Below are 72,089 nucleotides of genomic sequence, written 5' to 3' on the forward strand. Positions count from 1 at the left end.
GTACTTTATATCCCCATGACTATTTTGTAACTACCAATCTGTACTTCTCAATCCTTTCACCTTTTTCACTCAGTCCTCCAATCCCCCTCCCTTCTGGCAACTATCAGTCTGTTCTCCGTATCTATGAGTCTGTTTCTGTTTTGTTTGTTTATTTACATTTTCCTTAATCCTCCTATCTAATAAAAGAGTAATATGCAAATTGACCATCACTCCAGCACACAAGATGGCTGCCTCCATATGGACACAAGATGGCCACCACAAGATGGCCAGCAGGGGAAGGCAGTTGGGAAGGGCCAAGCCTGCAAGGGAGGGCAGTTGGGTCAATCAAGTCTTCAGGGGAGGGCAGTTGTGGGGGACCCAAGCCTGCAGGGGAGAGCAGTTGAGGGGTAAACAGGCTGGCAGGAGAGCAGTTAGGCATCAATCAGGCTGGCAGCGGAGTGGTTAGGGGGTGATCAGGCTGGCAGGCAGAAGCAGTTAGGGGCAATCAGGAAGGCAGGCAGGCGAATGGTTGGGAGCCAGCAGTCCTGGATTGTGAGAGGGATGTCCGACTGCCCGTTTAGGCCCGATCCTACCCTCGAGGGGTCCCAGATTGGATAGGGTGCAGGCTGGGCTGAGGGACACACACCCCAGTGCACGAATTTCATGCACCGGGCCTCTAGTTTTCACATATACGTGAAATCATATGGTAATTGTCTTTGTCTGACTGACTTATTTCACTTAGCATGATACTTTCTAGATCCATCCATACTGTCTCAAAACTTAAGATTTCATTCTTTTTTTATGGCTGATTATGTATGTACCACAACATTTTTACCCACTGGTGCATTGATGGGCCCTCAGGTTGCTTCCATAATTAGGCCAATGTAAATAACACTGCAATGAACATAGGGGTGCATATATTTTTTGAATTAGTGTCTTGGGTTTCTTTGGATATATACCCAGAAGTGAAATCATTGTGTCAGAAGGCAGTTCCATTTTTAATTTTTTTGAGGAACCTCCATACTGCTTTATAGTGGCTGCACCAATCTGCATTCCCAGCAACAGGGCACAAGAGTTCCCTTTTCTTCACATCCATTCCAACACTTGTTTATTGATTTCTTGATGATAGCCATTCTGACAGGTGTAAGGTGAAATTTCATTGTGGTTTTAATTTGCATTTCTCTGATTATTAGTGACTTTGACCAGCTTTTCATGTATCTAATGGCCATATGCATGCCTTCTTTGAAGAAGTGTCAATTTTTTCATTGGATTGTTTTTTGTTTTCATTGTGTTAAATTGCATGAATCTTTATAAATTTTTGATATTAACCCTTTACCAGATGTATCCTTAGCTAATATTTTCTCCCATTTTCATTTTGTTGATGGTTTCATTTGCTGTGCATAAACAACTTTTTAGGTTGATGTAGTTCCATTTGTTTATTTTTTTCTTTTCTTTCCCTTGCCTGAGGCAATGTACTAGTATATAAAAAATATCACTAAGAGAAAGGTCTGAGATTTTACTGCCTATGTTTTCTTCTAAAGTTTTTATGTTTTGTGTCTTACATTTAAGTATTTAAGTCTTTAATCCATTTTGAGTTTATTCTTTTATATGTTGTAAGAAGGTGGTCTAGTTTTTTTTTTCTTTTTCTTTTTTTTTTTTGCACATTTCTATTCATAGTGCCATTCATTAAATAGATTGACTTTTCCCCATTGCATGTTCTTTCCTCTTTTGCCAAACATTAGTTGACCATATATGTATGGCTTTATTTCTGGTGTTCCACTGATCTATATGTCTGTTTTTATGACAGTACCATACTGTTTTGATTACTAAGACCTTTTAGGATAATTTGATATCTGGTAGTATAATTCTTAATCTTTTTCAAGATTCCTCTGTCTCTTCAGTTTTTTTGTAATTATATCTGTTTAGATTATTTGTTCTAGTTCTTTGATAATCTTTTTAATGTATTGCTGGATTTGATTTGCTACTATTTTGTTGAGGACATTTGCATTTATGTTCACGAGCGATATTGGCCTATACTTTTCTTTCTTTGTAGTGTCTATATCTGGTTTTGGAATTAGGATAATACTGGCTTCATAAAATGAACTTGGGAGTCTTACCTCGTCTTGAATTTTTCAGAATAGTTTGAGAAGGTTAAATCTTCTTTGAATGTTTGATAAAATTAACCTGTGAAGCCATCTGCTTAAGGACTTTTGTTTGTTGGTAGTTCATTTTTTATTTTTTTTTAACTAATTCAATAGCATAAGTTGTAATTGCTCTGTTCAGATTTTCTGTTTATTCTTGATTCAGTTTTAGGAGACTGAATGTTTCTATAAATGTCCTTTCTTCCAGGTTGTGCTATTTATTGGTATACTAGAGGCCAGATGCCCGAAATTATTGCAAGAGTAGGCTTTCCTTCCCCCGGTTCCATCACCAACTTCCCTCTGGCACCAGGGACCTGGGCTTCCCTCACAGCCACAGCTTCGTCTGGAAGGTCATCTGAAAGACGTCCAGAAGAATCTCTGGTCTAATTATCGTATTACACCTTTATTATTAAAGATAGCTACTCTTAACATTTCCTTATAATTCTCTGTAATTCTTTGGTATCATTTGCCATTTCTCCTCTTTATTTCTGATTTTATCTTTTTGAGTCCTCTCTCTTTTTTTCTTGATGAGTCTGGTTAAAGGTTTATCGTTATTATTTATCTTTTCAAAGAACCAGCTCTTGGTTTCATCGATCTTCTGTATTAATTTTTTGGACTCTATTTCATTTATTTCTCCTCTGATCCTTATTATTTCCTTTTAGCTACTCACACTGGGCTATTTCTGTTGTTCTTCCTTAAATCCCTTTAAAAGTACAGTTAGATTATTTTCTCCTTAGTTTCTGTTGTCCTAAGAGCTGTATTGGTAAAGATATTCCTAGGACATATTCTGATATTTTGCTGCCTATGAATTTTTCTAAGATTTTTATGGTTTCCTATCTTACGTTAAGTCCTTTATCCATTTTGAGTTTATTTTTGTGTATGGTGTAAGTTGGTGGTCTAGTTTAATTCTTTTGCATGTATCTGTTCAATTTTCCTAATACCATTTATTTCAGAGACTGTCTTAACTCCAGTGTGTGGTCTTCCCTCCTTTGTCCATTATTAATTGAGCATAATGGCTTGGGTAGATTTCTGGATTCTCTGATCAGTTCCATTGGTCTATTCTTATGTTAGTAGCAGGAAGTTTTAAGAACAGTGGCTTTGTAATATAGCTTGACATGTGGTATTGTGATCCCTCCAACTTTGTTCTTCTTTCTCAGGATTGCTGTGACTATAAAACTTCTGCACAGCAAACGAAACCATCAACAAAACAACAAGACAGCCCACTGCATGGGAAAACATATTTGCCAATGTTATATCCAATAAGAGTTTAATCTCCAAAGATTATAGGGAACTCATACAACTTAACAAAGGAAAGATAAACAATCCAATCAAAAAATATACAAAGGGCCTAAATAGACACTTTTCAAAAGAGGACATACAGAAGGCCAAGAGACATATGAAAACAATGCTCAAAGTCATTAAACATCTGGGAGATTCAAATCAAAATGACAATGAGGTACCATCTCACACCTATCAGAATGGCTATCATCAACAAATCAACAAATGACAAGTGCTGGTGAGGATGTGAAGAAAAAGGAAGCCTCATGTACTGCTGGTGGGAATGCAGACTGGTGCAGCCACTGTGGAAAACAGTATGGAGTTTCTTCAAAAAATTAAAAATGGAACTCTCATTTGACCCAGTGATCCCACTTCTAGGAATATATCCCAAGAAACTAGAAACACCCATCAGAAAGGATATATGCACCCCTATGTTCATAGCAGCACAATTTACAACAGTAAAGATTTGGAAACAGCCTAAGTGCCCATCAGCAGATGAGTGGATTAAAAACCATGGTATATCTACACAGTGGAATACTATGCTGCTGTAAAAAAAGAAGGAACTCTTACCATTTTCAATATCATGGATGGACCTAGAGAGCATTATACTAAACAAAATAAGCCAATCAGAGAAAGATAAATATCACATGATCTCACTCCTTAGTGGAATATAATGAACAAGATAAATTGATGAATAAAAATAGATCCAGAGAGATAGAAGCATCAAACAGACTGCCCAACCTCAGAGGAAAGGCAGGGGAAGGGGTTGGGGGATAGAAGATCTACCAAAGTACTTGTATGGGTGCATAAAAAGTGTAACCCATGGACACAGACAGTAGGGGGTGAGGGCATGTGCTGGCGTGTGGGAATGGCTGGGGAGAAGTCAATGGGGGGGAAAGGAGACTTATGTAATACTTTAAAGTTTAAAATTTAAACAATAAATAATTTAAATTAGAAAAAAAAGATTATAGTTAGATTGAGATTTTTCTTGTTTCCTATGATGCTATGAATTTTCTTTTTAGAACTGTTTTTACCTGTGTCCCATAATTTTGGGTTGTTATGATGTCATTTTCATTTGTTTCAAGGTATCTTTGAATTCTTCCTAGAAGTCATTACTAAAATACTAGAGGCCCGGTGCACAAAATTCGTGCACCGGTGGGGGGTGTCCCTCAGCCCAGCTTGCACCCTCTCACAATCCGGGACCCCTCAGGGGATGTCTGACTACCAGTTTAGGCAGGATCCTGCAGGGATCCCTACAGTATTGGAACTAAACTGGCAGTCGGACATCCCTTTTGCAATCAGGGATTGCTGGCTCCTAACCACTTGCCTGCCTGCCTGATTGCCCCTAACCACTCTGCTGTACCCCTGATTGTCCCTAACTGCTCGCCTGCCTGCCTGATCACCCCTAACCGCCTCTGCCTTGGCCCCCACCACAGCGCCTTCATCCAGAAGGATGTCCGAAATGACATCCGGAAGGTCATTCGGCTGTCCAGTCTAATTAGCATATTATACTTTTATTGTTATAGATTTATTGTTTAGTAACATGTTATTTAGTCTCAATGTCTGTGTGCTTTTCAGGTTTTTTTTTTCTTTTAATTGATTTCTAGTTTCATACCATTGTGGTAAGAGAAGATTCTTGATATGATCTCAATCTTCTTAAATTTTTTGAGACTGTTTTGTGTCCTAACATGCAGTCTATCCTGGACAATGTTCCATGTACACTTGAAAAGAATGGATATTTTGCTGCTTTAGGGTGAAATGCTCTGATTATATCAATTAAATCCATCTGATCTAGTGTGTCCTTTAAGGCCAATGTTTCTTTGTTGATATTATGTCTAGAAAATCTATTCATTGATGTCAGTAATGTGGTAAAATCCTATACTATGACTATATTACTGTCAATCTCTTGCATTTTGTTTATCAATATTTGATTTATATATTTAGGTTTTGCTATGTTGGGTGCATAAATCCTCTTGATGGATTGCTCCCTTTACCATTATGCACTATCCTTCTTTGTCTCTTACTAAAGCCTTTGTTTTAAAATCCATTTTGTCAAATATAAATATTGCAACCCCAGATTTTGTTTGCCTGTTTCAATTTGTGTAAATATATTTTGCTATCTATTTAATGGTAGTCTGTGTGTGTCTGTTGTTCTAAGGTGGGTCTCTTGTAGACAGCATACATATATGTCTTGTTGTGTTTTTTTTTATAGATTCAGCTACCCAATATCTTTTAATTGGTCCATTTAAGCCATTTACATTTAAAGTCCTTATTGATAGTTGTTTATTGATTGCCATTTTATTTGTTATAACTATATTTCTCTCTCTTTCTCTTTCTTTTTTTTTTTTCTTGTTCTTAAAAAAGACTTTTTAATATTTTCTGTAATATTAGTTTGGTGGTAATAAACTCCTTTAGCTTTTTCTTATCTGAGAAGCTCTTGATTTCTCCTTCAATATTAAAAGTATAGCCTTTGTTAGGTAAAGTAGTCTTGATTGTAGGTCCTTGTTTTTCATCATTTTGAATATTTTGTGCCAGTGCCTTCTGGCCTGAAATATTACTGTTGAGAAATTGGCTCCCTTATATATAGATAACTAACTTTGTCTTGTTACTTTATTTTTTTTTCTCTCTTGTTACTTTTAAGATTCTCTCTTTGTCCTTAACACATGCCATTTAAATTATGATGTGTCTTGATTTGAGCCTATTTGGGTTAATATTGCTTGGGACTCTCTGTGCTTCCTGGATTTGTGTGTTTTTGTTTTATTTTTCATCAGGTTAGGAAGTTTTATCTCTTCAAATAAGTCTTCAAATAAGTCCTCAATCCCTTGTTGTCTCTCACCTCTCTTTCTGGTGTCCCTAGAATGCAGATGTTGTTACTCTTCATGTTTTCCAAAGGTTCCTTAAACTATACTCATTTTCATTTATTTATTCTACTCTGATTGAGTGTTTTCTGATACTTGAATTCTAAATCATTTATTTAATTCTCTACTTTAGCTAATTTACTGTTGCTTTTTTAGTGTATCCTTTTTCTCAAATATTATAGTCTTCATTTCTGATTTTTTTGAATTGTTTCTATGTTGTTGTTTTTTCATTATATTTGAAATCCTCACTAAGTTCTTTAATCATCCTTATAACCATTTATTTATTTTTGAGTGACTTTTTTAATATATATATTTTTATTGATTTCAGAGAGGAAGGGAGAGGGAGAGATAGAAACATCAACAATGAAACCGAATCATTGATCAGCTGCCTCCTGCACCCCCACTTCTGGGAATTGAGCTTGAAACTTAGGCATGTGCCCTTGACTGGAATTGAATCTGGGGCCTTTTAGTCCATAGGCCAATGCTCTATCCTCAGAGCCCAACTGGCTAGGGCTATAACCATTTTTTGAACTCTATACAGGCAGTCCTCAAGTTACGTCAGACTCGACATACATCCTTTTGTGGTTACCTCGCCATCTCCCATTTATTTATTAAAAAAAAAAGTTCCATCATTTTGATGTATGTACATATGTGCTTTATGTTTTTTATTATTTATTTACCTCAAGAAAAGGTCAGGAATTGTTATCTTTCTTTCAATTTTTTTTTACTGTTTCACTTCATTACTGCTGTGTATGTGCTCCATGTGAATGATGTAGGTTCTTATGTAGGTAGGTTCCGACTTGCAGCGAAAATTGCATTATGTCACGCCGTAGGAACGGATCTCCCACATAACCCGAGGACCTAATGTATCTGATAGATGTTTGCCTCCATTTTATTTAGTTCTTTTTCTGGGTAATTCTACTGTTCTTTCATTTGGAGGTTCTTGCTTTTGTATCCCCATTTTGGCTACTTCTCTGTGATTTTTTTCTATTTATTGGTAGATTTGCTATGTCTCCCAGTCTTGATAGGGTGGCCTTAAGTAATAGGTGTCTTGTGGAACCCAGTGGCATAGTCTCCTTGATTATCTGAACTGGGTACTTAAGAAATGTCTTTTGTGTGGTTTATGTGAACCCGACTTTTGTAATTGAGCCTTGATTGCTATTTGCCTGTCCATGAATGAGGTTAACCTTCTGGCTGGCTGACTATGAGAATCTACCCTTATCACTGTGTACTAGCTGTGGTGTGGGTGATGACCACATGATGAGGAATTTGCCTCAGCAGGCTCTGGTGCCTGTCAAGATCTTTCTTTGGATATTTCACTTTGGATGTGAAGCTAATTGAATCCTACTCATATCTGATGATTGCCAATGGATTTTTTGGTTCTGGTGGCCTCTTGGGAGAGACTCTGGTGAAGGTCAAAGTCAGACACTACATGTGACTGGCCCTGGGCAATCTTTTTGGATCTACAAAGCAATCCACAGTTTGTAGCTGTCTCTGTGGGCCTAGGTATGCATATGAAGGGCCAAGCTACACACTAAGGCTGGCTTCCACCAGAAATGAGCCCAAGGGCAGTTCAGCAAAAGTCCCAAGATACCTCAAAATATTCTCTACTTGCCTCTATCTGCTGGATGTCTGTTAGGCTCACTCACTGAAAAACATCTGGCAGTGTGCAAGTTGAGTTAGGTTCTCAGTGAGTGACCATATAGGAGTGAGTGGTGTTCATAAGACTGATACAAATTCAAACTCAGTGTCAATGCTGGGTCTGAGGCCACTCAGCAAAGTCTCAGGGTACACCAACACTAGCTCAGACCTTTATTGTGGGGCAGAGTCTTAGAGAATCATTAGGGAGAGGCCAGTAGAGTTCATTAGGCCCAAACTGACCAAGATTTGCTCACTTAAAGAAAGGGCTTTGCACTGGTTGGTAGTGCAAGGAAAAAATGGCCCCCTTCCTAGAGCTGCACAACCCAGCCTATTCCTGATTCTACCTGGACATCCTGGAGAGCTCAGGCTCCAGGGTGAGGCGGAGCTAGTGGATCTCCCATGAAAGAGTGGTTCTCATCATGTTCAAAGGAAAGTGAGGGGATGGCTCCCACCCCAAAGCCACACAACCCAGTTACTGGCCTCCACCTGAGTCTACTAGGACTTCTACACCCTGGCCCAGGCCGCTGACTCCTCAGCAGGGTGTTAGTTTCACAGGGTGAGGTGAGAGGGAGTCCAGAGGGTTGAGCTATTGCATTCCCCCAGGCTGATGCCTTATAGAGGGGAGTGTTCCACCTAATAAAGTTGGCATCTGCAGTGTGGGATAGGGGCTCAGTACAAGGACCCTAGTGGCTGTCACTTCAGCTCTCTCCCTGGATCCACAAAACCCAGTCTCTCTGCATACATCTTTAGTCCACTTGCCCTCCCTCTGCAGGAGCCCAGGGTGAGTAGCTACGAAAGAGATACTATGGTCTGGCTTTTTAAGAGGCTCTTGTCCCTCCTTGGAAGACATAATCCCTATTGGTTTTCACAACCAGATGTTATGTTGGCTCCTCTTCTTGGATTTGGTGCACCTCAGTCGGAAGCCCAGGTTGGAGTTGAGACCCCAAGCTCCTTCAGGGCAATCTTTGAAGCTGAGATATCCCTCCAGATTCTTAGTCACCACATTTGGGTGTGGGACCAGTCATTTATACACCTCTGCTCTTCCTACCAGTCTGGATGTGGCTTATTCTATACAACATTGATCATAAGACTTCTGTTCCACTAGTCTTCATTTGGATTATTCAGGTGATTGTTCTATATTTTAGTTGTAATTATAATTAGGTCCTGGGAGGAGGTGATTGTAATATCTACCTGCTCTGCTGCAATCTTGGATGACTGTCCTTCTGGGTTTGTGGTGGACTAGCATTGCTTTGATTAAGGAAAATGCCATACCCATAGGCAGATTCTTATTTTTTTTCACAAGGAACAAATATATATTGCTATTTTAAGAGTAAAATGTTATTGCTAATGATTGATGCATAAACTTGATATAGACTCCTGTAAGAAACTCAACTATAGGAACAAGTTAGACTCCCATACTTTTATATGCATCATAGGATTTCTCTGTTGTAATCCTATCTAATAAAAGAGTAATATGCAAATTGACCATACTATCACTACACCCACAAGCCACGTCCACCAGCCAATCAAGAGCGGGTATGCAAATTAACACAACAAAGATGCTACAGCCACGGAGCGAGCAGAAGGCTTGGGTTTCCCTGGCAATGGAGGAAGCCAAGCTTCCCGCACACCCTGGCTAGCCCTGGACTCCACTCAAGGCTACAAAGTTTCAATTATAGAATATAAATAAATCACAACAAAAATGGCTGCAGCCATGGAGCTGGAGAGAGCAGGAGGCTTGGATTTCCTTGGCGGTGGAGGAAGTCAAGCTTTCCGCCCATCCTGGCCTGCCCTGGCCTCCGCTCAAGGCTACAAAGTTTCAATTGTAGAAGATAAATAAATCCCAGATACCAGGGCCTCTGCTTGGGTAGCCGGGGAGCGTGGCCAGCCTGCAAACCACCACCCGCTCCTCACCCAGGCCACCCCAAGACCCAAGGGAACCCCCACCCTGATCCGGGATACCCTTCAGGGAAAACCAGCCGACCCCCACCCATGCATCAGGCCTCTATCCTATCTAATAAAAGAGTAACATGAAAATTGACCATCACTCCAACACACAAGATGGCTGCCCCCATGTGGACAAAAGATGGCCACCACAAGATGGCCAGCAGGGGATGGCAGTTGGGAAGGACCAGGCCTACAAGGGAGGGCAGTTGGGGTGATCAAGCCTGCAGGGGAGGGCAGCTAGGGGTGACAAGGTCAGCAGAGGAGGGAAGTTGGGGGCAACTGGGCCTGTAGGGAAGGGCAGTTGGGGGGGACCCAGGCCTGCAGGGGAAAACAGTTTGAGGGCACCAGGCCTGCAGTGGAGGGCAGTTAGGGGTGACCAGGCCTGCAGAGGATGGCAGTTAGGGGCAATCAGGCTGGCAGGGGAGCAGTTAGGCATCAATCAGGCTGTCAGGGGAGTGGTTAGGGGGTGATCAGGCTGGCAGGCAGAAGCGGTTAAGGCCAATCAGGAAGGCAGGCAGGTCAGTAGTTGGGAGCCAGCAGTCCTGGATTGTGAGAGGGATGTCCGACTGCCCGTTTAGGCCTGATCCTACCAGGATCAGGCCTAAACGGGCAGTCGGACATCCTTCGAGGGTGCAGGCTGGACTGAGGAACACACACCCCTGTGCACCAATTTTGTGCACCGGGCCTCTAGTGTCTTATATCTGCATATCTATGCCTTTCTTTTCTTCTTACAGAATAGCACTTACCTTTTCTAATATGTATTTTTTATAATGCCTCATGACATCCACTTGACAGTATTGGTTTAACATATAAATTTAGTTTTCCATGCTACCTCTGAGATTTAAGTAGACTTCATAGCATTTTTCCGTTTGAATCCTGTTGATGATCAGCTAATTACTTCCTTTCCTTGGCATTTCAAACACCTGAAAAGGCACTTCACTGGCCCAATAATATGTTTTTATGCCATTCCCTTTCATAGATTACTGGATAGTTAATATATGTTGCTGCTTCTTGAAAAAGTTTTAATTTTAGCATGAAAGTTAAAAGTATTCATCCATCAACAGATGTTTATGGATTTCTCTATCATGTACCAGGCATTGCACTAAGTGGTAGGATTATAAACAACAATAAGTACTTCTTTCCCTCATTAATCATACATTCCATGGAGTGAGATAAACAGTAAACATGTTCATAAATGTGCTATATAATCTCATATAAATATTATGAAAAAAGCAGAAGAGTATTATAAATATAATAGACTAATTCATATATAAAATGGAATTGTTCTGGAAAGTAAAACTTGGAACTGCAATTGAAAACTATTTGACAAAATAATGAAGTACAATATTGGCAGTATTGGCACAAAATGAAGAACAAAAACATGAGTCTATGTGTTGCAGAGGTTCTGGTAAATAAAATCCATTTTCCCTATCCAAATTCTCAAGTTACTGAAACTCAGAGACTCATGTATGACTTTTTGAGTAGTTTATTCTTCATGTAAGTAAGTTCTTAATAGTAATAATAGCTATAGACTGAGACCATTTCTTTCCTTTCTTTTCACAGACAGGCTCCCTATGCAATATCAGAATATTGCCTATAAAATTCATGTATAGAGAAACAGAGCAGAATATGGGCATTTTCATTTAAGCCTATTCCCTAAAAAGACAAAACAGAGAAAAGGAATGAACAAAATAAGCCACTTTCTCTTTGCAAATCAAATTTAGTCATAGCTCTTTCCCAAGTAAATAAGGAATAAGGTGGTATAAATTTGGCAGGAGATTATAGAGAAAATGGCTCTTCTTAACATCAGAAATGAGAGGGAAACATTCCCAGTCTAATATTTCCAAGTTTCTTGACTGATAAAATTTGAAGACTTAAGCATTAAAGCTATTGCTAATCCAGATTTGGAGGGGAGATCAGCAGACAATAACTGTCTCTATCTCCATATCAGCCACTCGTTGTTTGAGGATTCTCCCAAGATTACTGATGAATAGTGTCAATTTTCCCCAAAAAAATTTATGAAAAGGTTAAAAAAAACAAAACAAAACAAAAAAACCTATGGTAATTAAAAATTCTCAAGGCTCAAAGGTCACTATTTTATTTCTTGTCCAAAATTTTCTCGCCATGTTGTCCAATATAACTCTTCAGAGGGCCTGCATTGTGACCAGATAACAACATAAAGTATACAAGAGCAAAATGTTACTAGATGTTTTCCAAATTTGTATATAAATACTTAATTTTATTAATTTTCAAAGAACTTAAAGTTCAGTCATTAATTTTTCTTGCAAATTAATATCTATAGGAATTTAATTCCCAAATAATGTTTTCATGCAATAAAATAAAATTGTTACATTAACCTCTTCTCCAATTTCTTATTCCTCTTTCATCTACCATTCTATCTGAGCAAACCAGGAAAGTTCTGAAAGCTGGTGGAGTAGTGGTTTCTTAGGCAGCTATAGTCTTAGTGTCTCACTAAATGGGTACATTCCTTATTTAAAAGATATAGAATTTCATTCCAGTCACTGGCACATCTTCCAATAATTTAGAAAACATGCCAAAATCATAGGCACTAGTGCAGTTAAAGTACATATTTTTGTTTGTTTTCAGAACCCAAGCTCAGTCCTGCCAAAGACCATAGTGCAAACTCAATAGAATCTAAGGCAATGGGCAGAGAAGGAACATCTGGGTTTCAGCTTTGCCAATGAACTAGTAAATTTATGCCAAGTCTCAGAAACCCATGGTTTGTTGATATAAGTTAGATTAGAAAATATATCACATAAAGAGGTTAATTATGCCACTATGTTTAGGATATCTGGGGGGAAATATCATTATGCAAATGTTTCATCTCTTGGAATACCATTTGAGATATTACTGCCTTCTGGCAAAATTCAGAAATTTGCAATGGCAACAGCCTCAATCACCAGGTCTTATTTGACAGGTCTGTCTTTCCCATAAAGCTTATTTAAACTGTTATTTAACAGTTTCTCTTGATATTGCACATTTCTAGCAAGACAACTCTACATGGGGGTAGTCTCTGTTAGTAGCAGGTTCTCTACAATCTCTTGTGAGCATGCCTCTCCATCCTGTGGTAAATAGAATCCTAAGCCTATGAATCCTCTTCTCCTACGCAAGTTTCTTCAACTCTATATTGTTTTTAACTGGAAATTTATCCACAGTGGTCTTCTGAACTAAAGCCACTATTGGTGCATCTGCCACATGCCTCTTATCAGACTGTCTTTCCATTGGAATAATGCAGAATATTGATAGCATTTCTTTATACTACATATTTTTATTCATGAAAAATTTTCTATCCTATATAATAAAAGGCTAATATGCAAATAGACTGAATGGCAGAACTACCGAACTACAGTTCGCTATGACATGCGCTGACCACCAGGGGGCATGTGCAGAACATGGCAGGCCGCAGGGGGGATGGTAGAGCAGGTGAGAGGAGGCACCAGACCAAGGCAGGGCACTGGTCGCTGTCATCAGGGCGAGCCTCTGGTGGTTACTGAAAATTCTTTGTTCCCACACGCCACAGTCCCACCTGGTGCTTGCACCTATTGCCAGTGCTGAAGCCGTCACTCACACTCGCTGCCAGTGCTTGGCATTGGTACTGATGACTCAGTGCCATCAGTGGGTGCAGGCAGTGGCTGCTGGCCCTGATTGCTCCTGAGGGCTTCTCCACCTCCTCCTGACAGCACTGGCTCCGCTTGCACCCACTACGGGCATCAACCCCAATTGCTTTGCACCATCAGTGGGTGCGAGCGGGGCTGGAGCTGTCAGTGTATGGGAGCAGCGGCAGCAGGAGTGGGGCTGCCGGCAGACAGGGGACTGGGGCCCATGGCAAGAGGGGCTGAGCAGGGGCGTGGAGGATGGGCCTAGACCCACCCCTGTGCCTACAGCAACCTCCTCAATGCCCACAGGTCCTTTCAAGGTGCACGAATTTGTGTACTGGGCCCCTAGTAGTAGAATATGTGTTGAGTGTTCTTATTTTACTATTGGAAGGCTCACTTGAAATCAAACAGTTTAATCATTTGTAGTTTGACTCTTCTCTCTCCTCCCCAATGTAATATTAATGCCTTCTATTAGAATAAAAACATCTTTTTAATTTACATATGCTTTCTGTCTCAGATATTTTTCTAACATCTTCTTTTAGGTTTTGAATTGTGGGCTCTCTCATAATTCAAAAAAGATTTTATAACGAATGACCTCTGTATCTACTAAAATAATATGCTATTCAAATAATTATGAATGCATTTATTATACACATATATTGCTTGGTTCTACCTAGAAGGTTTTTTACCCATGGAGCATTCTCTCAATAGACTAACAGTAGCTTAGTTTTGGTCCATATCTGGCTCCTTCTTAATGTATTTTAACCTTTGTTTTCTCTTAGAGTTTTTATTGAAGAAAACCAGAAATATGTTACCTCAATATAATTATCTTTGGCTTAAGTTTTTTGAGCTAAAGGTAATTAATAAACACTGAATGCAAGAAAAGGTCTCTATACTCTTCCCTTTTCTATCTCAAGGCAGGATATAAATTATTTTACTAGAGACAGATTCTGTTAAGTTCAAAGGTGGCACCAGAGGAATATGCAAACAAACCTTACTTAATTAGTTCTCTCTCATTATTAACCCTCTCAAGTTTCTATCTGGGGAAACTTAAATAGCTTTCCTTTGTTCTGTCATTTCTCTACAAAGATATTGTTCTTTGTTGAAGGTGCTATATAAGCCAGAGTTCTAAGCTATGACTTTGAGTTAATTTTCACCTTTGGTTTCTCCTGCATGATGTTAAAAAACTGCTTTTTATCTTGTTCATCTTTTTGTTAAAGATTCCCAACTAAAAACCCAAGATGAGTAAAGTATTGCCTTCCCCACAAAGTTATTGCCTCTCCTATTTATTTATTTTATCTTCTCAAAACTCTTATATAATAATAGGATTCACAATGTCAAAAATTGTTTCACCATGAAATTTATTCAGTAATTAATTAAATACAGGGTGTCCCCCCAAAAATGTACACACACTTTAACAGCTGATAGTTCAGTTTTGAAAGTGAAATGTATTTTAATAAACAAACACTGATTTTATAATTGTTCAAAATGTGTTTATACATTCTTTTTGGACACCCTATATTTATACTATCTCCTTTATCTATTGCACTCAACACTGCCCAAATTTTATGTAAGCACTGTGTAACTATGTTTGCTTTTATTTTGCATCTTTTATTTGTAGCTTTAAGAAGCATTTACTCAATTATTTTTATGGTCCATTTCAATTTACTTTCTGAAACATAATTCTTTCCTTTGATTAGATATTTTAGGGCCCTTTTCACTGTTTCTGATATAGCAATGACTTAAATAGCAGAGGCATTTTTTTTGGCCTTTTTATATCAATTTTATATCAATTTACTCTAGCTTTGAAAATTTTGTCTTTAACTTTTTAAGCCGCCACTTAATAGCTCATGCTTTCTTCTAAGAAAACTTCTTTCTCCTCTAGCTTAATCAGAATTTTTCTCCTTCATTTTGTTCATTATTTCACTGCTCCTGTTTTGATAATAAGTACATTTTTCAAATCTCTGGTTTATCTTTAATTTCATGAGCATGCCTAATCCCCAGTGACAATCTTAAGGTTAAACTTCTAAAAATTCAACACAAGTAAAGACTACCTAAGATAGTCATAACATGCAAATTCAAGTTCATGGATTGGAGTACAAGAAATGTATTGAGGTTATAAGATACATTATGGTTGATTCCAGTGCTATTTACTGGTCAGTAGACCACACTTTTAGTAGTAAGTGTTAGAAAATCCTTAAGGTTCTAGTAAAGTCACTGAATTGTCCATCTTTATCAATCTAAGGTGATAAATTCTTTTTACCAAAGGGCTCCTATTTTTTTGTGTGTGTTTATTAATAAAATACATCCCACACTTCTCTGGGTAAAGTCATAATTTTCAGAAATCTAAATCCATATTTACAGATAGTATAATGAACAAATATAGAGTCAATTTAAACAAACCATGTGAAGCCAAGTATAGTTAGTCACTTCAGAGTTTTCACTTTAGTTCATAAGGGCTATTTAAAGCTAGAACTTCATTAGAGTTCTGTAGCATCAATAAGGGTCCAGCTTCCCTGCAGATTATATGCAGCTTTGATGGTTCCCTTGACAGAAGCTAAAGATTTTTCATCTTGCCCCAGCCTCATTTGTAAATCAGACCAAGAATTCTATGTAGCAGAAGTCAACCTACGCAAATTACAACCTAGAGTTCTGTCTTTTATCTGTAACCTGGATGGTCCCTTTTCTTCTTGAAAACCCCACACCATTCCTAAGTCTTTGAGTTCCATGGTTTCTTTAGAGAACTTTTTGAGGACGACTTCTTACAGAAACCCATGTGGCTTTTGTTAAACTGTGGCTTTCTCATCAAAACAATTTTTAAGTATTTGTCTTGTGAAAATAGATACCAAAATGTCAGCAGCAATGAGCATATCAAAATATCAAATGACCTGAGACTTAATTTTTTTCTCAAGGACTGGGAAGGGTATGAGCTTTCAACTTACCTACAAGCTAACAAATTAACCTGCCACAGCTTATGGAAGCCAGCAGAGAAAACAAGTTTCCTGGTCAGAGAGAGAGGACTTTATTACTTAAGGCACGTGCAGTATTAGCTTCATGTTTGCATCACTTCCTCTCTCACGGAACAATGAGAAATGGCTGTGGTGGGAGCTGCACAGTGTAAGTGAGGAAATCCAAGCTTAGAATATCTTCAATCTTTTAAAAAGACAAGTAGAAAACATGCTCCATCTTTTCTCCAGAGAGAAACATTGTCTTTAGTTGCCCCAAAAGCAAATAAATCTGCCCTCTCTCCTGAATGGAGAAACTGTCTTTTATTCCAAGGCTATCATACATAATAAAGAGGTAATATGCAAATTGACCATCACTCCAACACACAAGATGGCCACCCCCATGTATACAAGATTGCTGCCACAAGATGGCCAGCAGGGGAGGGGAATTGTGGGCAATCAGGCCAGCAGTGGAGGGCAGTTGGGGGCAACCAGGCTGGCAGGGGAGGTCAGTTAGGGGTAATCGGGCTGGCAGGGGAACAGTTAGGCATCCATCAGGCTGGCAGGGGAGTGGTTAGGGTTGATCAGGCTGGCAGGCAGAAGCAGTTAGGGGCAATCAGTCAGGCAGGCAGGCGAGCGGTTAAGAGCCAGCAGTCCTGAATTGTGAGAGGGATATCCGACTGCCTGTTTAGGCCCGATCCCAGTGGGATCGGGCCTAAACAGGCAGTCGGACATCCCTCTAGGGGTCCCAGATTGGAGAGGGTGCAGGCTGGGCTGAGGGACACACACCTCCCCGTGCATGAATTTTGTGCACCAGGCCACTAGTTTGCTATCTAAACATGTTTGAAGAGATTCTGTGGAACAAACATTATTGTAGTACTAAAGGCCCGGTGCATGAAAACTCATGCACTGGAGGCAGGGGTCCCTAAGCCCTCCCTGCCCCCTCTCACAGTCTGGGAACCTTCAGGGGTGGGAGGCGACCCGGGGATCAGAGGAAGGGGACGCCCAATCACACCTCTGCTGCTGCCACTGCTGGCACTGCAAGCCTCAACCGGCCTTGATTACCTGAGCCTCAGGCAGCTCTGGGTGGCTGGGCAGCCGCCATCTTAGGCTTGCCTGCACCTCGAGCCTGCCCTGGATGGCTGGGGGGCTGAGGGGTCTGGGGCACTCCGGAGGCAGGTGGGCCCAGCCTTGCCACATGCCTGCCGCCCCAGTGGGGCTGAGGGGACTGAGTGCCACCATCTTGTGGTTGTGGGTGCCACCATCTTTGAGGGCATGGCAGTCAATTAGCATATTCCTTCCTTATTGGCTGTGGGCGCCACCATCTTTAAGGGTTGGGCAGTCAATTAGCATATTCTTTCCTTACTGGCTGTGGGTGCCAACATCTTTGTGATAGTGTGAAGGTCAATTAGCATTTTCCCCTCTTTATTAGATAGGATGTGCAGAAATGCAACAGATCCATGAAGAATTGTCCATCAACATTGCCCAGGTCTCAGCCACACAAGGGTAAAACCAGCTCTGCTTCAAGAAAGAGGACATTGCAAATCATCAAATTCATGATTTGCTTGATGCTCATTGTTAAAAAAACTGTCAGTGTAGCCCAGCCAGTGTTGCTCAGTGGTTGAGTGTCAATCCATGAAGCAGGAGGTCATGGTTCAATTCCTGGTCAGGGCACATGCCTGGGTTTCAGGCTCAATCCCCAGTAGGAGGTGTGCAGGAGGTATCTAGGCCATCATTCTCTCTCATCATTGATGGTTTCTATCTCTTTCTCCCCCTCCTTTCCTCTCTGAAATAAATAAGATATTAACAAAACAACAACAAAAACTCCCTGGGTAAACTGCTCAACTTAGCCATGCCAAAAGTTTCAAACTCTGTTTAAAAGTCACTGCCCCAAATTCCATAACTTGTAGTTTCATCATTTCCTGTAAAAAAAAAAAAATAATGAATTTGATGACTTGCAATGTCCTCTTTCTTGAAGCAGAGCTGGTTTTACCCTTGTGTGGCTGAGACCTGGGCAATGCTGATGGACAATTCTTCATGGATCTGATTAAATTTAACTTTCTATTAGAAACTGTAACATATTTGCCATCTCTAGTCTGCCCTTTTAAAACTGATGACACAGAGAAGTGGAAGAGAATTCTAATCCAGAGAATGGCTGGTACCCAAGAGGTGAGAAAGGAAGGTACTGAGCTGGAGGACCCAGATTTTCCTCCCAAACTCACCCATGTGGTTAGTTCATTCCTTTTTTTCCTGAGGTGGAATGAGGTATTTTGAGAAAAGACAAAAAGTTTAAGGACATATTTTTCTTGTGGCATGCAAAATTAGAGAATGATTAGCAATGTAGACAAAATATATTTGCCCTCATATTTTAATTTATAATTTGTTTCTCTGAATGTCTCTGCAAATGTATGTGCCTGTCAGCATAAAGAAAAATGCCATTTCTCCTCAATATTGCCAATATCTGGGATAGGTATTAACAAGCAATCCTCTCTAATAAAATGGTAATATGCAAATTAACCATCACTCTGCTACATAAGCCACACCCACCAGCCAAACCACTCTCAGCAGCCAATCAGGGCGAGTATGCAAATTAACCCCATCCAAGATGGCTACAGCCACAGAGAGCAAGGTTTCCCAGGTAACAGAGCAAGCCAAGCTTTTCATAGCCGTTGCAGGCCTAAGCCTCCACGCAAGCTACAAAGTTTCAATTATAGAAGGTAAACAAATTCAAACAAATGGCGGCAGAATGGAGCTTGAGAGAGCAGGCCAGGGTTGCCGGCGGCAACAGGGGAAGCAAAGCATTCCGCACACCCTGGCCAGGCCCACCCGCTTAAGGCTACAAAGTTTCAATTGTAGAAGGTGAATTAACTGCCACAGAAATGGCTGCCGCCCTGGAGGGAGCAGCAGGCTTGGTTCCGCCCCAGGCTACAAAGTTTCAATTGTAGAAGGAAAATAAATTCCAGATACCAGGGCCTCCACTTGGGTTGCCAGGGGGCATGGCCAGCCTGCAAACCACCACAGGCCCCTCGATCAGGCCGCCCCACACCCCAAGGGAACCTCCACCTGATCCAGGATGCCCTTCAGGGCAAACCAGCTGGCCCCCACCCCTGTACCAGGCCTCTATCCTATCTAATAAAAGAGTAATATGCAGATTGATCATCACTGCAACACACAATATAGCTGCCCCCATGTGGTCAAAGATCCTGCCCCCATGTGGACACAAGATGGCCACTACATGATGGCCAGCAGGAGAGGGCAGTTGGGAGGCACCCGGCCTGCAAGAGAGGGCAGTTGTGAGGGACCAGGCCTGCAAGGGAGGGCAGTTGAGAGGGACCAGGCTTGCAAGGGAGGGCAGTTGGAGGTGATCAACCCTGCAGGAGAGGGCAGTTAGGGGTGACCAGGATGGCAGAGGAGGGAAGTTGGGGGCAAACAGGCTGGCAGGGGAGCAGTTAAGCATCAACCAGGCTGGCAGCGGAGTGGTTAGGGGGTGATCAGGCTGGCAGGCAGAAGTGGTTAGGGGCAATCAGGAAGGCAGGCAGGCAAGCAGTTGGGAGCCAGCAGTCCTGGATTGTGAGAGGGATGTCCGACTGCCCGTTTAGGCCCGATCCCACCAGGGATCGGGCCTAAACGGGCAGTCGGACATCCCTCCAGGAGTCCCAGATTGGAGAGAGTACAGGCTGGGCTGAGGGACAACCCCCCGCCATGCACGAATTTCGTGCACCAGGCTTCTAGTGTTTTATAAGTTTTCAAAGTAGACTTAAATTATTTACAGCTATAATTATGTTGATTACTTATGAAGGTTATTACATAATAAAAGCATTTATGACCTGATATAACAATAAGGTCAAAATCAGGGCAGTGCTAGCATTAGTTCAGTAGCCAGATGACCACAGGATCTCTAAGAGTATCTAGGCAGCTATCTTCGGTGCATTGCTTTTTGGCTTTTTGTATCATTTATTTAAGTTCTTAGCTTTTCTGAAGTATTTTTGCTGATATTTTTCTTGCTACTAAGTTGGAAACAATAATTGCCATCCATCTTGTGAAATTTCTAAAATTTGTATTATGGCCAAATGTGTACATTCACTTTTTATAAATGGCCCAGGTGTACTTGAGAATAGTATGTATTTATGCAATTTTCACTTACATTAGTCACTTAATTTTTTAAATCTTATATTATTCCTATAATTTTTCTTCTTGGGCTAGTCATTATTGAGAGAAATCTGTTTCACCTTTCTAAGATTATATAGATTGGTGCTTCAAGTTCAAAATTGTTCATTACTTATGAGATTCATGTTTTTTACATGATATCAATATGTTCCATTTTTTTGCTTGCTATTTACTTGGTATTATATTTTTCATAAATTTTACACTGTCTTGTGTAATTTTTAATTTTAGAATGAAGAGAAAAATATTGGCGATTTTACCACAATGTCCTCTCAAATTTGACTTTTTTAAAAGTATTAATGGATATTGAGGAAACTACTGTCAGAAATTAAAATGGATGACTTTGGAAGAGAGCTGAGACTGACATCTAAGATAAGGAAGCTATCAGATCTAACATTATATGATAATATGCTATTTTTGTTATTATTATTTAGCAGAGTCCTATTTTTTTAAGTATAAGTAGAGGAATACACACACACACACACACACACACACACACACACACACACAGGGGTTGGGAAAAGTAAGTTTACAGTTGTATGTAAAACACAAATTATTTTTGTATTATTTATTATTGTATTATGTTTCATATAAACAACTGTAAACCTACTTTTGCCCAACCCTGCATACATATATGAACACTTCTCTTAGGTTGTATGTCTATCATTCTTAGTCTTTCCTTTAATATATATAATTTATGATATAAAATTTTTCTTCTCCCAAACATAATTTATTGTGTTTACAAATACTTGCATCTAAAAATTTAATAAACTTGACTTATGAATGGCTTATGAATCAGACAGAATTATCTTAGCATTTATTTATTTTGATACTAAGCTTGGTTTTTGTAACAGTCATTTTATTTTATTATTCACAGTGAATAATAAGGTTGGAACTTTTTCAAATAATATCTAAACTTGAATGATTTTACTGTGGCTAACATTGGGTGCTCACAATGATTAAATTATGCTAAATTGAGTAAAATACATGATAAACACATTCGCATTTAGTTAAATCAAATTATTTTTATCCACAAGTCTATCCATGTTATTTCAGTTATTTAACAAGGCCAGATCCTTGATAAAAAAGAATTAAGCTTGCTCTTATTCAAAATAACAAAGAGAAAAAGATACAAATATGAAGAAAACCAACAGCTAGAAATGGAGGACCATGACCAAATTTCATCTAGCATTCCAAAACTACAATTTTTTTTTTTTTTTGGTAAAATCTTTTGGAAAAGAAGTGGTTCACAGTTATACATCTTCAATTAAAAGTATAGTGGCCAAAATCTCACCCTTTGTTTTTATGATTTTAAGTTCAATAATTTATTAACTACTCCTCTTTCAGAAGGTATATTTAGTAATAGAGCAAAACTTACCATTATTACCATTATACTATCAAGAGTAATATTACTTATGGTTGAGATACTTAAGATTATCTTAAATTTTAAATGTATTATTGTTTTTAACCAGAATGATGAAGTTAACAGCTACCTGTAATGATCCTCAATTTTAACTTTTTTCTTTTGTTCTCTGTCCAAATATTCTAGTTATAACTGAGATTTACCTTGCTGTACCCTCAAAATGCTGCTCTGATGAAGCTCACAAATGTAAGCATCTAAATTAACCATTGCTTGCATAGAAAGCCTAAATGATTGAAATTTCAAAATTAATTATCCTACATTTAAAAATGAATAGAGGAAGGCTAGTTAATATAAATAAACATACATTTTTAATAACATGATTATTTTCTGGTTATAATTTAATAGTGATTTGTTATAAATGTGTAAGGTGTTATTTGCTTTTTCATAATAATCCTTTCAAATAATCTTTGGTAGAGAGTCTGAAATACTGAAAATACTCTAATTGACTCATGTATTATATACATAATATTATTATTATGCATATTCCAACTCTATCTATTTGTGCAGATAGTAAATTTAATGTGATAATTCTACCCAATGCCCAGAAAATTATTGCTAGTGAATTTTATTGTATATCATTTGATGTCTAGATTAAATATAAAATAATAATTTAAGTGTTTGTTGTTGGTTTTTTTTGGTACTATCCAAATGAAAGTATTTTATTTAAAAAGTAGAGGCCCAGTGCACGAAATTCTTGCATGGGGGATGTCCCTCAGCCCAGCCTGCACCCTCTCCAATCAGAGACCCCTCGAGGGATGTCTGACTGCCGGTTTAGGCCCAATCCTGCAGGGACTGCTGGTTCCTAACTGCTCACCTGCCTGCCTACCTAATCACCCCCCAACTGCCCCCTGATGGCCTGGTCATCCCCTAACTGCCCCCCTGCCGGCCTGGTTGCCCCCCAACTGCCCGCCCCCCTGCTGGCCTGTTCACCCCCTAAATGCCCCCTAGCAGCCTGGTCACCCCCTAACTGTCCAGAAAGAAGTCGGACATCCAGAAGATGTCTGGTCACCCAGTCTAATTAGCATATTACCCTTTTATTAGTATAGATAGGAAAAATTTTTTGAGAAGTTTGTTTCCTGTAATTTTTTGTGTGTTTATACATCTTATGAAAATTCCTCCAAGAGCACCTATCTATGAATTTAAAATAAAGCTAAATTTTCTCATAAGGTGAATTTAGACCCAATCCATTTGTTTGTTGCTAACTCATCAGCCCCTCAAATCTCTTCAAAATAAGTTCTTGTCATGTAAGATCTAATACAAATGCTATTCTTTTTTTAAATAAATTTTATTTTTTTAATATATTTTTATTGAATTCAGAGAGGAAGGAAGAGGGAGAGAGAGATAGAAACATCATTGATGAGAGAGAATCATTGATTGGCTGCCTCCTGCATGCCCCCTATTGGAGATCAAGCTTGCAACCCGGGCATGTGCCCTTGACTGGAATCAAACCTGGGACCCTTTAGTCCTCAGGCCGATGCTCTATCCACTGAGTCAAACCAGCTAGGGCCAAATGCTATTCTTAATTCATGAAATGTATTTATTCCCTCACTCTCACTCCTTCTATCTCCTTATGAAGTTAAATTTCATTTAGTATATGGAAATCTATTTAGACATATTCTTTTCTAGAGGTCATTGCTTGGGTATTTCATAGTATCACACATTCAATTAGTTCAAAATGAACCAATGCCATCTTTCTTCCTCAACCTCAGATGTTTCTGTTCCAGGTTAATGAATACCAATAGCTGATGTCTTCATCTATTTAACATTCAACTCAAAGTAAGGAAGATGGAGGTTGTCATCTACTATTAGCCTATCTGATCTACCTCCAAAATATATCTTAGGCTTACTTCCTTCTTTCTATTTTAGTAGCAACATGTAATTCCAATGCTATTTGGGATTCTTTAAAAAAAAAATTTGTAGTTGATCTCTCTTCCCTCCTATGATAGACTGTATTTTGTTCCCCCCAAATTCATATGTGTAAACTCTAGCACCCAAAATGATTGTATTTGGAGTTAGGGACATTAAGGAGGCATTTAAAGTTAAACAAGGTCATAAGGGCACAGTCCTAATCCAGTAGCACTAATGTTTTTTTAAGAAACAGAAGGACAGCAAGAGTGCACATGCTCAGAGAAAGAGGCCATGATATGACAAAGGAAGAAAGTCTCTGTCTGCAAGCCAAGGAGAGAGGCCTCAGGAAAGAACAACCCTGCATGGGGGGTTTCGGAATCCTTTAATTTGGACTCCCAATCTCCAGAACTGTGAGAAAAAGAAATATATATATATATATTTTTGTAAGCCACCTAGTATATTGTTATGGCAGCCCAGGAAGGAAAAATACCCTCATTCCATCTCTCTGATACAGCCTCTACATAGCACTTAACATTTATGTTTATATATTTTATATAAAACATATAAAATTATATGTATTTTATAGTAAACTAATATATAATTCTATATAAGCATTTACATGTACATACAAATATATAAATATGTAACCATATGTGTGCCTATATATGTGTGAGTGCCTGTGTGTGTGTGTGTGTGTGTGTGTGTGTACAATTTTGATCAAACTATGCAATGGCTTTCCATTGAAAGGATGGAAATTGTTTTTTAGGATGAAATTGTTTTTGGGACTGATAATAGAGACAATAAGGTTTATCCCCACTATTGCTGCAGCCAAAATGAATTTTACCATAGAAATAGTGAATATCAATATTAATTTACAGGTTACAACCACGTCTTAGTGTAACCAAGGCTGTCCCTCAATGGTCCATCCAAAGTCTGCTTCTCCACCTTATGACATAAAAGGACTTTGACAACTGTTTTAAGACTACAGAACAGACCTTCAAAAGATATGTTTGGGATTGGTACACAGAAGACCATGTAAATGAAATGCTCATTTACTAAAGACTTAGTGTCTTTGAATACAGGGATGATGTTCTGGGTAGAACAGCAGCTACCAAATCCCAGTCTGCCAGAATTATTATGTACTTTCTTTTAACATTAGTTGTACATACACTGTGGTCACGATGCTGAAGTTGTCTTTTATTTTCTTGTCCAAAGGATACATTTGGCTGTTAGTATGAGAAACATTGCTGACAATTTTCAAAGTGATGACATGCTTTCATAATTCACTCCCATCACAAACATGGAAATACCAGCAAAATGGAAATAGATGACACTTTTATTCCACACTGTAAGTTAAAGCCACCAATGGACTCCAGAACATATTTTGCACTGTACCACTCCATTCAGGCTAGTGGAATCTCACTTCTGGAAAATAGGGATGGGCTTCCCACTGATCACAGGCTTCCTAATCTCAATCAGGGTGGTACTGAGCATACCATAAGAGTAAATCATGTAGCTGAGTACAATAAAGGAAGTGGTAATGTTTATATTGGCCGCTGTGCTGGTATTGAACATAGCCCTAATGACCAGCTGCCCAAACCTGCCAATTATTTTTGCTCTAGTCTTCATCATACATCAAGAATCTTGGCACTACACAAGAAGGTATAACTATTTAATGAATTGTCAAGGGATTGTATATTTATTTAACAGACTTCCTTTCTCATTAGTGACATTTAGTGAGCTTAGAGACTAGTTCTTTCATAGAAGAGGTATTTGTTAGTAAATTATTACACAAATTCAAATATACACAACTAAGTTCAATCTTCCCATATGTAACAGGTAGCATGTGTTAAGCCACTCAAAAAGAGTAACTTTATAGAGAAATTCTTTTACTTTTATTTAAACAATTCAACATATATCACCTAAAAACTACATATATCACAACTAAAATCTACATGATTTTTATTACTAATGATTCTGAACATAGGCCCCTTATAACAACCATTTGTTTTGGGGATATATAGATTATATCACATGGCTAAGAAACAATAGAAAAAAACATATTTTCTTATATTTCCCAATAAACTGAAACTATAGGTTTGTCTTTGCTTTGTCTGATATTATAATTTTCAGGCAAGAAATATTCTAAAACAAATGTTAAATTTATCTAATAAGAATGTAAAACATCATTACAGAGAAATCTTGAGGTTAAAATGCCACACAGAAGAATGCAGAGGGCCAGGTAGAGAGATAACCTTGATGGGTGCGGGGTGGGGGTTCTTTCTCATTTAATAGAGCTGCTTTCCTCTGCTAATGAAGTCCGCCTATAAAGTACACTGGAAAAAAATCATCTGCATGAATGTTAAATAATCGTGTAGGAGTTACGTTGCATTCTCAAAAAAAAAAAAAAAATGATAGGTTACCGCAATTAACTTTAGACTTGTTTTTCATTTAAGAACAGAGTAAGAAGAGAACTTCCTTAAAAATGAAAGTAGTGGCCCATAGTTCATTTCTTTAAAAGATATTTAATATAATGTAGTTAAAGTATCAGCCTCTTTTGGAAAAAAATAGTCAATTTTTTTTAGGGTATAATGTTTTACTAATGTGCACATGTAATCTAAAAGCTTTAAGTCTTAAGCAAGAATAAAACAGTGCCTCATTCATTTTGCTTAATAACAAAAATTAGCTGTACCATGTATAGTTAACAACTTATTACCACTAACTGGAACTCAGTATCTGCTTTCCTATTTATACCAACAAAGCCATTATAAAAAGAGGGATGTAAAAGAGGGAAGTGATTATGTGATAATGGCAGACTTTGAGAAATGATTTCAAAGAGGTCTATGAAACATATTCTTTTCTAGTAAGATCATATAATTAAAATAAGTCCTAAATATGAAAATTAGAATGATTATAAATTTAAAAAATATGGGGTATTTTCTTGATTTACACAACAATTAATAGTGAAAATTATTTTATGGAGAATAATAAACATTTCTTTGAGGTTCTGGAGTCAGTGCACAACAATAAATTCTGTAAATATAAGCTTATACAAGTTGAGAATAGTTCCTTTGCAGATTGAATATTGTATATGTACTTATATGACCATATAACTCAGTGTTAAAGGGGAAATCCACTTTGGAAAATTTCTGGCAGTAGTAGTTATTCAAATATCACTCACACTTCTTAACCAAAGAAGTCTTTTCCTGGTCTTATCTCTATTGTTTTTTACCTAAATATCTATCCAAACAGCTTAATCTTCCCCATCTTTATACAAGTATGGCCAACATATCTCATTTTACTAAGGCTGCCACATAACTGATCTTCTTGACCCAGGTTTATGACTCATAAACCTGGGATTGCAATGTCCACACTAATGCAAATCTGAGCATGTATGAACCTCTTACGAAGATCTCCAAGTTGTTTGCCTTAGAGTCAAATCCAAATGCCTTAACATCATCTACGTGGCCTGGCCTCTCATAACCTCTGCAGTCTATTTCCTGACTGTTTCCTTTTGCATCATGCACCACAGTTATTTAGAGATCCTTGTGTTTTCCAAATGCCCCCATGTGTCTGATCTACAGTATTAAAAGGCACTCTTTGTCCTGGTTAGAATTTTCTTCTCCTAACTCCTTTCCTGAGTTTTGTTCAGACTTCAGCTATCAATTTGAGCATTCCTTCTTGTAGGAAGACACATCATTTACAAAGCCTTGGTAGGGTGTTCAGTCTATGTTACAGCACAATCATATGCATTGTTACAAGTCTGAGTCCTCCACAGTGAGCATACTTCTTAAAAGCAGTCATTAGCCTGGCCAGTGTAGCTCTGTGGTTGAGCGTCAAACTATGGACCAGAAGGTCACAGTTCAATTCCTGGTCAGGCTCCATCCCCAGTGGGAGCCGTGTAGGAGGCAGTAAATCGATGATGCTCTCTCATCATTAATGTTTCTATCTCTCTCTCCCTCTCCCTTCCTCTCTTTGAAATCAATAAAAACATTTTTTAAAAGCAATCATTAGTCCTTTTTTTCTTTCCTCTTCCTACTACTCAGAGAAGTGCTGGTAATATAAAAGTTTAGTGAACAGTTCTGGTTTAATGAGTTCTGAAAGCCTTTCATGGGTTAAGTTACATGTCAATGTTAGTATTTAATTATAGATGTTTATAAAAATATAGGTTTTACATTATGTTTAAACATGTTTCTACATAGTACTTTGAAAATGCCATATTGAGAAACTTGTACTTTTTAGTTCTACAGATTCACATATTTCTCAAGTAATCTAAGTTGATTATTTGTCTATACAATCAAATGATAATAATAGAAGCATTGACACTCAACTACTTGAGTGATTATTAATATCTTCATTGAAAAGTTCTGTAAATGTCAAAAAAGAAAAAGAAGGAAATAGAAATCAACCCTTTTTCATGTTGTCAGTTTAAGCTTCTTAAAAATACATAAGATACAAACTAGTAAAAATATTAATTGACTTTCAAAAGCATTAATTTATTTAACTTCTTTCAATCTAGAATAGGAGAAAGCCAAATAGTCTAGGTCATATGATATCCATGCTATGAATACAAAATATAATTAATACAAAATGTTTCAAAAACAGAGAGACATAACTACCTAAAATATTTCACTGCTACTAAAATTACTTTTGATATACCTGCATAAAACTGTGGACTATTTAAATGTAAATTAATTACTATAGATGGACAAATTTTTCAGGTGTTATGAATTTTGATAATTATAAAATATGTGGAGTTAACATAAATAAATTAGGAAAAACAGGGGAATAAAATCAATGTTGTTAGTTTCCTTAGTTAATAAGACAATTGAAAGTAAAAATGCATCATAGAAAACAATTTTAGTTCATTTACAATGTCTAAACCGAAAAATGAGATGGAAAGACTAAAATTCTGTAAACCATATGTACTAATAGATGCAAATACTAGTAAGAGAATTTTAATTAGAAAATTTCACTTGTTAATCCTAAAGAAGTATAAAGTATTTTATCAATGAATTAGTATATCTGGAAAAAAAGCATTTTTTTGCTCTGGTCAGTATGGCTCAGTTAGTTAGGCATCATCCCATGCACATAAAGGTTGCTGGTTTGATTGCTGTTCAGGGCACATGCCTATATTGTGGGTTTCATCCCCAGTAGGGGGTGTTCAGAAGGCAGCTAATCAATGTTTCTCTCTCATTGATTTTTTTTCTCTCTCTCCCTTCCTCTCTCTCTAAAAATCAGTAAATTATTCTTAAAAAACAAACATTTTCTTGGATATGAAGCTATAATAGTAGGTATAATTACTAGAAACACTAAATTACGGGTAGTGACACAATTGGAAAGAACTCAATGTTAGATGTAAATACTATTACTTTTTAATAAATTTTAATAAAATAGTATTTTATTTATAATAACATAATAATAATATGTATAACATTAAATACATACTATATATACATTATAAAGTGAAGGAACTATATTACCTTTGGATTCACTTTATTTTATTACTACTTCCAATTATCAGCAAGTACTCTCAAGATTGGTGTTTTTCAAACCATTAACTGCAATCTCTTTTTGTTATTCCCAAGCATACCTTATTTTTAAAGCAATCCCTTAAGTTTACTACCTTGGTCTTAGAGAGGATTTTATTGATTTGTCCTCAAAGAAAAGGAAGTAAAAGCAAAAATAAATGAATGGGACTATCTAACTAAAAAGCTTGTGCACAGCAAAAGCAACGAGAGAGAGAGAGAGAGAGAGAGAGAGAGAGAGAGAGAGAGAGAGCAACCAACCAAATGGTAGAAGGTATTTGCAAACATAACCTCTGGGGTTAATACCCAAATTCATATAAAACATATAAAGAACTCATACATCCCAAAAACAAATAAATAATCCAATAAAAATTGGGCAGAGGACCTAAACAGACACTTCTTCCAAGAAGACATTCAAATTGCCAACAGATATATGCAAAGATGCTCAACACCACTAGCTGTCAGGGAAATGCAAATCAAAACTACAATTAGATACCACCTCACAGCTATTAGAATGGTTATTATTAACATAACTAGAGGCCAGGTGCATGAAATTTGTGCACTTGAGGGGGGGTCCCTCAGACCATCCTACACCCTCTCACAGTTCAGGACCCCTCAGGGGATGTCTGCCTACTGGATATCCCTCTTGCAGTCCAGGAGCCCTTGCTCCTTACCACCCACCTGTTTGCTGCTCCTTACCACTCTGCTTGCTGCTCTTTAGCGCTGCCATGGAGTCAGGAGAGGCTCCTGCCACCGATGCTGCACTCACTAACCATGAGCCCAGCTTCTGGCTGAGCAGTGCTCCCCCTGTGGGAGTGCACTATCCACCAGGGGGGCAGCTCCTGGGTTGAGCATCTGCCCTCTGGTGGTCAGTGTGCATCATAGTGACTGGTCATTCTGGTAGTTCCACCGTAATGTTTGCTTAGGCTTTTATTATATAAACTAGAGGCCCAGTGCGTGAAATTGGTGCATGGGGGGGGGGTCCCTCAGCCAGGCCTGCACCCTCTCCAATCCGGGACCCTTCAGGGGATATCTGACTGCTGGCAAAGTCTCTCCAAATTCAAGAAGATTGAAATCATATCAGACATCTTCTCAGACCACAATGGCATAATATTAGAAATAAACTACAATAAAAACAATAAAAAAAATCCACACTTGGAAGCTGAATAGCATGCTATTAAACAATGATTGGGTTACCAAAGAGATCAAAGAAGAAATTAAAAACATCATGGAAACCAATGACAATGAAAACATAACAATTCAAAATCTATGGGGCATAATGAAAGCAGTCCTGAGAGGGAAGTTTATAGCTCTACAGGCCTACCTTAAAAAAACAAGAAAAAGTGGTAATAAATTATCTAACTCTACAACTTAAAGAATTAGAAAGAAAGCAACAAGAAAAGCCCAGAGTGAGCAGAAGAAAGAAGATAATAAAGATCAGAGCAGAAATAAATAACATAGAGAACAACAACAACAACAACAAAATCAATGATACCAAGAGCTGGCTATTTGAAAGGATAAAAAATATTGATGAACCTCTTGCCAGGCTCAGCAAGAAGCAAAGAGAGAGGACCCAAATAAACAAAATCAGAAATGAAAGAGGTGAAATAGCAACAGACCTGACAGGATTGTAAAAAAGAATTGTAAAAAAATATACTATGAACAACTCTATTCCAACAATTAAACAACCTAGAGGAAATGAACATATTCCTAGAAAAATACAACCTTCCAAAACTCAATCAGGAAGAATCTAAAAATCTCAATAGTCTGATAACTATGGAGGAAATTGAAGCAATCATCAAAAAACTTCCAGCAAACAAAAGTTCGGGGGCAGACGGCTTCACAGGGAAGTAGTATCAAATATTCAAAGAAGAACTTAAACTATCCTCCTCAGACTATTCCAAAAAATTTAAGAGGAAGGAACACTTCCACGCTCATTCTATGAAGCCAGCATTACCCTAATACCAAAACCAGATAAAGATAACACAATGAAAGAGAATTATAGGCCAATATCCCTCATGAACATAGATGCCAAAATCCTCAACAAATTTCAGCAAATTGGATCCAGCATTACATCAGAAATATCATACACCATGACCAAGTAGGATTTATCTCAGGGATGCAGGGATGGTACAATATCCACAAATCCAATAATCGTGAAACATCACATGAACAAATTGAGAGATAAAAATCACATAGTTGAATCAGTTGATGCAGAAAAGGCATTTGACAAAATTCCAACACTCATTATTGATAAAAACCCTCAGCAAAGTGGGAATAAAGGGATCATACCTCAACATAATAAAAACCTTACGCAACAAACCTACAGCCAACATCATACTCAATGGGCAAAAAACTAAAACCATTTCACCTAAGAACAGGAATGAGACAGAGTGCCCACTTTCACCACTCTGGTTCAGCATAGTACTGGAAGTGCTAGCCATAGCAATTAGACAAGAAAAATAAATAAAGGTATCCAAATTGGAAAGCAGACCTAAAACTGTCCTTATTTGCAGATGACATGATACTGTACATAGAAAACCCTAAAGACTCAATCAAAAAATTATTAGACTTAATAAATGAATTCGACAATGTAGCAGGATACAAAATCGATGCCAAGAAATCAATGGCATTTCTATACACCAATAGTGAACTTACAGAAAGAGAGATTTAAAAAAACAATCCCATGTACCATTACACCAAAAAAATTAAGATACCTAGGAATAAACTTAACTAAGGAGGTAAAAGACCTTTAATCAGAAAACTACTGGAAACTGAAAAAAGAGATAGAGGAAGACATAAACAGATGGAAAAACATACCTTGTTCATGGATTGGTAGAATCAACATCATTAAAATGTCCATACTACCCAAAGCAATCTACAGATTCAATGCAATCCCCATTAAAATACCAACGGCATATTTCACAGACTTAGAACAAACTCTCCAAAAATTCATCTGGAATAAAAAAAGACCCCAAATTGTGGCAGCGATCCTGAGAAAGAAGAACAAAGTAGGAAGGATCTCAATACCAGATATCAAGCTGTATTACAAAGCCACTGTTCTCAAAACTGTCTGGTACTGGCACAAGAACAGACATATAAACCAATGGAATAGAATAGAGAACCCAGAAATTGACTCAAGACACTATACTCAATTAATATTTAACAAAGGAGGAAAGAGCATACAATGGAGTCAAGACAGTCTCTTCAATAAATGGTGCTGGGAAAATTGGACAAATGCATGCAAAAAAAATGAAACTAGAGCACCAACTTACACCATACACAAAAATAAACTCAAAATAGTTAATGGACTTAAATGTAAGATGGGAAACCATAAATATCTTAGAGGAATCTACAGGCTGTAAAATCTCAGACATATGCCAAAGCATCATCTTCACCAATACAGCTCCTAGGGCAATGGAAACTACAGAGAAAATAAACAAGTAGAACTACATCAAAACAAAAAGCTTTTGCACAACAAAAGAAACCATCAACTAAACAACAAGAAAGCCAACTGCATGGGAGAACATATTTGCCAATGTAATCACCAATAAGGGTTTAATCTCCAACATTTACAGGGAACTCATGCAACTTAACAAAAGAAAGATAAACAACACAATTAAAAAATGGGCAATGGACCTAAATAGATCCTTTTTGAAAGAAAACAGAAAGAAGGCCAAGAGACATATGAAAACATGCTCAAAGTCACTAATTATCGAAGAGATGCAAATCAAAATGAGAATGTGGTACCAATTCATACCTGTCAGAATGGCTATCATCAACAAATAAACAAACTACAAGTGCTAGAGAGGATGTGCAGAAAAAGGAACCTTTGTGCACTGCTGGTGGGAATGCAGACTGGTACAGCCACTGTGGAGAACAGTATGGAGTTTCCTCAAAAAACTAAAAATGGAACTCCCATTTGACCCAGTGATCCCACTTCTAGGAATATATCCCAAGAAGCTAGAAACACCAATCAGAAAGGATATATGCACCCTTATGTTCATAGCAGCATAATTTACCATAGTTAAGATTTGGAAACAGCCTAAGTGCCCAGCAGCAGATGAGTGGATTAAAAAACTGTGGTACATCTACACAATGGAGTACTATGCTTCTGTGAAAAGGAAGTAACTTCTACCATTTGCAACAGTATGGATGGTCCTGGAGAGTATTATGCTAAGTGAAATAAGTCAGTCAGAGAAATATATATATCACATGATCTCACTTATTTGTGGACTATAATGAACAACATAAACTGATGAACAAAAACAGATCCAGAGACAGGGAAGCATAAATCAGATGCTCAAACCTTAGACAGAAGGTGGGGGAGGGTGGGGGTAAGGGGGAGAGATCAACCAAAGGACTTATATGCATGCATATAAGCAGAACCAATGGACACAGACACCAGGGGTTGAGGCCATGAGTGGGCAGGGGGAGGCTATGGGGGGGGGGGGTAAGGACACATATGTAATACCTAAATCAATCAATAAAGAAAAAATCTATAATAATAAAAGCATAATATGCTAATTAGACCAGACAACTGAATGTCATTCCTGATGTCCTTACGGACGAAGCTGTGGGGTTGGGGGCCAAGGCAGAGGCTGTTAGGGGTGATCATGCAGGCAGGCGAGTAGTTTGGGGAGTTCAGGCAGGCCGGCAGAGTGGTTAGGGGCCAACAGGCAGGCAGGTGAGTGGTTAGGGGTGATCAGGCAGTAAGGCAGATTGTTTAGGGGCGAACACGTAGGCAGGTGAGTGGTTAGGGGTGATCAGGCAGGCAGGCAGGCAGGCAAATGGTTAGGAGCGAGCGGTTAGGAGTCTGCAGTCCTGAATTGTGCGAGGGTGCAGGCCAGGCTGAGTGACCCCACCCCCATGCACTAATTTCATGCACCGGCCTCTAGTAAATAAATTAAAAAAAAAAGCACACCTACACAAAAACAAATGTAAATAGCAATAGATCTTATCTAAAAGTATAGCTGTAACAAATAAAAATATATATTTTTATTCTTAAAATTATAAATAGCAATAGCGTGTACCTAAAAGTATAACTATAGTGAATTGAAAAAGAGTCATAAAAAGGTTATACCTCAAGTATTTAGTGACCTGTAAATATCAGCAATTATTATGTGGGATTTAATTTTCTTCTACTTTTAGTTGAGAGCCATAAGAACCCAGAAAAGTAGAATATTCCCTCCCCTCTCCCCTGACAGTTGGCATAGTCAGCAGGATCTTCACTGACTGAATGGTACTGGGACTGCTACAGATGAAGAGATCCTAGCGCCTATGACAAAAGCCACAGAAAGTAAGAATTCTTGCCTGTCAGCCTCCCAGACCTCAGTGCAATCTAGTGGAAGCAAAAGTGGTGAGAGTCCTTTTCTCTCTTTCTTAAAACTTTAGAAAAACAAAAGCATAACACAGAGTTACTCAAAATCAACTCTGACTTCCTCCTATTTCCTTCAGACATAAACAGATATTGTAAATATCAGAACATTGGGAAAAAAGCATTGTCCTGCACTTTAAAAACAGAAGAATAAATTTAAATAGTAATTGCTTTAAGAATTTATATAGTAGATACATATACTCCAAAACTACTAGGAGAAAACTTGCATTTTTTTTCCTGTACCTCTAAGATATAAGTCTTACCCTGTCCTTAAAATGTAAATATTCAATGAGGTAATTAAAAGTGTGCTGAGACTAATTTAAAAACAAGAAAAAGGCCCTTTAAAAAAACTAACTATTAAAAGGTTCTCTTGACCAAACTGTAATCTTAACTTATTCCATCTGCCAGAGACATACTTATGTATAAACTAGTGAGTTTTATGATCTACTTGATTCATGGATAATATTTTAAAATGAAAGCTGAGACATCTTTATTTTGTCTATATGTTTTATATATGGATGTTATAGATATGGTATATTTCTACTTTTGGATGCTATTACTAAAATTAATTTATAAAAGAGTTCTCTTTAACTGACTTAAAAGTAAGTGCTTATAAGTTGAGTGTTTTAAATTCACGAATTATAGGATAATTTCAGTCAATTAAAACTACTTTGAGTTTGTTGGGTTAAATAAATAGGCATGCTTCAGAGTTCTCAATTTTAATATACTATGGATAAACAACTTTTATTCTGCTTTGGCTTATGACTCAAATAACTTCATGGTATTTCTGTTATAAAATTTTTCAGCCAAAAATTATTTAAGATGATAACTGATGTTATCAAATGTCTAATAAAGTTTCTATAGGTAATCTAAACATGATTGTTTGGAACAAATAAATTAAATAGGCATTGGTGAAATAAAAAGGGTTTAGGGAAGAATTCCTTCTTTTTTTGCAACAGCATGGATGGATCTGGAGACCATTATGCTAAGTGAAATAAGCCAGTCAGTGAAAGATAAATACCACATGATCTCACTCATTTATGCATAATAAAGAACATTACAAACTGTTAAACAAAAATAGACAGAGGCAAAGAAGCATCGAACAGACTGTCAAACTACAGCAGGAAGGTAGGGGAGGGTTGGGGGGGTGGGGGTAAGAGATCAACCAAAGGACTTGTATGCATGCATATAAGCACAACCAACTGAGGCAAGACACTGGGGGAAGGGGGACTAGGGCAGGTGCTGGGGGGGTAGGGGAGGCTGGGGGGAGGTCAGTGGGGAGGGGGGGAGAGACATATATACTACTATTTGTAATACCTTAAACAATTAAACTAAAAAAAAAAGGTTTAGGTAAATTTTTCAATAATGTTTGTTGTGTGATAGTTTCCCAAACCCCTTTAGTAACTTCTATTATGGAATTTTGCTAAGTAAAATAAATGGGAATTATGGAAATTCAGTAAATGTCTGTAATATTTACAAATGAGATAAAATACTGGTACATTAATTGCCATTTGAGTCTAAATTTACCTATTTTGACCTATTGTTATGGAGGAACTAAAGACATTTTGGTCTGTAAATAAAAATGTCTTGTGCCACACTGAAAAAAAATAGTATGCAGAAGCATATATTTCTAGAAATTATAAAATATATTAATACATTTGCCAGTAAAAATGTGTAACAGACAGTTCACAATCACAGACACACCTCATTTCATTGCACCTCACTCTATTGCACTTCACAGGTGTTGCATTTTTTACAAATTTAAGGCAAGACAGCAAACAGAGTATGCCTCCTTTTGTTGTGATACCCAACTTTATGGCGGTAGTCTAGAACTGAACTCACAATGTCTGTGAGGTATGCCTGAATGTAGATTTCATTAGAAATCATGGTTTCTAAGTGTTGAATATTTTAATTAGTATATGTAATTAAAACTACTAGAAATAATAAAGGAAACTACTTTGAATGCAAAAAAGTAAGATGTCTGTTTTCAGTAAAAAAAAAAAAAAGGAAATATATTTGTACAAGTAAAATAATGTTATTTTAAAGAGAGGCAAACTGTAAAAGTGGAAATATGGGACAAATTTAAATTTTAAAAAAAGTTCTAAAAGGTTTGTACAAAAGGGATCTTTGGAAAAAAATTTAATGTATGGTTAAGTTGGCTAAGATTGAAATGAATTTAATTTAATAAATAAATTTAAATATCTAAAGCAATCTGGTACAAAATTAGAATTTTGTTTTTCTTAGACTATTGGTTTACTCTTGATAAGATTGTGAAGTATTTTCTTTGCCTTTTGGGTATGCTGTCTGGAAAGCAGGGATTTTGTTCTACCAAATTAATGTTCTTTGCTTCAGGTTGTGTTAGTCAGGCCTTAATGCTGTCTTAATCAGGTCTTTGATTTCTTAAGAAAACTAAATCTTCTCAATATTAAAAGGGCTAAATTTTGCTAACAGCTATTTAATCTTCTGTATTTGCCTTTGAAATCTATTATTGTTACTTTGGTTAAATAGATAATTAAATGTTATTTCACAATAATCTGTGGCCTCATTTGGTCAAATATCCAAATCTTTTGATATTTTCCACAAATTTCCCCAAATCAAATTCTAAATAAAGTCATTTTGACCTCTAGCTAACTTTGGGATATTTCAGAGGGTTTCTGTAAAAACTCAAAATACTTCATCTCCTTTCTTTATTAGGCTTATTTAACAAGTTAAATTACATGGAAAGCTTTGTTCAACAAGTGATGCTAAATTTTCCTATATTTGTGTAGATATATATTATTTATATAAATTTTGTAGAAATTATATGAAATTTTAAAAAATCTAATATATCCAGGCCATGGTTGGGTAGCTCAGATGGGTAAAGCCAAGGCTGTGGTTTGATCCCCGGTCAGGGCACATACAAGAATCAAACATTGAATGCTTAAATATGTGGAACAACAAATTGAAGTTTCTCTTTCTCTCTCTCTCTTCCTTCCTCTCTCTAAATCAATAAATAAAATGTTTTAAAAATCTAATATGTCCTAACATAACCTTATCACTTTTAATTCTAGTTATCATTTTAAAATCTTGATGTCACAAGAACAACCAAATTTCCTTGTCAATTTCATTATAATGAACTCTGATCAAATCTCTCACAAATACATTTTTTAAAGTATTTTTTCAATTACAGACAATTATTGTTTTACTCTGATGCTTTTACAAAAGTGCTTCAGCTTCAAAAAGAGTCATGTCTCTAATGACTTATAGATTATACCACTGAACTAGGTTAGAAATTACAGGACATGAATAGAGAAACTAATGGCTTCATAAAACTGCTAACAGAAAGATCAATATAAGCAATAATGAATAAAATGTTATTAAATGAACCAAGAAACACGAATATAAATTTGTGACTTGTTATTTGAAATATTGCTGGTTCTTTAATATTTAGTTTCCAGATATAAAGAAATAATTTCTCTTAAGCTAACTATGACTACAACAATTTGGTAAATTATACCTACATACAAAGAATTGAAACATTATAACTCTCAGTGAGTATTCTTATATGGGCACAGGGGCGGGTCTCGGCCCATCCTCCGCGCCCCTGCCCAGCTCTTCCCACCACAGCCCCCGTCCCCTGTCTGCCTGCAGCTCCACTCCCGCTGCCACCGCTCCCACACGCTGACAGCGCCAACCTGGCTCGCACCTGCTGATGGCGTGGAGCGATTGGGGCTGGCGCCAGCAGCAGGTGCAAGGGGGGCCGGTGCTGTCAGCGGGTGTGAGCAGTGGCTGCTGCCCCTATCACCCCTCAGGAGCAGGGGGAAGTGGAGAAGCCCTCAGGGGCAATTGGGCCCGACAGCCGCCTTTCGCACCTGCTGACGGGACCAAGCGATTGGGACCGGCACCGGGCGCCAGCAGCAGGTGCAAGTGGTGGCTCTGGCACCGGCTGTGGGAGTGAGCGGGCCTGTGCCAGCATTGGGTGCGAGTGCTGGGTGGGACCACAGGGCACAGCAGCAAAGAATTTTCAGTAACCACTAGAGGCTTGCCCCAATGACAGCAACCAGCTCCCCACCTTGGTGTGGCGCCCCTGCTCACGTGCTCCACCATCCTGCAGCGGCCGACACCCACCATGTTCCACAATCTGCTACCTGCTGCCGATGCCCACCATGTTCCGCACGCACCTCCTGGTGGTCAGTGCATGTCATAGCGACCGGTTGTTCGCACCGTTTGGTCTATTTGCATATTAGGGTTTTATATACATAGATTTTTCATACAAACAACTGTAAACCTACTTTTGCCCCACCTTGTATATTAATTAAATCCAAACTAAATTAAGGTATTGATATCCAGACAAAGTTTGGTAATTTCTGATAACTCTAATAAAAAAAATGGTAAAGAGCAATTGAAAAGAAGTTATTTTATGCATTATCATTTTTTGAACTTACAAAAAAATAATATATACTTTATTAACATGTCACTTTTATCTATTTTGTTCCCTATTTTTTTTACTTCAAAATGTATAATATTTTATTTATTTTCTCTTGAATTTCATTTTCACACCATTAATAAAATATGGCTTTCTTCATCTAAGTGTTGATATGTACTCTTGGGATGATAATGAGCCAAGCTTTCAAGCTTTCAGGCAATCTGTCTAGAACAAATAACCACAAACATAATGCTGTAAAGCAATACAAATTTATGATCTTATAATACTACATATAGGTTAGAAGAATGCCACAGGTCTTATTCAGTTTCATTACTTTTGGAAGCTCTAGGGAATTCATATTTTCCTTTACCTTTTCCAGCTCCCAGAGGCTGCCAGTATTAGCTCGTGGCCCTCTTTTTCCATATTCCAAATTTCCATATGCAAACTAGGATGAGTCTTTCTCACATCTCATCATTCTGTTCTTGCTTTTGTGGTTATATCTTCCTCTCAGATTCTCTGACTCTTCTGTTTCCCTTGTTGGCTTTATGTAACATTGGGCTTTCTTCAATAATCCAGAATAATTTCCCTATTTTAAGGTCAACTGATTAGCATCCTTAAATCCATCTGAAACCTTAATTTTCCTTTGCCATATAACCTAACATATTAAAAAATTATGAAAATTAGGACATGGACATCATGTGGGAGCATTATTCTACCCACAATAGAAAGATTCTTTTTCAAACAGTCCAGTATTTCTATTTGCCTCCTTCCTTCTGCCTTCCTCCTTCTACATGCTTTGTCTTTGTGCCTCTGCTCATGCTCTTCTCAGACACATAACAATGGCCCATTCTCTCTCTTTTCCTAATTCTACTAGTACTTCTGCATAAAACCAAACTATTTTTCCTCTATGAGACCTCACCATACTACTTCAGCTACAGTCATCCGTTCTTTGCTGAAATTTCAGGGTATTTAGTAACTCTATAAAACAATAAAGTTTACATATGCTGTTCTCCTGTTTTGTTTTGTTTTTCCAGTTGTTCATCTCCTTGAAGCAGAAGTGGGAATGTCCCACACGCGGGACGTGTAAAACCTGAAAAATCATTTGGTCTAGCCCTGTCGCGGCAACCACAGGTGGGACTCAAAATCCAATACATCTGTGAGTTGTTGCTTTTTTTTCATAGAAACATAGATTTATATTAAGCAAATGATGTTATAAATATTCCAATGTCCCTTGCCAGAAAAAAAGGTTCCCCACTTTTTTTTTTTCTCCCTGTGGGAGCCGCTGGGTAGAGAGGAGTGTGGCCTTCTCCTCTCCCAGTGTGGGCTCCTGCACTGATAACTGTGTACTCCAAAAAGGGGGAACCGCCGAAACCAGTTTGGCTCAGTGGATAGAGCGTCGGCCTGCGGACTCAAGGGTCCCAGGTTCGATTCTGGTCAAGGGCATGTACCTTGGTTGCGGGCACATCCCCAGTAGGGGGTGTGCAAGAGGCAGCTGATCGATGTTTCTCTCTCATCGATGTTTCTAACTCTCTATCCCTCTCTCTTCCTCTCTGTAAATAATCAATAAAATATATTAAAAAAAGGGGGGGAACCATCTGGTAAAAATGCCACTTTTCCTGCTGTGTTCAAAGCTCCCATTTGACCAGATATGGTGATCTTTGTTCATACCAACTGATGCAAAAACAATAGACAGCCCTATGTTGTCAGTGAATTGGCAGGTCACCAAACCAGTGCCGAGCCCTGGGGTACTGGCCGACCTGTGGCTGGAATTCCCAAGTCCGAGGTGGTGGAACTCATGGTCATGGCTGAGGTGCTTCTGGAAATATGTGTCGTGGGGGCTGCATGTTTGCACCAACGAAAACCTGGCGCCGTTGGCACAGCAGAGTGAACACAACACAGAAACAATATGCCCTCTGCTCTGCCCTGGCTGCCTCGGCCTCACCAGCACTGGTCATGTCTAAAGGTCACTGGATAGCCCTGGCCGGTTTGGCTCAATGGATAGAGCATCGGCCTGTGGACAGAGGGGTCCCGGGTTCGATTTCGGCCAAGGGCACATGCCTGGGTTGAGGACTTGATCCCCAGTGTAGAGTGTGCAGGAGGCAGCCGATCCATGATTCTCTCTCATCATTGATGTTTCTATCTCCCTCTCCCTTCCTCTCTGAAATCAATAAAAAGATATTTAATAAATAAATAAATAAAGGTCACCATATTGAGGAAGTTACTGAACTTCCTTTGGTGGTTGAAGGAAGATAAAGTTGAAGCTACAAGAAACCCAAGGAGACTGTTTTGCTTCTTAAGAAACGCAAGACCTGGATAGAAAAAAGGTCTATGCCTCTCAGCAAATGAGGGCTGGCAAGGGCAAAATGAGAAACAGTGGTGGCATCCAGCTCAGGGGACCTCGCATCATCTGTAATGAGGACAACAGGACTATCAAAGTCTTCAGAAACATCCCCGGAATTACTCTGCTTAATGGAAGCAAACTGAACATTTTGAAACTTGCTCCTGGGGGGCATGTGGGACGTTTCTGCATTTGGGCTGAAAGTGCTTTCCGCAGGTGAGATGAGCTGTATGGCACTTGGCTAGAGCTGCCTCCCTCAAGAGTAACTCCCACTTTCCCAAGCACAAGATGCTCAATACGGACCTTACCAGAATCTTGAAATGTCCAGAGATCCAAAGAGCCCTCTGAGCACCATGCAAGAAGATTCATCACAGAGTCCTGAAGAAGAATCCACTGAAAAGCCGGAGGGTCATGTTGAAGCTAAAACCATATGCAAAGGCTATGCGCCGGAACTCCATTCTTCGCCAGGCCAAGAACCACAAGCTCCGGGTGGACAAAGCAACAGCAGCGCTAGAAGCCAAATCAGATGAGAAGGGGGTTCCAGGCAAGAAGCCTGTGGTCGGAAGAAAGGAAAGAAGGCTGTGGGCCTTAAGAAGCAGAAGGCTTTGGTGGGGAAAAAGGCTGCAGGTACCAAACAACCAGCAGCTGAAAAGAAGCCTGTAGAAAAGAAACCCACCACAGAAGAAAGAAGCCTGTGGCAAAACTTAAATTTGTTTATTCCATAATGGTCAAATCACTTTGGACAGCTAATTTTGAATAAAAATATGATCAAAGGCAAAAAAACACACACACCAAAACAAAAGAAAACAGAACAACAACAACAAGAAAACACCAGTTCCCCACCCCTACTTAAGGGGCTTGAATCTCTGGAGGAGAAACCTCATTATGTTACTTTTTGTGTATTTGCTGTGCTTAGATATGTGTTGCTCACAACCTTCAATGAACTCTTTTCCCATAACAGGACTCTGCCATGTCCCTTGCATTATGTACATATTTTGGGCAAAATAGAAACTTATGAAAGCAAAGAATAAAATGATGAAATTTTAATCTAACAAAACAGAACCCTAACACCAATATTAGTTTTCACATTTTGATTTTGAAAAACACTTGTTTGTAGTAACTCACATACAAAACCCCAACTGAGTTTCCACTGAGTAAGTGTGAATATCAATTAAATATTTAATACCTTTATTTCACTTGTTTTGATATTGTCTCCTCGTGATGTCTGCCTTCTGAGCCACAATCCTTTCTTACCATTTCAAGTTAAAAATAAAATACAATTTTTTTTTTCTCCAAGTAAGAATTCTTAATTAACAAGCAAAACAAAAAACACTTTATATGTTGTATTAGTAATATAGGGACCTCATTAGCTTTGGGGGTTCCTTTAATGAGAGTGATCCCAGATATTATTTTGCCTCTTCAAAAGAGTGTTGGCAAAAGCAGCCCAGGGAACCACTCCCTAATTGCTTCTGAACAAAGCAGAATGTTGTTTCCTGTGCTGCACAGTCACCAGTGCAGGCTGAGCGTAATTATTTGTCAGGCTGCCCTAATAGAGCCACCTAACTTGTTTTTCTCCTCTTTCTTCCTATTGTAATTTCCCACATTCCTATAAAACAGAAAGTTTGGGAACTCTCTGGGCTAAAGCAAATATATATTTTATGCTTGAAGTCTGGGAGTTACAAAAATATTGAGTTTCTTTTACTGCTCATTATTCATTAAGTACGAATAAACTCCAGAAGCCTGGAAACACAAATAATTCCTCAGTTATGTGTCAAGATAATGATGTATTAATAATATAAACTATCCATAATGGACATCAGAGATTTGTTATAACCAGAAGTAATTAAATACCAGCAAAACATTTTTTATATACTTACAGTACTGCTATGTGAGTGTACTGTATGCAAAAATGCACTGCTGGCTAATTTTAAACTATGTGGAAGGCTCTGAAGGTGTCCCTCCTGAATTTTAAATGTGGAAGAAAATCTTGACCCTTTCTATGGCCACAAGGGTGAATTCTGTTTTGGTGATTTGAGGTGTTATTGTTGTTGTTGTTGTTTGTCTGTTTGCTTTGTTATGTTTTGTTCTTTGAGGAGGAAGATCGACTAGTCTTGAGACGTAACACCAAGCCACCAAGCCACAATGAAATAGAATCTCTGCTTTGTAAGTATAAACAATGCCCTGAGGTCCGTGGCACAAATTTCTTATGACATATTTTCAGTGAATAACATTTAAAGTTGCATTTGCCTAAAAAATTAATTATATAAACATTATTTATTTTTGGCTAAATGATGGATTTCTGCATGTTCAAGCTGGCAATAGATATTGGAGAATAATTGCATTAATTCAGAGAAAAGGATAAATGAGGGCTACTATACACATTAATCTTGTTTCTGACTCGAGACCACCTTGGAACATAGGAGCAGCAATGATGTAATGGCAAAGTACAAACTTTGACCTATTGGTGAGGTAGGCAGGTAATAGTTCAGAAAATACGTGTGGTTTTTTTTTGCGGGGAAAAGGAGACTGATTATTATTAAAATAATGGATAGATTAAAAATAAAAGGGAGACATATACTCTAGAAATTAAAGTTCCCAATCAGAGACACTAAGGAGTAAATCAAGTGCACAGAAGAAAACAAACAAACATACATAAATAGTCTCTAGAGGACTCTTGTGGGTCTAATCAAAAGCAAGAACCTGAAGCTGAAATGAAAAAGAAGAAACAAGAACTAAATTCTATTTAATAGCTCCTCATTTTAGGTGTTACATTTTACCTTAGAGGTTTTGAGAGTCTCCTTTCATGGTTAGAGAAGAGTTTGAATGGGTCTTTTTTCATTTCCTCATGTATGCTACATAGCACATATGTATCTTAATATCTGCTCATCATATTATTCAAGAGACACTTGGAGCTTTAAATATTACCTCTAGAATCAGGAGGTTGTGAGAGCAGTTTAAAAATATTGAATTGATGGGGGTGGCATTGGCTAATAAAATTATGTGGATTCAGGTGTACTATTCTATAATTCATGATCAGTATATTGTATTGTGTTCACCACTCAAAGTCAAGTGTCCTTCTATCTCCATTTATCCCCCCTTTACCGTTTTGTACCTTCCCCACCCCACTTTTCTTTTGTTAATCACCATACTGTTTTCTGTGGTTATGAGGCTTTTTGTTTTCTTTGCTTAATCCCTTTGCCTTTTTCACTCATTCCCCAACCCCTCTCCACTCTGACAGCTCTCAGTCTGTTCCTATTTTGTTTGTTAGTTCATCCTGTTCATTAGATTTCACATATAAATTAATCATATAGTACTTATCTTTCTCTGACTAGCTTATTTTACTTACCATAATATTCTCCAGGTCCATCCATGCTGTCTCAAAAAGGGAGAGCAGCCCTAGCCAGTTTGGCTCAGTGGGTAGAGCGGTGGCCTGCTGACCACAGGGTCCTGGGTTCTCTTCTGGTCAAGGGCACATACCTTGGTTGCAAGTTCCTCCCCCCCCCCCCCCAGCCCAGGCCCTAGTCAGGCCTCATGCAGGAGACAACCAATTGATGTGTTTCTCTCACATTGATATTTCTCTCTCTTTCCCACTCTCTTCCACTCTCTCTAAAAATCAATGGAAAAATATCCTTGAGTGAGAATTTACAAAATAAAATAAAGATGAGAGCACTTTTATAATGATGATTTCAAATGCAAACTTTGGTGTATTATTTGAATTTAAGCTATTGCATATTAAGATTTCTGAAAACAAACATATCTACATTGAGTGTGAGCCTGACATTTGCCAGCTAGTTTCTTCTTAGATCTTTTAGTAATGATATCACCCAACTTCTTATAATATTAGGGTTGGTTTAGAGAGGAGAGAGGAAGTTGTGAAAAGGTTAAAATATTGGAAAGTCTTTACTCATTGTATTGCTTTATTGATGACCTGAACGGTGAGCCCATGTGTTTCCTGGGGTCATGTCTCGCGACACTGAAGAATGAGCTCTGTGGACCAGAAGATTTAAGCAAAAGTGTGGAAAGTTTATTGCAAGCAGATTCAGACTCCCTGCGAGGGGAGGGGGCCCAATAATGGGCTGCCCCCATTAGGCCTTGTAGTCCAGGGGTATATGTTTGCTACAAGCCTGCTCTATGTCTACCTGTGTTGTCACCTGATTGATTCCCTCATTGTTCTTGCCCAGCAACAGACCTGAACTTTCCCGGTTTCTACGTGTTCTTTCTCTGTCCCTATGCTGAACTTTGTTTCTATGTGTCAATACACCTTATTGTTGCAGGCCCTCCCTTGGTTTCCCATGCCTCCTGCTTTGAGTCCAGAAACATTTTATTATTTCTGTTTGGTTGGTTCCTGTGATCGGGCTGCTTAAACTGCTGTGTCTGCCCCTGCCTATGTTCCACCTGCCTTTGTTTCCACTGGACCTGCCCTATCTGCCTGCGTTTCAAGTGAAACCTCTCATTATTACTGTGGCTATCACCCATTATCACAAACTTAGTGGCTTCAAAACTTTTATCCTCTCAGAGCTCTGGAAGTTAGAAGTACAAAATGAGTCATTGAGGGCTTCAAGTGTCAGTATGCCTCGCTCCTTCTAAAGCCTCTGAGGAAAGAATCCCTTTCCTTGCCTTTCTCAGCTTTAAGATTGACTTCAGGTTTTGAATTAATGCCCTTTCGTCTCATCACTCCAAACTTGGACTATTTTTAGTTTCTTGCTAAATATATATATATATCCAATATAGGAGATAATGTGAAATTTTTAAAAAGTGACTCACCTTTATAATTCAAAAGAAGGCAGGACTGGAAGAAAAGAACAGATGAGACAAATAGAAAAAAAATAATTCCTTAAATTATCACCCAATTTGCTTAAATAACTTTAGTGTCATTTTTGAATAATATGTCTATGATTTCAGTATTTCTCAATGCCGCTTTTATGTTTTCAAATCGAAAGAGAATACACTAGTTCACTTTACAAAACAATGCCCTTCAGGTAATAGGGTTCAAACTTCAGAGAAGTAAGGTCCAGTGTTTCAGTCAGCCAGTCAGAGAAAGATAAATATCACATGATCTCACTCATTTGTGGAATATAATGAACAACATAAACTGATGAACAAAAACAGATCCAGAGACAGAGAAGCATCGATCAGACCATCAAATCTCAGAGGGAAGGTAGCAGAGGGCGGGGTAAGGGGAATAGATCAACCAAAGGACTTGTATGCATGCATATAAGCCTAACCAATGGACACAGACACCCGGGGGGTGAGGCATGAGTGGGGGGCGGGCAATGGGGAAATAAGGACACATATGTAATACCTTAATCAGTAAAGAAAAAAAATCAGTAAAGTTATCAGACATGTTAGTGGAATAAAATATAACTACAAAAAATAATTTCCTTTCAGTTAAACCACCTTCTGCGGTTTCCTTTACCCATGGATAATCATGATCCACATACCTGCGATTATAAAATAAAATGGCTTCAAATTTTAAAACATATACATATGATCTACTATTAGATTTAGTTGATATATTAAACTATCTCACATTTGCAGATGAAAGCATAAGAAATGGAGAGACTGAATGCATTCCAGAAACATTTTCCAGTACCAAACTCAATTTGCCTCTGAGACAAATGAGGGGCTTCCAAAGTTACGTATTGACTTTTATTATTTTTTGCAATAGTAGAAAGGCTTTCTAGTAAAAAAAAAAAAAAAGTGAAGTTAATAAACCCCGTTTTCAATATATCCTGTGTATCTGCAATTCCCTGTACCTTTAGCCAACCTGTTTTCTAAATGAAAAGAAAATTGACTTTTCAGGCAGAAAAGAAAGCGCACATTAGATACCAGTAGACTAAGTTCAGCCGCAGATTGAGCAAACTAGACTTTTGTGTTTTTTTCTAAGAAATACATAAATACACTGCATGTGATATCTTCTCAAAATCCATTTAGGATCTTTGGTCTCTGTTGTTTTTTGTTCTTCTTCCCTATCAATATCTTACCTTCTAATTCTTTCCATTTGCAGCAACCTGGGTGGAATTGGAGAAGATTATGCTGAGTGAAATAAGCCAGTCAATGAAAGAAAAATACCACATGATCTCACTCATTTATTGATAATAAAGAACATTATAAACTTGAACAAAAAGATAGATACAGAGACAGTAAAGCATCAAACAGACTGTCAAATTACAGCAGGAAGGTTAGGGAGAGAAGGGGAAGATAAGAGATCAACCAAAGGACTTGTATGCATGCATATAAACATAACCAATGGATGCAAAACTCTGGGGGATGAAGGCATATATGGAGTGGGGTGGCGGGGCAATGGTAAGATATGTACACATATAATACCTTAATAAAAAATTGAGAAAAAAATCTTACCTTCTCACATATAAGCAAAACTTACTGATAACCCATTCTTTACAATTTTATGTTAGGGACTTGTAGGCATGTTTTAGCCCTTATGTTAAGGCAACTGTAGAATCACATGTAAAAAAGATTTGTTACTACATGTTTCCAAAAGGGAAAAAAAAGCAGACAATGTACTTCTATTTATTTTTCAAGTAAAATTATTTGTTCCCAGTATAGCAAATTTTCTGGAGCATGCCCCTTCTTCCTTCCCAGTTTGCACAATTTTTGCTCCACCAATAGTTTACTGCAGAGGTAGAGGGATGGACCCTTTTGTAATCTGAATTCCATGCCCTTGGTTCTGCTGTCAAGCTCTACTATGTTCTTTCCCCTTGTTGCAACAGCAAATCCATTTGGGCTCTGCATGACAACCCATGAAATCTTCAATGGCACCATTTTCTGAACATCTACAGTGAATTAAGTACTGCAGAAGTTACAAAGAATATTAAGTCTCATTTTTTTACATAAAAATTATAGAGTTCATAGGAAAAGTGAGTTAAAATAAAGTATATTTAAAATAAATACCATAAGATAGCAAATTAAAAAGTGCTATAGAGAACATCCCATTACAGGACATGAGAGCATTTACTCTTATCTGGTGAAATTAAGGAAAAGTGTTATTTCCTGCTCTCTCTCTCTCTCTCTCTCTCTCTCTCTCTCTCTCTCAGCATATTTATAGAAGTTTGTGAAAATAACATCAATTTTTCAAAATTCTTCTAACACTTGGAACCTCTAGTTTTTCTGCCCCTATCTTCAGTGCAAATCAGGTTGACCAGAGAAAGGTGAAACACTTATATGAAATGTTAAACAGAACTCTCACTTGTTAGAATTTATTGAAATGAGTATTTGTCACCTACTTATTTTTTTATTCAGAAAACACAATGCCTGCAATATACTCATTACATAGTTACTTCCAATTCATCACATGTTCTCCATAGAACAGGAATGAGTTAGGCATTTAGAAACAGCAGAGCTTTCAGCCATCACAACTATAGACATTTGTCACCTAATGTTGAGGAGCTCCTACCAAATGAGTACTGTCATTCTTCTCCAGTGTGGATTATTCAGCACTCTGGTGTCTTCCTGAACCAATGACCTACACACGGGGCAGCAAACATTGTGGCTAACTGTGGATATGATGTGTGTGCTTCTTTTCTTACTAATAGATACACCCATATTTTTCCACACAAAACTCATATAAGGAAATATGATACTACTTCATATTCAAAGTGGTCTTAGTAATTGCTATTTAAGGGCATTAAATCCACCACTGTCTTTCTGGATTTCTTGATATGAGTGCATAATCTTTGGATAAAAGCTTAACTCTAAAGGAAAAAAAATATTGAAAGGGCTATTCAGGAGATACATATTTTAGCTACATACAACACCCATGAGCCTTGTGATTGCTTTCAGATTAATCAGTGGAATGAGCACTGGACTATGACTTACAGAACCAGAGACTGGGTCCAAATTTCAGTATTTAATAACTGAGATGATAGAAATTATCATATGAGGTCATAGCCTAATCCAGTTTTGAGGTCTGGATCTCTGTACTAAGATTTTTTGGGACAGCTCTGTATTCTTATTATGCATTTCCTTTAGGTCCTGGCTAGTTCATTTCTCTTATTTGCAGTTTTCATAGTTGAATTGTTCTAATTAGATAAATTATTTAAAACCATTACATATCACATAAATAGTTTTAGACAGATACACTCTATTTTATAGTACTCCATTACATGGATTTTAAAAATGAATAACAAGAATGACATTGTTAGTAGACACACTATTTAATAATCTGTTTCTTAAGCTATTTTTAATCAGGAGACATGTCTTCCTAATAATATAAAAAATTTTCTAATGAATAATCATAAGTGGCTGAAGTGTCCATTTCAAAGTATAGGGTGAAAATCTAGTGTCAAACTCCTAACCTTTCAAGTCATGCTGTCAGAGAGGAAATATTCGGAACCAGAGCTGTGCACAGCTACATAATAGCCCCATTGTGAGAGTGAACTATCCTGGTCTTATAACTGGTACGAGTCTCTGAATAGTGTCAGGACCTTTTAAATGTCAGAATTTTCTGGCTCTGGGCCCCTTCTGTCTGTTCTGCATGGAACATTGTGACTGATTTGCAATAGGCAGATAGTTAGTACTTAAAAATTTCCTGAACTCTTTCTTATGATCATAAATGGCAATAGCTGTATGAGAAAGATTGAGGGAAGTTAGAAAGCACTAGAGAAGAGGTTGGTTTAAATTTTGAACTTGTATTAACCTCATAGTGGAAATGTATTAAGGCCAGAACTCTATGAAAAACCTCAAGTAAATACTTGATATTTATTGGATGCCTTAGGGAAGATAAATACTTTAAAGACACACATCCTATTTTAAATATATTTTTTTTCAATATATTGATTTCTGTTGTTGAAATGGTAATTACTAAAATTAATAAATTTGATTTATTAAAAACACGTTTCTGAATTTCTGATTGGATCCTTTCTCTCTTTTTCCAAACAAATCTTATTAATGTCTATGTAGCTCTTATAGGATGCTTACCTTGTAATCCAGATATTGTATATATTCTTTATTATATCTAAGATTTGTAATAAGAAGTTTTTCCAAGTGTTTCTTAAAATGTGCATTTGTTTTTCACAAAAATATTACTGTTATTCTTTCAAAAATATTTTTATATACTCAAAAATTTTTTCAAGAATCAATCATTTATGTATTATACTCTCTCCTTGAGAAGTTATATCTGAGTTTTATGAAGCTCAGTGTCCAGAATGAAACACAAATATTATTGAGAAACTGATAAAATCTTTATTTTAAAATTGATACAACTTGAAGAGATACTTTTAATTAGAAAAATTAGTACAAAAATTCTGATCATTAACTTTCTCAGTAAGAAGCATGTGATGATTCACTGGGCTTGAGCATTACTTTATTATCAGTTACCAGCATTCTCTTATTTAATGAAGCAAAATAAAACATAGATTTTATTCTAATAAATACACCCAATGCAGAGTGAAATAAAATATTTTTTAAATTAAGACAAAAATGAAAAAGAAGTTACCTCAATGTGATGTTTATGTGGATTTATTCCTCACTAATTCTGTCCTAAAATACCTTAGAATAATAATGCATTTATTCTAATTCTATTATTTTGCTTTATGTTATTTTAAAGAAATTAAAAGTGTGAGGATCATTATGGGAAAAAATATGGAGTTTCCTCAAAAAATTAAAAATGGAACTGCCATTTGACCCAGTGATCCCACTTCTAGGTACAGATACTAGAACTGGAAACAACAATCAGAATGAGTGTATGCACCCCTATGTTCATAGCAGCGCAATATACGATAGCTAAGATCTGGAAACAGCCCATCCATAGATGAGTGGATAAAAAAAGCTGTGATATATTTATACCATGGAATACCATGCAGCAGTATACACTTGATCTTAGCCAAAAGGCCAAGAAGCGATGTATGCAGCAGTATAAAAGAAGGATCTCTTTATCCTTTGAAACAGCATGGAGGTACCTGGAGAGTATTATGCTAAGTGAAATAAGCCAGTCAGAGAAAGATAAGTATCACATGATCTCACTCATATGTGGGATCTAATGAATAAAATAAACTGATGAACAAATTAGATCTAGAAACATGGAAGCAGGGAACAGAATGACAAATCTTAAAGAGAAAGGGGAGGGGGAGTTGGCAGGAAGAGATCAACCAAAGAACTTATATGCATATATGCATATCCCATGGGCACAGAAAATAGTGAGGTGAAGGCCTGAAGGGGGAAAGAACAAGAGCAGGGTGGAGGGAGTCAAGGGGGGCGGGGGAAGCAGTCAAGGGGGACATATGTAATAATTTCAACAATAAAGATAATTGCTTTTTTTAAAAATGTGAGGATAAATCTTTTTAAAGTATTAAAAAATGGCTGTAGGGCCCTGGCAAGTGTGACTCAGTTTTTTGTGTGTGTGTCTTTCAGTGTAACAAGAGGTTGCTGGTTCAATTTCAGGTCAGGGCACATGCCCAAGTTGTGGGTTCAATCCATGGCAGGGGGCATGCAGGAGGCAGGAGACAGCTGATTGATTCTATACTCTCACATACATGTTTCTTCTTCCTTCTTGCTCTCTAAAAAATCAATAAATTACTTTTTAAAATGTGAAATAATACAAAAGAATGCCTATATGGCATAAGTTTAAAGATTTAGTTGAAAAAAATTCAAAACTTATTTGAGACATAAATTTTATTACTTTTCCAATTTCTTCTAGTAATTAGAAATCATTTGATTTTTAGTAGTAATACTAAATATTCCTTCATTCTGGGCTTAGATAGAAGTCATTAGTGGAAAGAAAGAACTGAAAACTTGTATAATGTAAATTGTGGTTATGGCTCTAAAATAATTATTTTTCCTTTTAACTTTAGTAATCATGTTTGTACATTCATTTGAAGTAAAGAAATGACTATATCTTAGCCAAGAAAATAGAAGTGAACTGAAAATAATTTAAGCTAGAAATATTACTAAGTATTTCTAAAAAATATTGTTTTGCTGCAAATTATTTATCCTTAATACAGGGTGGGGCAAAAGTAGGTTACAGTTGTTCATATGGAAAATAATGCAGCAATTACAAAATAATATGCAAGAATAAACTTTCACGCTGAAACCGGTTTGGCTCAGTGGATAGAGCGTTGGCCTGTGGACTCAAGGGTCCCGGGTTCGATTCCGGTCAAGGGCATGTACCTTGGTTGCGGGCACATTCCCAGTAGGGGGTGTGCAAGAGGCAGCTGATTGATGTTTCTCTCTCATCGATGTTTCTAACTCTCTATCCCTCTCTCTTCCTCTCTGTAAAAAATCAATAAAATATATTTTTTAAAAAAGAATAAACTTTCACAAACTCACAACTGTAAACCTACTTTTGTCCCACCCTGTATATAATGATGACTATTCATGGTTCCAGTTTTTTTTTTCTTCAGAGAATTGAATTTAAATGTGAAATAGCACAGTAAATAAATATAACTATTGATTTTTTAAATAACTAGGCTACAAAATGGTATTATTTAACAATAAAAATGATATTATGTTAGACTTTATGAACTTACAGCAGAAAATATTTTCTCCTTTTTTGAAAGAAAAATAGTAGTGAAGATTTTTTAAGGCCAAAACAGATTATTAAACTGAAATATATAAGGTTTATATAACCCTTTAGCATTTGCAAAGCATCAATTATATATTACCTTTTACAGCTTTGTGACTAGTTGCATTTTCCTCTATTTTTATACTTTCAGAAATTTTAGTTAATCATATTTCTCCGTTTATAGTACACAAATTTACTTCACTCATGAAACCAACATTGCATATAGTAAAAGGTAGAAATCCAGCTTATTTTTTTCACTATGAAATTCCCCAATAACATATACTAAAGTTATCTATATGTTTTTTAACATTTATCATATAAAAATCTCACACAGAAACAGATTGTTCTCTGCCTTATCTATTCTATCTCATTGGTCTGTTTGCTATCCCTAAACTAGTTCTATATTTTTCTTTTGAATGTTTTATTTTACCATGGCTTCTTAGTGAAATAATTTAAGTTGTAATTTTTTTTTAATTTCTTTATTGATTAAGGTATTACATATGTGTCCTAATCCCTCCATTAACCTCCCCACCCACACACACACACACACTCATGCCCTCATCCCCCTGGTGTCCGTGTCCACTGGTTAGGCTTATATGCATGCATACAAGTCCTTTGGTTGATCTCTCCTCCTTTCCCCCACCCTCCCCTACCTTCCCTCTGAGGTTTGGCAGTCTGATCGATGCTTCTCTGTCTCTGGATCTGTCCCTGTTCATCAGTTTATGTTGTTCATTATATTCCACAAGTGAGTGAGATCATGTGGTATTTATCTTTCTCTGACTGGCTTATTTCACTTAGCATAATGCTCTCCGGTTCCATCCATGCTGTTGAAAATGGTAAGAACTCCTTCTTTTTTACTGCAGCGTAGTATTCCATTGTGTAGATGTACCACAGTATTTAATCCACTCATCTGCTGATGGGCACTTAGGCTGTTTCCAAATCTTAACTATGGTGAATTGTGCTGCTATGAACATAGGGGTGCATATATCCTTTCTGATTGGTGTTTCTAGTTTCTTGGGATATATTCCTAGAAGTGGGATCACTGGGTCAAATGGGAGTTCCATTTTTAGTTTTTTGAGGAAACTCCATACTATTCTCCACAGTGGCTGCACCAGTCTGCAGTCCCACCAGCAGTGCAAAAGAGTTCCTTTTTCTCCGCATCCTCGCCAACACTTGTCATTTGTTGATTTGTTGATGATAGCCATTCTGGCAGGTGTGATATGGTACCTCATTGTTGTTTTGATTTGCATCTCTCGGATAATTAGTGACTTTGAGCATGTTTTCATATGTTTCTTGGCCTTCCGTCCTCCTTCAAAAAGTGTCTATTTCGGTCCGTTGCCCATTTTTTGATTGGATTGTTTATCTTCCTTTTGTTAAGTTGTATGAGTTCCCTGTAAATGTTGGAGATTAAAACCTTATCGGTGATGACATTGGCAAATATGTTCTCCCATGCAGTGGGCTTTCGTGTTGTTTTGTTGATGGTTTCTTTTGCTGTGCAAAAGCTTTTTATTTTGATGTAGTCCCATTTGTTTATTTTCTCTTTAGTTTCCATGGCCCTAGGAGCAGTATCAGTGAAGAAGTTCCTTCGGCATATGTCTTAGATTTTGCTGCCTGTTGATTCCTATAGTATTTTTATGGTTTCCTGTCTTATGTTTAAGTCTTTTATCCATTTTGAGTTTATTTTTGTGTATGGTGTAAGTTGGTGGTCTAGTTTCATTTTTTTTCATGTATCTGTCCAATTTTCCCAACACCATTTGTTGAAGAGACTTTGACTCCATTTTATATTGATGCCTCCTTTGTCAAATATTAATCGGGCATAGTGGTTTGGGTCGATTTCTGGATTCTCTATTCTATACTATTGATCTATATGTCTGTTCGTGTTCCAGTACCAGGCTGTTTTAAGAACAGTGGCTTTGTAATACAGCTTGATATCTGGTATTGAGATCCCACCTACTTTGTTCTTCTTTCTCAGGATTGCTGCAGCTATTTGGGGTCTTTTTTTATTCCAGATGAATTTTTGGAAAGTTCGTTATAGGTCTGTGAAATATGCCATTGGTATTTTAATGGGGATTGCATTGAATCTGTAGATTGCTTTGGGTAGTATGGACATTTTGATGATGTTGATTCTACCAATCCATGAACACGGTATGTTCTTCCATCTATTTATGTCTTCCTCTATTTTTTTCAGTGTCCTGGTGTTTTTCACATATAGGTCTTTTACCTCCTTAGTTAAGTTTATTCTTAGGTATCTTCATTTTTCTGGTGCGATGGTAAATGGGATTGCTTTTTTAGTCTCTCTTTCTATAAGTTCACTATTTGTGTAAAGAAATGCCATAGATATATTGGCATTAATTTTGTATCCTGCTACATTGCCAAATTCATTAATTAAGTCTAATAATTTTTTGATGGAATCTTTAGGGTTTTCTATGTACAATATCATGTTATCTGCAAATAAGGACAGTTTTACTTCTTCTTTTCCAATTTGGATGCCTTTTATTTCTTCTTCTTGTCTGATTGCAGTGGCTAATACTTCCAGTACTATGTTGAACAAGAGTGGTGAGAGTGGGCATCCCTGTCTTTTTCCTGTTCATAGGGGAAATGGTTTTAGTCTTTGTCCATTGAGTATGATGTTGGCTGTGGGTTTTTCATATATGGCTTTTATTATGTTGAGGTATGATCCCTCTATTCCCACCTTGCTGAGAGTTTTTATCAAGAAGAGGTGTTGGATTTTGTCAAATACTTTTTCTGCATCAATTGATATGATTATGTGATTTTTATCTCTCAATTTGTTTATGTGATGTATCACATTTATTAATTTGCGGATATTGTACCATTCTTGCATTCCTGGGATAAATCCTACCTGGTCATGGTGTATGATCTTTCTGATGTATTGCTGCATCCGATTTGATAGAATTTTGCTGAGGATTTTGGCATCTATGTTCATGAGGGATATTGGCCTATAATTCTCTTTCATTGTGTTGTCTTTATCTGGTTTTGGTATTAGGGTGATGCTGGCTTCATAGAATGAGTTTGGAAGTGTTCCTTCCTCTTGAATTTTTTGGAATAGTCTGAGGAGGATAGGTTTTAGTTCTTCTTTGAATGTTTGGTATAACTCCCCTGTGAGGCCATCTGGCCCTGGGCTTTTGTTTGCTGGGAGCTTTTTGATGACTGCTTCAATTTCTTCCATAGTTATCGGCCTATTGAGATTTTTAGAATCTTCCTGATTGAGTTGTGGAAGGTTGTATTTTTCTAGGAATATGTCCATTTCCTCCAGGTTATCTAATTTGTTGGAATACAGTTGTTCATAGTGTTTTTTTAACAATCCTTTGTATTTCTGTGGGGTCTGTTGTTATTTCGCCTTCTCATTTCTAATTTTGTTTATTTGAGTCCTCTCTTTTTGCTTCTTGGTGAGCCTGGCTAGAGGTTCATCAATCTTGTTTATCTTTTCATAGAACCAGCTCTTAGTTTCATTGATCTTTTATATTTTTTTTTGTCCCTATGTCATTTATTTCTGCTCTGATCTTTATTATCTCCTTCCTTTTACTCACTCTCGGCCTTTCTTGTTGCTGTCTTTCTATTCTTTGAGTTGTAGAATTAGATTATTTACTACCATTTTTTCTTGTTTTTTTGAGTTAGGCCTGTAGAGCTATAAACTTCCCTCTCAGGACTGCTTTCATTGTGTCCCATAGATTTTGGATTGTTGTGTTTTTGTTGTCATTAGTTTCCGGGATGCTTTTAATTTCTTCTTTGATCTCATTGGTAATCCAGTCATTATTTAATAGCATGCTATTCAGCTTCCAAGTGTTTGAGAGTTTTGAATTGTTTTTATTGTAGTTTATTTCTAATTTTATGGCATTGTGGTCTGAGAAGATGCTTGGTATGATTTCAATCTTCTTGAATTTGGGGAGACTTTACTTGTGACACAATATGTGGTCTATTTTTGAAAATGTCCCATGTGCACTTGAGAAGAACGTATATTCTGTGGCTTTGGGGTGAAATGTTCTGAAGATGTCAGTTAAGTCCATCTGATCTAGTGAGTCATTTAGGATTGCTGTGTCTTTGCTGACTTTTTGTCTAGAGGACTTATCCATTGATGTCAGTGGTGTATTAAAGTCCCCTACTATGATTGTATTGTTGTCTATCTCTCCCTTGATATCTTCCAGGAGTTTTGTTATGTATTTGGGTGATCCTGCGTTGGGTGCATATATGTTTATCAGGGTTATATCCTCTTTTGTATCGATCCCTGTAGTATTATGAAGTGACCTTTCTTATCTCTTGTTATGGCATTTACTTTGAGGTCTATTTTGTCAGATATAAGTATTGTTAACCCAGCTTTTTTTTCATTTCCATTTGCCTGAATGATATTTTTCCATCCCTTCACTTTCAATCTGTGTGAGTCTCTTGTTCTGAGGTGGGTCTCGTGTAGACAGCATATATATGGGTCATGTTTTTTTATCCATTCAGCAACTCGATGTCTTTTGATTGGAGCATTTAGTCTGTTTACGTTTAAAGTTATTACTGAAAGGTATTTGTTTGTAGTCATATCTATTTTTGTGTCTGTGTTCCTTCTCACCTGCTTATTTCTTCTTTTTACAGTATTCCCTTTAGCATTTCTTGCATTGCTGGTTTGGTGGTGATAAACTCCCTTAGGCTAAGCTCCTGATTTCCCCTTCAATTTTGATTGATAGTCTTGCTGGATAGAGTATTCTTGGATTCAGTCCTTTGCTTTGCAACACTTTGTATACCTCCTTCCATTCCCTTATAGCTTGATGTGTTTCTTTTGAGTAATCATTTGATAATCTGATGGGTGTTCCTTTGTAGGTAACTCTCTGTCTCTTTCTTGCCGCCTTTAAGATTCTCTCTTTGTCATTTATATCTGCCATTGAAATTATGACGTGTCTTGGTGTGGGTCTTTTGGGGTTGATCCTGCTTGGGACTCTCTGTACTTGTGTAACTTTTTTCTTCCCCATATCCGGGAAGTTTTCTGTCATAATTTCTTCAAATAGATTTTCTAATCCTTGCTGCTCTTCTTGTCCTTCTGGCAGCCCTATTACACGTATGTTACTTCGTTTCATGTTGTCCCAAAGCTCCCTTAGGCTTTCTTCCTGCTTTTAAATTTTTTTCTCCAATTGCTGTTCAGATTGAGCTTGTTTCTGTACCTGATCTTCTAACTCACTAATTCGGTCCTCTGCTTCTTCTAGTCTACTGTTGAAACTTTCCATGGTGTTTTTGATTGTAGCTATATCACTTTTCATTTCTTCCTAATTCTTGCATAAGTTGTTGATTTTCTCATCCACCCGATGTATAAATTCCACGACCATTACTCTGAACTCTTTTTCGGTCATGTTGCATGCTTCAATTTCACTAATTTCCTTTCTTGGCGATTCCTCATTTTCTTTCCTCTGTGGATTATGTCGTCTCCCCATTCTGACTATCACCAGAAAGTTCAAGTTTCAATTTGCATGGACCTGGGCTGTGTGCCGTGGGAACTTCGCACCACCCAAGTTTCACTGAAGTGCTCCGACACTAGGACGTGTGGCTGCTGTGGGTTGTGGGAACCAGGCTCGCCCAGGGTCAGTGTTACCAGCGTTCAGTGTGGTCTCGTGTGTTCACCTAGAATCAGGGACCCTTCCTGAACCGCACTGTTGGCGTGTGCTGAAAATGAGTCCCCTAGCGCATGCCAGGAGTCAAAGTTTCCCTGTGTCTACACCAAGATTTGAGTATCAGAGTCTCTGTTGCCTTGTGTGGCTTCTTGCTGAGAATCAGTGTCCCCATGTGCGCATGCACCAAGAATTGGAGTCACTGGCTCTTAGTGTGAATGCACTGTGAGTCAGGGATCCCAGAGCACACAGTAAGAAACAGAGTCAAGTCAGTGGTGCTCAGTGCTGCCTCTTGCTGGGAGAATCTGGGTCCGGGTCACCATGGGGGACTGGGTTGCACAGTAGCTCTGTGGCGTGCCTGCACTGTGGAAAACAGACTTCCGTGTGCGCTGAGGAAAACAGACTTTTGTGTGTGCTTGCCCAGAATCTAAGTCAAGTGGCACTGCCGCCCTGCGTGGGCTTCGGGTTTGGTCACCCCATTGCGTTGTGGAGAGCAGATTCCAGTGTAGCAGCACTGCAGCCTATGCGGGCACTCCCAAGCTCTAATTCCCATAGGGGTGCTGCGGCCCGAGTGAGGGGCAGGTCTATCAGTTAGTATGGCCCTATCCAGGAACCTGTGGGGAGGGGGATAGCTCTTTGACTCACAGAAATCTGTGGTCGGGATGTCTGGATTCTTGTTGTCTCTTGGTCTGAAGCTGTGGTCGCAGTTCTCTGTCCCCAGTGGCTGCAGGGTCCTGGTTTGCATCTGAGACGTGACTGGGTGGTTCTGAGGCCAGGATCTTAGTCTCAAGCAGCTGTTTCTCAAGATGGCATGGTCTCCGTGCCTGCACCGGCCACCCAGAAGTGTCTGCTTTGTGCATGGGACTCTGCCGTCTAAGACTGCCCATTTTGGCAGCCCCTTGGAGGACCTGCAGAATCTAACTGTCCCTAGCTCATACACACACACACCACACACGTCTACACTCTCTTCTATGGCTCCCTCACTCTCTCACACTCTCTCCCTCTCTACCTTCCTGCCAGTCGCCATCTTCCCGACCTAGTTCTATATTTTTCATTTCTAGCAATTTGATGCCTGTACTATAGTATATGCTATTATTATATGCTCAAAAAGGCCTTCCGTTTTCCTTTACACATCTTTTAACAAAAACTAATTTACATATTTTTTGAAATTTTTAGTTTAGTTCTCTAATTTAAAATATATTATTTTTATTTTATACTAGCTGTACCCGGCCACGCGTTGCTGTGGCTCAGTCTGGTTAAATGGAAAAGAAAGAAAAGAGAAAGCGCACATTTCTAATATGTTTAATTTTACAATGCTTGTGGGCATACAATATTTTTTGTTGTTCCATTGTCTGTGCAGATATAGAGATTGTCTGGTTTGCTGACTCTAGAACACGCAACATATAATTGTCCATGTGAGAAGCAATCTGTGTCTAGATCTAAACCGCACAATTCTAAAGATTGGCCCTGAGCTTTGTTGATGGTGATTGCAAACGCCAATTGAATGGGGAATTGCAATGTCTTAAATTGAAATGGCATATCTGTTGGAATCACAGGAATGTGAGGGATGAGGACATCTTCACCTTTGAAAGGTCCTGTCAAGATTGTTGCTTCTACGACGTTGCTCATTAATTTTTTTACTGCAAGCCGCATGCCGTTGCAAAGCTTTGGCTGGTTGATATTTCGCAACATGATAATTGGCACGCCGATTTTCAATTGCAGTACATGCGGTGGCATCCCTGGCAGATCAGGTGAATTCAAAAATTCTGTTGGATAATTAACCGCTTCATCTGCTTCCACAACAGTGTCTACGGACTTGTATGTGACTGCCTCGCTTTGAATGTTAGACTGAATAATATTGTTAAGTTCGTAGACATCTTTGTTCTTGGCTGCAAGAATAGCTCGTTCACTCAGCCAGTTGTGATTCTTATAATTGGTTTGAATATTGGGAAATACTTTTTCAACCAATTCTTCTTTTGACGTCACTAAATTGCAGAAGTTATGAGGCAATGAAATTGGTCCTGAGGTCAGATCAACCGGCACCTTTCTGTTCCCAATTTCCAGCAATTGATGTGAGAATATCTCAGCTGATCGATCATTTTGCAGCTGGACATGCATATTTGTAGTTAATTTTAACTTCTTTACGTGTCGCCACAAAGTAGATTATTTCAGGCAAGCATTTACTTCGTCCGCTGGTGTCGATCGAGGAATTACAGGTAATGTTTGCCTGAAATCTCCTGCAAGCAATATTAATGCGTTCCCAAATGGTCTGATGTTTCCATGCAAATCTTGCAATGATCGATCAAGAGCCTCGAGCAATTTTTTGCGCACCATTGTGCATTCATCCCAAACAATAAGTTTGCAATTCTGCAATACTTTTGCCATGCCAGATGCTTTGGAAATGTTGCACATGGGAGTTTCAATGAATTGCATGTTCAATGGCAATTTCAAAGCGGAATGAGCAGTTCTTCCACCTGGTAGCAATGTCGCAGCTATTCTGGACGATGCAATAGCTAAGGCTATGTCATTTTGGGATCGAATTGCTGCCAGAATCAATCTAATTAGGAACGTTTTACCAGTTCCTCCTGGCGCATCTAAGAAGAAGATTTCTCCAACCGCGTTATTGACAGTTTGATCATAAATGCCTTTTTGCTCAAGCGTTAGCTTAGGAATATTTCATTGCACATACGACAAAAGATCACCCATGTTGTAATTTTGTTCACGACGCAATGCTACATCGAACGAAGCAGCAGCAGATAGATTCGGTGATGGCATTCCCAATTGATTGAGAACTTTGTTCACGATTTCTAAGCACAAATCTTCAATCATTATCAACATTGAAATCAAATCGTAAAATTGAAAATTTGGAAATCATAAATGGATCGTAAATCGGAAACATTGAAATGGAATCGTAAAATATTTAATATAGCATGTGTTGCTTTTATGTCCAACAAATGGCGCTGTTTTTCAAAAAAATCATGTTTTTTACCTGTCACACGTGTGACATCTATATAATAGTAGGTATAACGTATATAAAAACGCGCATGTATTCGAATGCAACGTTGTGTCAAAATTTCAAAACAATCGTTGAAGAACTTTCGGAGATTTAAGATTTTGAACAAACGAACATTTACATTTTTATTTATATAGATTAGATATTTTGGAAAATGAAGTATGCTTTTTTGTTGTTGTTTTCCTTATCCTTATATCTTGATACTTTATTCTGGCTTTATTTCTCTTCTAATCAGAATATTTCTACTAAGAATACTTATAAAATAACTAGTGGCCCAGTGCATGAAATTCGTGCATGGGGGAGTGTCCCTCAGCTGGCCTGCACCCTCTCCAATCTAGGACACCCTCAGGGGATGTCCAATTGCCGGTTTAGGCTCGATCCCTGAATCGGCAGTTGGACACGCCTCTCACAATCCGGGACCACTGGCTCCTAACTGCTCGCCTGCCTGCCTTACTGATTTCCCCTAACTGCTTCTGCTTGCCAGCCTGATCACACCCTAACTGTTCCCCTGCCAGCTTGATTGATGCCTATCTACTCCCCTGCCAGCCTGATAGCCCCCAACTGCCCTCCCCTGCTGGTCTGATCACGCCCAAGGCTTTTATTAGTATAGATCTTTTGAATAATTACATTTGGGCAGTTTTATAAATCTCAAAATATCTTTATTTTTCCCTCATCCTAATATATAAAAAGCCAGGGTCCATCATAACTGAAACAACCGGACAGACAACTGAACACAGGCTGTGTGGGGGGACAAGGCTGGCAGGGGGGTTAGTGAGGGACAACCAAATGACTGAACAGCAGGCTGCATGGGGCAACCAGAACAGCAGGGGGGTTAGTGAGGGATGACTAAACGACTGACCAACAGGCTGCGTGGGGCGACCAGGCCAGCAGGGAGGGGGTAGTTGGGGACAACCAGGCCAGCAGGGGCAGGCAGTTGGGGGTGACCAGGCTGGCAGAGGGGGCAGTTAGGGGTGACCATGTTGGCAGAGGGGGGCAGTTGAGGGCAATTAGGTTGTCAGGGGGCAGTAAGGGGCAAGCAGGCCAACAGGGGGGCAGTTGGTGGTGACCAGGCCAGCAGAGGAGGGCAGTTGGGGGCAACTAGGCTGGTGGGGGGCAGTAAAGGGTGACCAGGCTGGCAGGGGGGCATTTGGGGGTGACCAGGCCGGCAGAGGAGGGCAGTTGGGAGCAACAAGGCTAGCAGGGGGGCAGTTTGAGTGATCAGGCAGGCAGGCAAATGAGAAGTTAGAAGCCAGCGGTCCTGAATTGTGAGAGAGATGTCCAACTGCTGGTTTAGGCCCGATCCCATGGAAATTCCATGAGAGGTCCCAGATTGGAGAGGGTGCAGGCTGGGCTGAGAGGAGCCCCCCCCCCATGCACGAATTTCATGCACCGGGCCTCTAGTGTTATAATAATTGTTTACCTTAAAATAAACAGGTATATGTTAAATTATTTCTCTTTAATACTCTTTAAGTGCTCCTTTTTAAATTTTATTACAATTTCACAAAGCATCCCATGAGACAAGGCTACATTGTAGCAATGATACATCAAGACAAAGATAAGTCCATTTAATAATAACATATGTACTCAGGAAAAACATGAATATTCTCTAAATCAGAAAAATGTTTCAACATTCCCCTAACCTGGCTAATATGGGTGAATGTTACACCTTTATCAATTAGTATTAGACTTAATCTCATCTCTTCTTCTAGAGAATAAGCATGAGAGACCCAATGGTAGAAATGTCCCAACTTCATGAAGGCTATCCAACAGCATAAGCTCCATCTCCTTGAGTCCTCTCCAAAAGCACTTAAAGCTTAGATTGTCTGTCTTTCTTAACACCTACTTCGTGAGACTACTCCACAATTCTCACAGTGTGCATTCTCCTTTGCTAAAATGAAAAACATAACCAACTTCTTTAAATACAGGGTGTTCATAGGGGTCTCTGCTTAAAGGACATTGATAAAAGGAGAGAGGAGAGAGCACAAGCTAACTTAGAACCATTCTAAATGAGTCACAGGAGGGATACTCCTAATATTTAAAATTTGTGTTATATTCCACTGAAAGCTCTAAGCCCAGATTCACTTTCTTTCTAAGTCAGTCTCCAAAGTTCAATTACATTATGTCAGAATTTCTTTTCTCAGCTGGAGGATGGATGTGGTCAATGTTGCTTTGATAGACAGAGGAGTTCTTTTAAAACACACACCCAGCTCTATGTCCCCTTAAAAAAGACATAAACATAAATTAAGTTAGAATATATAGATCTCAGGAAAATTGTGCCTCTTTACAGATATTTATGTTGAAGCACCACAATTCGTAGTACATGATCCTCCTGACATTTTGTTCCCTATGCATAAATCTGTTAAGAAGGAAGCTCTCTGCTTAGCTGAGATGGTCTACCTAAAAGCAAAACAAAACAAAACAAAACAAACAAAAAAAACAGACAGGAAGCTCCCAATACAAAACAATGGCTTATCATTGACAAATTATGAGTTCTGTTTTCATTTGGTTCTTAACGAGTTTGACAGTTCTGTTTGCCTCTTTGTCAAATTCCCCTCCGTGAAAAGGGGAGAGCTGATCTATCTGATGGGGGATGTGTTAAGATGATTAATGCTAAAGAAAGACTGTGAGGAAAACTTGCACCCAAGTTCAGTGCATTACTATTTCACTAAATCACAATTTTCTTGATGTTCATATCAGTGGCCTACTGTTTATGCAACAATAACTGATTCAGACTTCATTTATAAAAATATTTTTTGAAAGGCAGGAACAAAAGGAAAGAGAATTCACAACACAAAGCAAAGAGAAATTACAGTAATATGAACTTTAATACTGTAGCATTCTTTCATTGTCTGATGCTATTTAATCTTGAGGCATAGATGAGAAAATAAAGAGAAAAAATTAAGGTGTAGCCATTGTACAGTAGGCAAAGTGAGATTGCTTAGACTGGTTACTCTGAACACAAGAAAATAGCTATAGAATGTCTAGAATTCCCTAGACATGACTATTGTGGATCTGAGTGGTCTCTCAACAACCCTCATTTTCAGATAGGTTACATTTAAGTACCAATTTTTTCCTCAAATCCTTCATTTTATTTATTTAAAAATATTTATTGTTGAAAAATAACATATATCCACTTTTTCCCCACATTGACCTTTTCTAGACCAACCCTGCCCCCCACCCCAGGCCTTCACCAAAAAACCTATTGTCTGTGTCCATAAATTATGCTTATATGCATATAAGTTCTTTGGTTGATCTCTTCCCACCACCCACCCACTCACTTTCACTCTGAGATTTGACAATCTGTTTCATGCTTCTGGATCTATTTTGTTCATCAGTTTATTTTGTTCAATAGATTCTGTATGAGTGAGATCATGTGAAACTTGTCTTTCTCTGACTGGCTTATTTCACTTAGCATAATGCTCTCCAGGTCCCTCCATGCTATCTCAAAGGGTAAAGGACCCTTCTTTTTTTTTTACTTCTGCATAGTATTCCATGGTGTAAACCTACCACAGCTTTTTTATCCATTCATCTGCTAATGGGCACTTCGACTGCTTCCAGATCTGAGCTATTGTCAATTGTGTTGCTATGAGCATAGGGGTGTATACATTTTTCTGATTGGTGTTTCAGGTTACTTAGGATATATTCCCAGAAGTGGGATCACTGAGTCAAATAGATTTTCCATATTTGATTTGTTGAGGAAACTCCATATTGTTTTCCATAATGGCTGCACCAGTCTGCATTCACACCAGTGGTATAATAGGGTTCCCTTTTCTGCACATCTGCACCAGCACTTGTCATTTGTTGATTTGTTGATGGTGGCCATTCTGACATGTGTGAGGTGATACATCATTGGCATTTTAATTTGTATCTCTCTGATAATCAGTGACTTTCAACATTTTTTCGTATGTCTCTTGGTCATCTGTATGTTCACTTTGGAGAATTGTCAATTTAGGTCTTTGGACCATTTTTTAATTGAATTGTGTGTCTTCCTTTTGTTAAGTTGTATGAGTTCTTTATATATTTTAGATTTTAAACCTTTATCATTGCCAAATATGTTCTCCCATACAGTGGGCTCCCTTTTTATTTGGTTGATGGCTTCTTTTGCTGTGCAAAAGCTCTTTATTTTGATGTAGCCCCATTTGTTTATTTTCTCCTTAGTTTCCCATGGCCAAAGAGATGTACCCGAAAACATATTGCTATGAGAGATGTTTAAAATTTTCCTGCCTATGGTTTCTTCTAAGATTTTTTTATGATTTTACATCTTACCTCTAAGTATTTTATCCATTTTGAGTTTATTCTTGTGTATGGTGTAAGTTGGTGGTCTTAGTTTCATTTTTTGGATGTATCTGTCCAATTTTCCTAACACCATTTATTGAAGAGAATGTCTTGACTCCAATGTATGCTCTTACCTCCTTTGTCAAATATTTATTGAGCATAATGGCTTGGATAGATTTCTTGGATCTCTGTTCTGTTTCATTGATCTATATGCCTCTTCTTGTGCCAATACCATGCTGTTTTTGAGTACAGTGGCATTGTAGTATAACTTGATATCTGGTATTGTGATTCTTCCAACTTTGTTCTTTTTTTATTAAAAAAATTAAATATTTTTATTGATTTCAGAGAGGAAGGGAGAGGAAGAGAGAGATAGAAACATCAATGATGAGAGAGAATCATTGATCGGCTACCTCTTGTACACCCCCTACTGGGTATCGAGCCCAACAACCCGTGCATGTGCCCTTGACCAGAATTGAACCTGGGACCCTTCAGTCCACAGGCTGACACTCTGAGCCAAACCAGCGAGGGCCAAATTTTGTTCTTTCTCAAGATTACTGTGGCTATTCAGTTTCTCTTTTGATTTCATATAAGTTTTTGGAGTATTTGTTCTAGATCTGTGAAATATGCAGTTGATATTTTAATAGGGATTTCATTGAATTTACAGATTGTTTTGGGTAGTATGTACATTTTAATGAAGTTAATTCTACCAATCCATGAACACAATATATTCTTCCACTTGTTTATATCTTCCTCTATCTCTTTTTCAACATCCTGTAGTTTTCCTTGGTTAAGTTTATTCCTAAGTATCTCAATTTTTTTGTTGCAATGGCAAATGGGATTGTTTGTTTAGTTTCTCTTTCTGAGAATTCATTTTGGTGTATAAAAATGCCATCAACTTATACATATTAATTTTGTATCTTGCTACATTGTTGAATTCCTTTATTAAATCTAGTAGTTTTTTGGTGGAGTCTTTAGAGTTTTCTATGTATGATATCATGTTATCTGCAAATAATGACAGTGTTACTTCCTCCTTTCCAATTTTAATGCCTTTTATGATTTTTCTCTTATCTGATTGCTGTGGCTAGCACTTCTAGTACTATGCTGATTAAAAGTGATGAAAGCAGACATCTCTGTCTTATTCCTGCTCTTAAGGGAAATAGTTTTAGTTTTTACACAATTGAGTATGCTGTTGACTATAGTTTTGTCATATATGGCCTTGATTATGTCAAGGTATAATCCCTCTCTTCCAATTTTGCTGAGAATTTTTATCAGAAATGGGTGCTGGATTTTGTCAAATGCTTTTTCTGTGTCTATAGATATGATCATGTGATTTTTGTCTTTCAATTTGTTTCTGTGATGTATCATGTTGATTTATTTGTGAATATTGTACCAGGCTTGCATCCCTGGAATCAAACCCACTCTGTCATAGTGTATGATCTTTTTAATATATTGCTGGATATGATTTGATAATATTTTGTTGAGGATTTTAGCATCTATGTTCATCAAGGATATTGACTTGTAATTCTCTTTCTTTGTACTGCCTTTATCTGGTTTTTGGGATTAGGGTAATGCTGGCCTTATAAAAGAAGCTTGCAAGTGCTCCTTCCTCCTGAAGTTTTTGGAATAGTTTGAGGAGTATAGGTGTTAGTTCTTCTTTGAATGTTTGCTAAAACTTCCCTGTAAACCTGTCTGGACCAGGGCTTTTGTTTGCTGAAATTTTATTTATTTATTTATTTATTATTATTGCTTCAATTTCATCAATTGTTATGGGGCTATTCAGGTTTTCTGATTCTTCATGATTGAGTTTTGGAAGATTGTATTTTTCTAGGAATTTGCCCATTTTATCCACATTGTCCAGCTTGTTGGCATATAATTATTCATAGAATTTTCTTACAATCCTTTGTATTTCTGTGGTGTCAGTTGTTACTTCACTGCTTTATTTTATTTTATTTATTTGGGTCCTCTCCTTTTGTTTCTTGATGAGTCTGGTTAAAGGTTCATCAATCTTGTGTATCTTTTCAAAGAACCAGCTCTTGATTTTCATTGACCTTTTGTATTGTTTTATAGTCTCTATGTCATTTATTTCTGCTTTAATCTTTATTATATCATTCCTTCTACTTACTTTGGGCTTTGCTTGTTGTTCTCTTTCTATTTCTTTAAGTTGAAGGGGTTAATTAATTCATTATTAATTTTTCTTGTTTTTTTTTGAGGTAAGCCTGTAGTGCTACAGACTTCCCTTTCAGGACTGCTTTTGCTATGTCCCAGAGATTTGGAGATGTTGTATGTTCATTTTCCTTTGTTTCCAGGAAGTTTTTTATGTCTTTCTTGATCTTGTTGGTAGCCCATTCGTTGCTTAATATCATGCTATTTAGCTGTATTTGTTTGAATGTTTTCTAGTGTTTTTACTATAGTTGATTTCTAAATTCATTCTACTGTGATATGCTTGATATAATCTCAATCTTCTTGAACTTGTAGAAACTTGTTTTGTATCTTAACATGTGGTCTATCTTTTAGAATGACCAAGTGTACTTGAGAAGAATGCATATGCGGCAGTTTTGGGGTCAAACGCTCTATTTTAGTGTTGATTTGTAAATAACCCATATAACCCAAAGTTATATTATATATTTTGCTGCCTATGACCCCAGAGATAATTTTTTTTTTCTGATAGCTTTACAACATTTACTTGGCAAATAAGAATATGAGAAAAACATTTAGCTATTTATATTAACTATTTCATTTCACAATAATTCTACTGGGATCATACAGTTGAATCTATTTATTTTTTGCTCTCTGATTGTGGTCAGGTAGGCACAATTTGGAAAAATTACAGGAAAAATAGCTGAAAATAATAATTTCAGGGTGTGTTATATTGATCTTCATAATGTCTTAAAAGTATAATTGATTAATATTATCTTTCCATGAAAGAGATGTCCCTTTTAGAATATCTAAACTTTCTAAACATACACATAAACACATAAAAACTAAACACACACTAAATTATATATTGAGGTAATGTTTGTTTGTATATTCAGAAAGTTAGTCTATATTCTAAATACTCTTTCATGAATGTATACAATATTTATAAATCATTTGGAAGACAGAAATTCTGACATTGTTCTATAATAATAAGAAAGAGAACTGATGGTTTCCGGAAGGAAGAGGGGTTGGGGGACTGGATGATAAAAGGTGAAGGTATTGAGAGGTACAGATTGGTAGTTACAAAATAGTCATAAGGATGTAAGTTACAGCATAGAGAATACAGTCAATAATATTATAATAGTTAAATATGGTGCCAGGTGGCTACTGGAAATATTGGGTCACTTTGTAAATTACATTATTGTCTGATCACTATGCTATACATTTGAAACTAATATAAAATAATATTGAACTGTATTTGAAAAATAAAATTAAAGCTCAGCCAGCATAGGTCAGTAGTTGAGCACTGACCTATAAACCAGGAGGTCACATTTCAATTCCTGGTCAGGGCAGAGGCCCAGGTTGTGGGCTCAATCCCCATTGTGGGGCTGTGAAGGAGGCAGCCAATGAATGGTTCTCTCTCATCATTGATGTTTCTATCTCTCTCTCCCTCTCCCTTCCTCTCTGGTCTAATTAGCACATTATACTTTTATTATTATAATACATATTTAAATCATTTTGACCATCAGTTAATTTCCTATTCTATTTATATAAAACATTTACCAATGTCATGGAATTTATTATTTATTTTGGGTACCTTTTGTTAATTATCATTTAGTGTTATCTGTATAGGTGATTGTTTATTTTAAGAAAGTTGTATTTAAAACATATTAAATCTAACAAATACTTTCAAATTCTGTTTTAGAGCTGTTCAGGTAGGCAATTAAATACAAAACATTAAAATGGGGGAGAACCAAGATGGCGGCATAGGTAAACACCTGTACTTGCTGCTTCCCCTACCACATCAAAATTACAACTAAAAGACAGAACAACTATCATCCAGAACCACAAGAGAGCTGGCTGAGTGGAAGTACTACAACTAGAAATGAAGAAGAAAGTGCATTGAGACTGGTAGGAGGTGCGGAGGCATGGAATGGGCAGACACCCGGGTGTGATGCTTTTTTAATTGGGAAGCAGATACAAGCTCCTACTTGTTCTGAACTCCAGTTCTGGGCAAGACTCTGGGGGACCCAGATGCATACTGGGAGAACCTGGACTGTCTTGCATCGGGGCAGGAACGTGAGGGTGGCTTTCTTGCAGATGGAGGTGCTTGCAGGGATCATTGTTCTTGTGCTGGGACTTCTCCGGTGCAGGGCTGACTGACAACCATTGCTGTTTGCTCTGCCCTGGTGATTCCCTGAGATCCCGCCCCACCTAATTTATAACCCCACCCAAGTTGTGCACAGCAGATTTTGCATATGAATGGCTTGTCCTTTCTCAGCCTAAAACATTTCAAACAGGCAACAGTGGGGTCAGGGAGCCCCAAAGCTATCAAAAGAAAGCCAAATGCTGGCAACAGCAGCCTGCCTTGCTTCACAGCTGGGCCTCATCTGGGCACTTCCAAGTGGAATACAAAGAAGAGGAATCTGAAGATCTCTCTGTAGCTCCTGGTGGGTGGCCTCAGGCAGTAGCTGACTTTGCACCTCCTTGGAGATCCAAGAGCCACTGTACCCAGTGGTCAGTGTGAGACCACACCAGATTACAACTCTTCACATCCATAAGTGACACACTCAAGGGGCAGACTCAGTGAGCACCAAAGCCCCACTGAAGCAAGTCCTGCCCCATAAGGGTGTCTCCTGCACAGCAGCTCTTCCATTGTAGACATAGCTGGTCCCCACAGCCAATTGGCCAGAGGTCAATTCCTCCCAGTGATACCAACAGCAATCAATGTTTAACTACAAAAAGACTGTGCACACAGCCCACAAAAGGTGTGCTCCAAAAGTGTCCACCTCAGGTGATTAGGGATGCTAAGCCACTGGGCCCTATAATACACCTACCACACAAGGCCATTCTATCAACTCAAGGAGACTTAGCAGCTACCCAATACATAGAAAGACACATAGGGAAGCAGCCAAAATTCAGAGACAAAGAAACATGTCACAAATGAAAGAAATGTAAGAAAGCAAACTACTGGATATAGAGCTCAAAACCACATTTATAAAGCTACTCAAGAATCTTCTAGAAACCTCTGAGGAACTTAGAGAGACCTTCAAGGATCTTAGTGAGAATGCCAAAAAAATGGAAAGGGACAGTCATAAATCACGCATACACTGACTGAAATAAAGACTAACATATGGAGATTCAACCGTAGACTAGAGGATTGCAAGAATCAAGTTAAAGATTTGAAATATGAGGAAGCAAAAAAACACCCAACCAGAAGAGAAAAAAGAAGCCAAAAATATGAAGATAGTCTAAGGAGTGTCTGGGACAACTTCAAATGTACCAACATCCAAATTATGGGGGTGCCAGAAGAAGAGATAGAGCAAAATACTGAAAACCTATTAGAAGAAATAATGACAGAAAACTTCCCCTACCTGGCGAAAGTAATAGATTTACAAGTCAAGGAAATGCAGACAACCCCAAACAAGAGGAATCTGAAGAGGACCACACCAAGACACATCATAATTAAAATGCCAAGGGCAAAAGACAAAGAGAGAATCTTAAAAGCAGCGTGAGAAAAACAGTTAGTTACCTACAAGGGAGTACTCATACTGATTTCTCAACAGAAACTATGCAGGCCAGAAGGGAGTGGCAAGAAATATTCAAAGTGATGAATAGCAAGAACCTACAACCAAGATTACTCTACCCAGCAAAGCTATCATTTAGAATTGAAGGTCAAATAAAGAGCTCCACAGACAAGAAAAAGCTAAAGGAGTTCATCACCACCAAACCAGTATTATATGAAATACTGAAGGGTATTCTTTAAGAAGAGGAGGAAGAAGTAAAAGGTAAAGATTCAAAACTATGAACAACAAAGTGACAACAAATACATATCTATAAACAAGTGAATCTAAAAATCAATTGAATAAAAAAATCTGATGATCAGAATAAACTGGTGAACATAATAGAATCAGGGGCATGGAAAGGGAGTGGACTGACAATTCTCAAAGGAAGGGGACATAGGGATGCAGGAAGAGATTGGACAACAATCTTACACCTATGAACAAGGACAGTGGTGGGAGGGGCGAGGGCCTGGGGTGAGGTGGGAACTGGATGGA

At 37.9% G+C, this 72,089-nt stretch overlaps 1 pseudogene across 1 annotated transcript; it reads left to right on the forward strand.

The window, feature by feature from the left end:
- Positions 1-34,649: 34,649 nt before the first annotated feature.
- On the forward strand, positions 34,650-42,214 carry LOC307096730 (large ribosomal subunit protein uL4-like; annotated as a pseudogene). The gene is made up of 3 exons: positions 34,650-34,668; positions 40,735-41,114; positions 41,352-42,214. The product of its transcript is annotated as a large ribosomal subunit protein uL4-like (transcript).
- The last annotated feature ends 29,875 nt before the right edge of the window (positions 42,215-72,089 follow it).

This window comes from Cnephaeus nilssonii (genome assembly GCF_951640355.1).
Source record: "Cnephaeus nilssonii genome assembly, chromosome: 3".
In the NCBI taxonomy this organism is placed as follows: domain Eukaryota; kingdom Metazoa; phylum Chordata; class Mammalia; order Chiroptera; family Vespertilionidae; genus Cnephaeus; species Cnephaeus nilssonii.